This window comes from Solanum dulcamara, chromosome 11 (genome assembly GCF_947179165.1).
Source record: "Solanum dulcamara chromosome 11, daSolDulc1.2, whole genome shotgun sequence".
Taxonomy (NCBI): domain Eukaryota; kingdom Viridiplantae; phylum Streptophyta; class Magnoliopsida; order Solanales; family Solanaceae; genus Solanum; species Solanum dulcamara.
Window position 1 is genome coordinate 27,063,255 of NC_077247.1, and position 72,089 is coordinate 27,135,343.

A 72,089-nucleotide genomic window follows, 5' to 3' on the forward strand; every position below is an offset into this window, starting at 1 on the left:
GAAAACTAATCTCAAAGCTAATCTCTAATGCTCTTGGGAATAAACTAGGCCAAGAAGGCCTTCAAAAAATCAACCCTCATCACCGGTAGAGACCCAACTGGCCTTGTCTCCAAATATGTATGCCACTACTACTGCGCGGGGCTGTCTAGCTAATAAGAATTGAAGTCAGCTCTTATCGACTCCACTAGACCCAAGGTGTTCAATCGCTCTCAGTAAGTGAGTAGAAACTCATGGGTATCCTCACCCATATCCCTAGAAAACATGAGTAGTGATAGTCTAAGGAACACCTCGAGCATCTTATGCTCTCGAAGTGGTATGGCACCCTTCAAATCATCCGGCTGAGCAACGGGTGCCGGTGGCGGCTGAACAACTGATGCCACTAGTGCAGGATGGTCCTCCAGCACTAGAGCGGTGGGGGCTGGGGCCTACTGCATACCCCTAATAGTAGCCAAAATCTTGGCGAACATTGTTTGTAAGTCTAGAGCTACGACTTATTTGGGAGGTGGCTAAGCTGGTCTCGGGTCCATAGACTATTGATATGCTGGAGCTATTAGTGGCTCCACCTCCAGTTCTGGTGTTTTCTCTCTATCCCAAGATGGTGCTGCAGCCCTGGCACGACCCCAAGGTCGGGCTCTACCTCTAGCGCACGTGTGAGCCATCATGTAAAAAAGTGGAACAAGTGAGATTTACAGAAACCAATAAGACCTACACTGCATGACAATGATACAAAAGAGTCACATTCCTAAAAACATCTTGTTGCCTTTCGAAGATAAGTCACGAATGTCTCCACACTAATCTTTAGGACTCTACTAGACGTTAGCTCTATACAAGTGAGACAGGTGAACCTGGGCTATGATACTAACTTTTCACGACCTGATCTCTTAGGTCATGATGGTGCCTATTATGACCAATCAGTAGGTAAGCTAACCCATATCTCAGAATGGTGAGTAATGGAATATCAGGGTAGAAAACCAACCATACAATTAAAAACATAAATGACATAACAAGATCATACCTAAATGGTGAAAGATAAGAGGAATGTATACAAATCAAAGGATCCCTCCTAAAACTTGGAAGTCACAAGTACAGAGTTACTAGAAAAAGAGTACAAGTCCCAAAAGTGGACCACAGAAATAGGGCTATCTCAAAAAGCAAAAAAATAGGCAAAATATATATACGGAGGGAGACGGGTAACTTCAGAATGCTATGTGATCACCCTCACCTCCGATCAAGACAGCAACTGCCTGGAGTCAATGCCGATAGCTAGTGCTCAGACCTACATCACAAAAATAGATACAAAGTGTAGTATGAGTACTAAAAGAACAGGTACCTAGTAGGCATCATAAGCCGATTGAGCAAGATAAGAAAAAGTAAACTTAAATGCGAGAAAGTAATCACAACCAAAGGTAGGACAAGAACTAAATGTAGGTTTGTACACAAATGTACTCAACACACAAAGAAAGTAGAGTAGCTAACCAAATCCGCCGGGCTCCCATAAACCCTACTGATATGCTCATACACAAGTCTAAAAGTAAGAACCTGAACGAACTCCCATAAGCCCGACAGGAGCAAGGATAGTTGCAGTAAAATAAATAAAGCCAAAAGAGTTCTAATAATACCACCAATTTCCCATACTTGAACCGAACCATCCCAAAAGCCTTAAACTTTAACCTAAAGCTGAGAGTAGATACATATTTTAATCAAAGATTCATCAGAGAATCAGGAACCCAAATTGAGATTTTGAAAGCAACCACAGAGTAGAATCGGGTGATAGATAATTATGGATTTAAGCCACGTGTAAGCTGGACCACGAGCTTGAACTAGGTAACGGTAGCTAAGGAGTCGATCACAAGTAAGCTGAAACATGGGCCCGAACTGGATAACTGTAGCTAAGGAGCCGAACACGAGTAAGCTGGACCTCAAACTTGAACCGGGTAAATATAGCTAAAGAGTCGATCATAAGTAAGATGGACCACAGACTTGAACCGGTAACTGTAGCTAAGAAGTTGAACAAAATTAGGATTAGTGGAAAATTGAGCGTCATGGGGTGTACCCCCAAACCGAGTGCCATCAATACATCACGGCCGCCTGAACCATATTCAATCAAAATCGTTGGGAAGACTCCCAGAATCAAGAACCAAGCAATACATGACCAATATGAGAATAGGGCATTATGAGGCTAAGGTCCCAAGCTGTGTTACTGCCTAGCTAAATCTCAGACTATCAGACTCAAGTCTGTTATATCAGTCTACAGTGAGCTAATTGTCCAAAATAACTTCAAAAAAGTTCTAAGACCCAACGACACCAAAATTGTGAAAGTCTAAGGCAACACTAGTCTAAGCCTAGACTATGGCAAAAAATACTTCTGAATATATAACCAAAGGCACAACACACACCCAAGGTAGGGATGACCAACAACAACAAAAGTCATGCTTACAAAGTCCAATAATTTCCTGAAATAATGCCTAGGACATGGATTATAGGAATTTAGAATGCTCGACACCCAAAACCCTCGAAACTCATACAATTCAATATATAAATGCCTAAACATGCTCAGTCTAAAGAGGGGAAATTGTAGCCTATTTGTAGGCCGACCACATGCGCTCCAACTCATGAAACCAGTTCTTTTCCCTTTCGAATAGACTCCAAACGCTACCACACTATCAAAAATTAAATCACAATGTTAATAAGGTCATTCTGACACTACAATTATTGAATTCAGAGTCAAAAATTGAGAATTGCAGGACCCACTCTGTAACTCACGGAATTTACTCCGAGAATAGGCTCCAATTACTACCCCCAGCTCATAGTCCAAAAATGAACACAATTGACATACAACACCTTCTATAAGCAAGGCATGTATCAACATAGACTTTGAGCTTCAAGAACACTAGAATCACACGACAAAAAGGGGAAATTTAACTCAAGGAAAGCCTCAAACCTCAATTCTGATCACCCTACTAGAATCCTCTCAAAATATCCCGCAGAATAGCCTTTTGAATCATCCAAATTGCCCAAGAATTGAAGAAACAATCATGTCTTAAAGATAGAACTTTAACTAAAATTCGAACAAGGAAATAGCCTCAGGTGTTGCAAAAGCGAACACCCGCTGGTCGCTTAAGCGCTACCCGCCCAAGAGGGTTAGTCACTTTAGCGACCTCCTGTCCGCTTTAGCGACGACACTAGACTCAGCTGGTGCAAAAGAACTTTGGCATGTCAAATTCTTCGATGGGGTGTTCGAGATTTGTTCAAAACCCCGTGCATGCAAACGAGATATGCTACCCTACCAAATTCAACATTTTAGGCTCAATGGCGCATTCAAAATTCCTATATGAGGTTATTTTAACTAAAAGTGTATCCCACACCCAAGTGTCATTTTGAGCCAAATTTCATAATGACCTCGAGATTAGACCGAAAGCCTTGGAAAGTGAACGAAGGTTTGTCCTAGACAAAACTCGATATTCTAAAACTGACCACGCTATTAGAATTTTCATACAAGCACATTTTCTAAGAATATTGACCAAAGTCAAGCATAGACCAAATTTCGAAGACAAAAGCGCCAAATAGCCCCAAACTCGTATTGATTGCCTTGGTACTCATGTTGACCATGCTACTAGCCTAATTTGGCCATTCTGGAGCTGATGGAACCATCAAAATTCTATTCTTAGGTCATTTTCCTAAAGTTTTACCCAAGTCAACATTTTAAGTATAAAATCTCCAAAACATGAAAACGGGCCTAAAATCCAAACGACTACCATTCGATCGAACAGTCAGTGCCAACAAGTTATAAATGACTTGGGGTCGCTACAGAAATGCTCCAAATGATGGAATGAATGCTTTAATTCAAAAATGACCTGGAGGGTCATTACAATTTTATAAGTGAAACTACCAAGAACAATAAGATGGTGAAAGATCAAGCAAGTTTGAAAGGCAAGACTGCATTGACTTGCTTGAAAAAATTGAGTCTATCACAAAATCCATCATCTGCAAATGTGTTATTCTGATGTAATGAGGAAGGTATCAATGTGTATCCAAAGAAATAGGATTCCACGGAAGTGAAAATAAAGAATGTTAAGAATAAGACTGCATTTTCAAATTGATATTCAGATTTAACTGAAGCCAGCTTGCAAGGGTGTATCTATTGGAGTCTTAAAAAATGCAAACACAAATGGCGGTGTCGCAACCAGCAGATGGACACCTATTACTTTCTTTTTATTGTTCTATTTTGTTTGTTCGTCATTTTTCATGTTGTAAGCTAACTAAATCTGCTATTTTTATTTCTGCTCTAATCAGAAGTGCCACTGCTCTTGGGAAATAAAGGGAAGTAGTGACAAAAAGTAAAAAGAGGTTTGTAGTTTATATGCAAAGCTTAAGTGAGGAATTTCTTTTTTCATTAGTTCTTAGAAAATATATAACAGAGTTACATGTGAAGGAAGAGAACAAAAATTGCAAGAAAAATCCAAGGTTTGTTCAAAATATATTAAGATTTCAAATTAACTATTTCGGATCCAGTTTCTCCTAAGCTTATTGTCACGACCCAAAAATCAAGGTCATGATGACATACATCCCAAAACCCAACTTGATGTGTAAGCCTAAAGGTAAAACGCATACGAGACTCCCAAAGGGAAAGTCATGCCATAATTTAAATGAAAAGAAAGACAATGAAGAAATTATCCTAAAACCTGGTATCATAATTATAAAGAGCATCTAATACAAGGTTCGAGTCTGAAGATACAACATAAGTCTCTGAATGATACAAAAGACTGAGAAATAAAGATAGACTTGTGATGATCCAAATTTTAGGACCTCACCACTAATCTAAGAATACACAATCCGCTAAAATATCAACTGCCACGTGAGGTATCCTGACTAGTATCTACATCAAAAAAGGGACACAGAAGTAGGGGTGAGTACAATTCACATGTACTTAGTAGATTTTAGCTGACTGAGTATAAGAAATTAATGAAACCTATAAAATAAACTAAGGAACGCTTCTACTTGCATACAGAGAAATCCCACTTTGGCATTGGTGCGGCCAGTTAATATATATAATGGAGCGAGTAAAGTAAACCGATAATAACAGCTCATAATCATAATTAACCAGATAATTCAACCAGCACAGCTATCAATGCATTGCAATGCAATATGATGATGCAATGATTTGGTGATATAGTGGAATCAAGACTGTCGCACAGTCTATTGTATACACCTGCCGAGCTGTGCTACCAAGCAAGCCCCATGGGAGTCTCTAAAACTATATATCTCAATCACAATATCTCATTATCCTTACCACCTTCTCTGGTCAAGGGATCACAATCCATCCACTACCCTGCCACAAAACTGCCTAGGTCAGGGACTCAAGATACAAAAGTTTAAAAGTGTTTCATTTCTTTCTCAAAAAAAAATTCATATTTCTCAACTTCCCATGTTTAATGATATGATGAAAAGGATGAATTCATCAAAACACATATGACATGGAAGCAATATTTAACTCAACATGTGGTATAAGATTCAAAGTTCTCAAAACTTAACCTACACATGATACTCACCCTTAATAAATAGAAATGGGAAGAAAATATTTCAATTTAAGTGTTCACCACTTTCTCAACAATATTTCAATACTCACGCATGCTCAAAACCCCCAAATCAACCCCTACAGTGGGCATCACAAGTGAAATAATATCATCAAGCCTCTTTCATTGGAAAATCATGAATCACATGTTCTCAAAGCAAATAAGATAATAAATACGGCCCCTACACGGGCTATGTAATACAAATAATCCCCAACACGATAATACATTAATAAATAACCCCCCACATGATCATCACAATATATATAACATTCTCAAATCATACTACAACCCCATCCCAAAGTCTATAACATATGAATGACTAATTACCCTATCTAAGTCTCAAAGAAGGATAGTCAAACTTACCTCAATTATCGAAACCGCACTCAAACACCTCCACCGAACAAGCAACTCTTGAATTCATCACACGGAATGACAACCCACTATCAACAATGGAACATACACATCACAAGGAGTCCAATAACACCCATATTGATAGGTTTTGGAATCAGGGGTAAAATGGTCTAAAAATTAATTATTTTTCAAAAAGGATCAAATTTAGAATTTTATTTGAAAATTATGTTCTACACATTGAGTAGAGTTTATGGCTGAAAAACCCATTAAAATAGAGCAAGAATCGAGCTCCAAATCATAAAAATATAATTTTCTAACTTGGAAGAAAACCCTATAACCCACCTTTGATATCTTTATTTAAAGATGTTTTGGAAGATAATAATAACAAAAACTGGTAAAGGATAATCTCACCTTGATATTTCTTGTAGAAAAACTCATAATTTAAACTCAAAAATCATTTAAAATGGAGCTAAGATGACCAAGAAATAATCCTCTAAAATCCATTAAAATTTCAACTCAAAAACGATAAAGGTAGCAGCTAGATTGGCGAATTTACCTCACACGAAGCTCCCAATCAAGTTTCTGAGCTCACAACTGGATTTTTATGAAAAAATACACAATTTAGAGTTTTGAATCATTGAATTCGGATCTAAGATAGCCAAGAATTCATCTTCCAAAGTTTACAAAAATCTGAATCCAAAAATGGTCGAGGCAGTATCTAAAACATCAAATCTTACCTCCAAAAAAGTTGCTAATCAAGATTCCGAGCTAATGGACTCCCCGTGAAATTCTCTTGAAGATAGACTCTTGAATCGCCAGATTTGAACTTGAAAAGCTCAAGAAATGAGGGTTCAAAGTTGAGAGAAAATCTAAATAATCTGCACTTTTGCACCAGATTTTTTTTCCTGATTTTTACATTATTTAAAGTCCCCGAACGGACCTTCGGAATTCGTTCAAAACTCGATAAAAATAAACCAGATATGGTACCCCATTAAATTTAACATTCTAGACTCAATAGCGTATTCTAAATTATCATACGAGATCATTTTAATAAAAAGTAGATCCCACATCAAAGTGTTATTTTAAGCCAAATTCCACAATGGGTCTCGAGATTAGACTGAAAACTTTGGGAAGCATACGAAGGGTCGTTATAGAACAAAATAGACATTCTAAAACTAACCGTACTGTCAAAAATTTCATCTAATAAATTTTCTAAGAATGTTGACCAAAATCAATCATAGGCTAACTTTCAAAGTCAAAAGCGTCAAATGGCTCCAAACTCGTATTGATTGCCTCGATAGTCATGCTGACAATGCTACTATCCTAATTTGGTCATTACGGACCTGATGGAACCATCAGAATTCAAATTTGAGGTCTCTTTGACCTGGAACTCGAAAAGTCGCAATTAAACCAACTTAGGCCTTCAAAATATAAAAATGAGCTCGGGACCTCTAAAAATTCAGCCAACACTTCTTCTAGACCAAAAACCATCCCTCAAATCCAATGGAGACATTGGAATTCCATTCTTAGTATCAAAACTTTAAAAGTTGACCAAAGTCAAACCTTGACCTAAAATTCCTTAAATTTCCAACTCAAGACCTCAAATCTTCGTTACAACTCCAAAACTAATTCTGTAAACTCTCCTAGACCAATTTCCACATTTTGGAGCTGTTGGAATTGATGAAATTCCATTCCGAGACCCGTAGATATGGTTGGTACCGAAAATCACTTTTTTACTTTTTAACTCTATAAAACTCAAGAATTTGCATAATTTACAAATCATTAAGATTTTGACACTTTCAAATACACAAACCGATCAAATAATACTCGGGGGCACTAATAATAGGGGTAAAATGGTAATTTTACATACATTTTAAAAAAATGACCCTCAAGGCCATTACACTTATTTTTGAATGTAGTGTTTGATATAAGAAAATTGAGAGGCAGAGATAAACAATTGAGGAAAAGTTTGACATTTAAGCTACCCCAATTCCAAACTTCTACAAGGAAACCCCTGCAAAATTTATATCAAAAAGGTAAGGTTTGATTTTATATGTCACCCCTGTTAACACAATGTTTCATTACATTTAGAAATACATTAATGTGTTGTCTTGATCCTCAAAAGAGTTAGGTAGTTTTTCTACTTTACTAGTCTATACAAACTTAAAAAAAGTTTGTTTTGTTTGTTTTTCTAATTATAATTTTTATTAATGAATTTCCTCGCATCTGAGTTATTGCTTCCCTTCCTTTATTTTTTATTTTTTCTTCATTGCTTAAGTAGTCCTCGTGGAATTGTATAAAGAGAAGCGTTGTGTTAGAATACTAACCCCTAGATTTGTCTAAGGAACATGCTTATTCTATTTGTTCCTTTATGAAATATTAGAACTACATTACGTAAAGAAAATAAAGTAATAATACAATACTTTATTTTGGAAAACCCAAGCTCATAAAGGGTAAAAATCCACGACTTACACCTCTGTAGGATTTAACTTCAATTTCAGTCATGACTCAAGCTAGGTCCTGAATGTGACACAGTGACTAGGTTTCCAAGAGACCCCAATCAAGCCTCTTAACATATCACACATGAGCATACATAAGGTAATAAGAAGTAATAAGCTAAGAAAAGAATGCGGAAAAGAAGTCGTAATAAGGAAATCTCATCATAAGCAAGGACAATCCAAAAGCTCTGAATAACTAGACAACATAGATATCTCAAATCTAACATGCCTCTACTACTAAGAATGGTGCTTAGGACAAGTTCTTAGCTCACTGACATAAGAAGTAATAATCATATAAAACATAAGAGATTATAAATGATGTGTCCTTAAAAAAATGAGGACTCACCAACAAGGAGATAATGACTCAAGATCTAGCCACGACCAGGGTGTGAGTGATGATCGTTAGACCCTACTTTATGATACAATATAAATGAAATATACTAAGTATGTGATAAAAATACATGAACGTGTAAGACCCCAAAAGTTGAAAAGCTAAAATAAAGGAAAATGCAGCAAAAAAGATATTGGTGCAACTTCTTACAAGCCACTCTACGGATCGTAGAAAGTTCTACGCTCTATAGAAAGGCCCTGTAGAAAGTACATTAAGGGATGAAAAATTGGATAAGTGTGGTATTGTTCTACGAGGGTTTTCTACGGACCGTAGGAAGTCCTACAATTTGTAGGGATGACTCGTAGAGTGACTCCTGAGGATTTAGTGTGCAGAAGTTTCTACGAAAAAGGATGATGACCCATAAACTTCTCTACGGTCCAAAGGTCGAGGTCATAAGTCCTAAATCCAAATTCCAGTAGCTACTACTTTGGGTACATATTTCCTACGATGGAGTTCTACAACTCGTATAACATTCTACGACCCATAAAGACCTAGGTCGTACGAGTATTGGGGACTTGGGTTCTACGTAAGGATTGTACGATTTGTAAGGTTTTGTACAACCCATAGGAAATGGGTCGTAGGGTCGAGGTGCACTTTCCAAAAACCCTGACTTTTGGGGCTATGTTTCTACAATCCCTTTTGATGGACCGTAATAGTTCCTACGGACCGTAGGTCCAGTCCATAAAGTCACTTAGATAGATTTTAAGTGGGGGTATTTTAGACCTTTCCCACTCTTTTAACCCCTAAAATACGTTGTTTTAGACCTATGACTACCCCCATAACTATTTTGGCCTTGAAATATATCCTATTCCCTCATTCTATCAAAATTTCCTCAACTCATCTTCTCGAAATCTTCTCTCAAGTTCAAGGAAGAAAAGCTAGGGTTTCAATATCCAAGTTCTTCAAACTCCACTATTTTAAGGCTTTGATTTTCAAGGTATGTGAGAATTTATCTATGGATCCTTCTTCCATCCATGGAGTCCCAAAGTTTTTTCAAATCTCTTTTTTCATGAATTTCTCCAAAATTCTAGTTTTGATCAATTTTCATTGGGTCACTTAAGTTATGATTATTATTGAGCTTCAACTATTCATGCATAATTTCAATTCAATTACATATTTTCAATTTATTTTAGAAGGACCCATGCATTATCCTATCAATTTCAAGTATGGATTATGGATTTATGATAATGAAGTTTATGAATTCTTATGTATGATTTATAAAAGTTATCTATTATGATTCAAGTATGTTTTTAAGTATAAAACCATGAATTTTGCAAGGTTTTCTCATAGTATTCAAGAGATGATGAATTGGATTCTTAGAAAGGTAAGTATCCAAAAGTTCAAGTTATAATCATGGTTTTCAAGGAGCTATCCTTATGATGTATTTTTATGATGTTGGATTGCTTGATTTACCTTTCCTAATGATTATGTTCCTATGTATTCCGTTGGGATTAACTTAGCCCGAGCAAACTTTATGGTAGGATCCACCAGACAACCCTAATAGCAACCCATAGTTTCAAAACTATGTGCCACAGTAGGTGCCTTTATGGCTTAGCTAATGGATCTACATATAGCTCATGTTATTTTTATGATACGGAGTCTACCTTGGCAAGTAGCCTCTATCTTCTTGGTGTGGGAGTTACGTCAATTCCATCTTATAACTTACATGGTCTTAAAGTCGGTTAAGGCTAATGTCACACACATATATATATATATTATATTATAAGCTCTTGTAAGGCTTTTATGATGCATTTACCTTATGATATGAATTCAAGAGTTTTCAAGTTTAATTTCATATTTCCAAGATATTGGGCATGCATCATATGTTCATATACACTGTGTCTGATTATCATTATTCATCCATACTTCTCAAATATAAGGTTTGACGATTACTCTACACACTCCAATTGTGGCTAGATATTGAGCTTACTTTCCTCTTGTATGGTAAGTCCTTATGATTCGAGGGTAAGACATTTATGATTTATTTTGTTCCTTATATTTTTATTTCTCGTGTTGGTGAGCTATAAGGTTTTCATATGCCTCATTAAGACTAGTAGATGCATGTTAGATTTTGGCTATGTCTATGTTGTCATGTTTATTCAGAATCAATTTCTCCTTTATCAAGATATTGTGTTGAGACTTTTATTCTGAATTTACGATTTAGTCTTATTATTTTATTTACTTTATGCATGCTCATATATGTTATGTTAAGAGGCTTGATTAGGGTATCTTGGTATCCTAATCATCGTATCACATCTAGAGTCTAACTTGGATCGTGACAGAACAATAACAATCGAACAAAATTAATACAAACATGTGATGCATGATCTATATCTTGTAAACATGAATAAAACTTGAAAACATTTAAAAATATTCAATAAGGTTGCATCAGAATTTATCATAAAAAGCTACTAGATATCGCATATACATATATGGGTTATTAACCTTAACCAATATTTAAGACCATGTGAGCAATAACATGGAATCCGATGAAGCTCCCACACCAACAAAAGAGAGGCTACTTGCCAAGGTAGACTCTGTATCATAAACATAATATGAGCTATATGTGGATCCATTAGCTAAGCCTTTAAGGTATCTATGGTGGTACGTAGTTTTGAAACTAAAGATTGCTACTAGGGTTCTCTCATGGATCTCCACCACAAAGTTTTCTCGGTGATAAATCAATCCCAATGGAATACATAAATTATAATCATTTGGAAAGATATTAAATACCAATTCGCATTCATAAAATGGCATAATAAGAGTAGCTCTTAAAAACCATGATCATAACATAACATGTGGACACTTACTTTCCTAATCATCAAATCATATTTTCTTTCATATTGTGAGAATACCTTTCACAATTCATGGTTTCTTGCTTGAAAATATATTTCATAACTTTCATAAATCATTCATAAATCCTTGATCATAATTTCATACTTAAAATTTATAGCATAATGCATGGGTCCTTGTAAAACTTATTGAAAACAAGTAATTGAACTTAAATCATACATGTTTAGTTCCTTATAATTAAATAAAAACATAATTGAATTGACCCAATACAAACTGATCAAAACCCTAGAATCATTGAATTGAAATTAATAGAAAAGGAGAAAAATCTTTGGGGCTCCATGGATGAATTCCCACATACCTTGATTAAAATCAAGCATGAAATCTTGAATAGGAGAGTTAAACCTTGGAGCCCTAGCTTTGACTTAAAAATTGATCTTTGGAAGAGTATTATAGAGAGAGAATTATTATATAGAGTGATTGGAGAGGGAATGAGAGGAATTTGAAGGGTTTGGGCATTTATAGTCTTTAGAAATATGTTCAAAAGATCGTAGCTTAGGGATTAAATGGGCAGGAAAAGATGTAAATAACCTTGAAAATTAGCTGATAGAGACCTGTAACACCCCAAAAGTCCCTAGCCGGAACTAACTCGAAATGATCTAAAAATTTGCATCAGAGACTGGCTACGAGACCCTTCACAAGCCGTATTGCTCTCCACAACTCGTAAATATATCTATGAAGATGCCTGGAACCAGGGAGAAAGAGTAAGGAAGGGACCACAAAGGGCTCTACGGCCAGTGGTGCTTACCATAAACCGTGAAGTTGTCCGTGATCCTCAACCCTATGACCCTTACACATGCAAGGATCATGACCCATGGTGAACACCACAAGATGAAGTGGTCTCCGTTGTGGAAACCCTTTCTGATCCAACCTAAGTCCAAGACCACGACGCTCACCATGGACCATGGTGAGCTACACAACCGTGGTGGCCTTCCGTGAAGGTACCCGACTCAGACTTTAATAAAGGGAATTCTGGCCTTTTCCCACTTTTTTCCAACTGAACCCTGTATGTTTAGGGACCAAATATCAGTCCTTTCACATACCCAATAGGGTTTTCCTCTCATTCACACTTGTATTTTCTTGAGAAAAGCGATTGGAGAAAAGAAAGAAAGATAGGGTTCAAGGTCTTCGAGCAATCCCTTCAAGTATTAATCTTTCCTTCGAATTCCAGGTATGTAAGGCTTACCAGAATGTGGGACTATGTTCATCCACATGCCCTACATATTTTTGAGTTGAATTGATTCTTTAATTGAGTTAGAATGTTCATGATTTCAGCTTTCTTGATATATTTGTGATCCTAGGGAGTCCTTAGATATATATATATATATATATATATATATATATATATATATATTCAATCTTGTATTAATGATGTCGATGAGTAATTGAGATACCCGTTCATACCTTCATTTCCATGAACCCTAATTGGGTATTATTGTTCAATGTTTTACACAATGATTGAGTCTAAAGGGTTGATTTGTGAATGTTGAATGAGAATGAGTTGAACTTGGTTTGGATAGTATAAGTCTTTACATTTATTATTGTTTGAACTTGAATATTTTGGAGTCTAAATTATTGTTAATTCAGAATCTTCATGAGTTATGAATGAGAATTGAAAAGAAGTCTAAATGAAAGAATTGATGATTGAGATGGGAATGAGTTGATTAGAATCCAATGTGACTACATGAGCTGATTTGAATAATTCAATTTGATTTGAGTCTTATGGGCATATTTAGTTTTGGGAGGAGTATCAAGCACCGAATGAGTGAGAGTACATAACAACTTGAACTTAATAAACTACGTAGCCAGCAAGGGAGAGGATTGAACTGTAAAATTAGATGTTTCCCTTTTGTCCCAAAAGAGCACTTAATTTGATTGATTGTGGATTCAATATCGGTTGATTCATCCCATACCGTGGTAAAGTATTAGACGGACGTGGCAACGACGTTGGCTCATTGTATATCACTGACTCATAGGTGGTAGTTGTCGGCTAAGAGAAACTCCCAAAAGACTAAAATGAATGGTTTGATTGTTGAGTCGCATATTACTGAGTCTATTTGTTTTTAAAGCATTCTTATTTTAAACTTGCATTACTTATTGAATAGAGTTGATAGTGGAGTTGAGTCCCTTGAGATGAGTTGATTGATGCTGAGTCTGTTGATTGTATTCTTTTTCTACTATTTTTCAAACTCGTACATTCCATGTACAAATGTCATTCGGCTTGCATCATTTCATGATGCATATATAGGTGCTAGAGATCATCAATAGGCGCCCTATTGAAGATCTATTTCTTTTTTAGATAGTGGATAGACCTTCTTTCTTCTAAAGGGATCATGTTTATTCATTTATTCTTTGAGTATTATCTCTTTTCCTATTGAGGTAGCCGTGGGCTTGTCTCGACACCTTCTTAACAGTTGATAGAGGCTTCATAAACTTAGATGGAGTAGATTGGAGTTGTTCTCTCTTTCAGTTTGTTTTTGACAAAAACCTTTACTTATGATTGTGAGCTGGCATTTTTAAGACTGTGTATTAAAACTCTCTTTCTTTGAGAGTTGAGTTGATAGCCTGTCTAAGTACTTATTTTTTGTATTCTAAGTCTTACGCTAATTAGTTTTTAATGGGTGAATAGACCAAGTGGTACTCTTGGGGCCATCAATGATCTCCGAGTGTCATCCACGCATAGGGTACCCTCTCGAGGTGTGACAAAATCCCTTAGCAAGATTGGTCGTTCTCACCGACCTAATCAGTGAGTCGCCATTCTCCCCATTTCCTCTTCTAGCCTCCTCATGTCTGGCGAGCTCAACTTAGCTTGCTGATTGGATCACCAAGTCGTTGTTTTCCCAAATCCCCCTCGCCAAATTGTCTCATATCTGAGGAAACATCTAAGAACTATTTGGCGAGATTTCTCAACTTGCCGACCTGTTCGGTGAGTAGTCGAACCTAATCTTCCCTCGCAAATTCTCTTCTCTTTTCTTCGAACTTCTCTAATGGTTTTTATGAGGTCCCTTAGCTCTTCAAACCTTCTTGTCGAGTCTCCAAAACTCCCTTTCTCTCATCGAATTTCCTTGTCTTCTGAACAAATGTTTCATAAACTTTAGGCAAGTTGCGGCGTACTTCAGCGAGTCGCTGAGTCACTCGGCGAGCCTCAACCTTCCTTTTTCTTAAGTTCCCTTTTTCAATTTCAATATTATGGTTTTCCAACATTTGGGGCTTTAAAATATCTTCCCCTTGGGACATTCATCCTCGAATGAGAACTCAACTAGCATGAAAAGAGACTATCAACCCAACATAAATGCAATGATACATTAAAATGCATAAACCATGGAATATTAAATCTCAATCTTAAACATGACTTAAAATCAATTTAATGAATATGCATGCTTATGAAAAGACATTAGAATGATTGGAACGAATGAATTTGAGGTAGTGAATCAAGAAGAAACTTAATACCTTGACTTGGAATGGAAGGAAAGAGATGAGGATATCGTTTCATCATATCAACCTCGGCCTCCCATGTAGCAACTTCAACCTCTTGGTTCCTCCACAACACTTTAACGAAGGCAACTTCTTTGTTTCTCAACTTTCGAACTTGTTGGTCTAGAATCTCAATAGGGAATTCCTTATAAAATAAACTCTCCTTTACTCCAATGCTCTCTAAAGATACAATTGAGCTAGTATCACCAACACACTTCTTCAACAATGAAACATGGAACACCGGATGCATCGGTGCCAACTCCAAAGGCAACTCCAACTCATATGCCACCTTGCCAATCCGCCTCAAAATTTGATATGGCCCTACATACCGAGGAATAAGCTTCCCCTTCTTGCCAAAACACATCACACACTTCATGAGTGAGATTTTCAAGTAAACCCAATCATTAACCTCAAATTCAAGTTCCCTTCTCCTCACATCTGAATAGGACTTTTATCGGATTTGGGCGGTCTTTTATCTTTCTCTAATAAGTCTAACCTTCTCCATAGCCTCATGCACCAACTCGAGTCCTATCAAGATAACTTCACCAACTTCAATCTTACCAATATGAGACCTATATCTCCTACCATATAAAGCCTCAAATAGAGCCATTTGAATACTCGAATGGTAGCTATTATTATAGGCAAATTCAATTAATGGCAAATGATCATCTCAATTACCCTTAAAGTTAATTACACAAGCTCTCAACATGTCTTTCAAAGTTTTAATAGTACGCTCGACTTGACCATTAGCTTAAGGGTGAAAAGATGTGCTAAGCTTAACTTGACTGCCAAGACCCTTTTGGAATAACCTCTAAAATTGTGAAGTAAATTGGGTACTTTGATCCGAGATGATAGATAACAGAATACCATGAAACTTAACCAACTCTTAAATGTAAAGTCTAACATAATCCTCAATCGAATAGGAAGTATTAACGGGAAGAAAATACACCGACTTAGTTATTCGATCAACAACAACCCAAGCGAAACATGTTGCCTATGGTTAGGAGGAAAATCGGTAATAAAGTCCATATTCAAGTCTTCCCACTTTCAAGTAGGAATCTCAATGTCTTGAGCTAAACCTCCCAGTTTTTGATGCTCAACCTTCACTTATTATAATTAGGACACTTAGCCACAAGCCCCACAATATCCCTTTTCATTCCATCCACCAATACACTTCCCTCAAATCTCGATACATCTTTATGGAACCCATATGAATAGAATGTCGCAAATTATAAGCTTTAGATAATATCATCTCCCTTAAGCCATCAACATTGGAAACACACAATCAACCCTGATATCTAAGAACACCATATCCCTCTAGAAAGAAAGACTTAATGTACTTTCTAAAAACCACTTTGTACAACTCATCAAAAGTTGGATCATTATCTTGCTTTGCTTTAACATCCACCACAAGAGACGATTTGGAACCATTTTAGACAACGATGCCACTATCCTTTGAATCAACAAAGAGAACACCCAAACGGGCTAGTTTATGAAAATCACAAACTAACTCCTTCTTTTCATCCTCATTATGGGCAATACTATTCATGGACAACCTACTAAGAGAATCAAGAACCGCATTTGCCTTACCCTGATGGTACAACACACTCATATCATAGTCCTTCAACAACTCAAGTCATGTCCTTTGTCGAAGGTTCAAATCCTTTTGGTTGAAAACATATTGCAAACTCTTATGGTCGATGAATACATCAACATGGACACCATAAAGATATTGTCTCCAAATTTTCAAAGCAAACACAATTGCCGCTAATTCCAAGTCACAAGTCAGATAATTCTTTTCATGTACCTTAAGTTACCAAGAAGCATATGTTATCACCTTACGATTTTGCATTAAAACACAACAAATACAAACCCTTGAAGTATCACAATAAACAATAAACCCATGGGATCCTTATAATAAATTCAACAACACCGGAGCAGAAGTAAGTCTATCTTTCAACTGTCGGAAGCTTTTCTCACATGCCTCATACCATTGAAATTTCACCTTCTTCTTAGTCAAAGTAATCAAACCAACCGACCTCAACAAAAACTCACACTTGCTAAACTTAGAAAACAATTGACGATCCTTGAGAATTAGAAAGACAATCCTCAAAACATTAATATGCTCATCCTCACTCTAATAATAAATCCATATATCATCAATGAACACAATAACAAATATATCCAAGTATTGCTTGAAAACTCTGTTCATCAAATCCATAAAAGTTGTAGGAACATTTCTTAGTTAAAAAGACCTAACCAAAAATTCAAAGTGACCATACCGAGTTCTAAAAGTAGTTTTCAAAATGTCACATTCTCTTACTCAAAGTTAATGATAAACCTATCGAAGATCAATATTTGAAAAATAACTTGCTCCTGGAATTTGATCAAACAAGTCATCAATTCTTGGAATGGGATACTTATTCTTGATCGTGACTTTGTTCAATTGCTGGTAGTCAATACATATTCAGAGAGAACCATCCATCTTTCTAACAAAGAGAACGTGAGAACCTCATGGAGAGATGATTGGTCTAATGAAACTCTTATCCAATAAATATTTCAATTGATCCTTTAACTCTTTAAGTTCTACTAAGGCCATTTAGTAAGGAGGAATAGAAATAGGCCGTGTATCGGGAAGAAGATCAATACCCAAGTCTATCTCCCTTTTGGGAGAGATATTAGGAAGATTATTGGAAAACACTTTCGAAACTCATTTACAATTGAATTTGACTCAATAGTAGGGGCTTCTAAATTCGTATCCCTAACCCGTACTAGATAATAAATGCAACCTTTGGAAATCATTTTCTGAGCTTTAAGACATGAGATATATTGACCTTTAAAAATGGAATTACTACCCTTCCATTCTAGGAATGACTCATTAGGAAACTTAAACTTAACCACATGGGTTCTAAAACATATGGAAGCATAAGATTTATCAAATTTCATAGCAAGATAAGGAGTAACAAATGATAGATTAGCACCCGGATCTAAAAATGCATAAACATCAAACTCAAAGACTTTTAATATACCAATCACCATATCGGGCGAATGCTCTAACTCTTGATGAGTCTGTAAGGCATAAAATCTATTTTGGCACTAACCACCACCCAAACCTGATGTAGTACCATGCTGAGCTGGTCGTTCTATAGTAGTCTGAGCCTGAGTATGGGTCTACCACCTCCTCCTCTCATAGTGCTTTGAAGGGAAATCCTTTACTTAGTGACCCGTATTTCCACATCCAAAGCAAGCACCAAATCTCGCCAAACATTCTCCTAGATGCTTCTTTCTACACTTCTTACATGAGGGAATATGTTGAACACTCGAAACTTCCCATTGAGACTTAGGGTTAGACACCCTATCTTTGTTGAACTTTGGAACCAGAGTGTTAGAAGAATTGTGGCTCGAGTACTTTGGGAGAAATTGAGAACAACCAACATTTTCCGACTTACCATGAGAATATTCACCACTATCAATCTAATGAGTCCTCTTGGGCTCCCTAGCCCTCTCTTTCAAATTTTCCTTTTAATTTTCTCAGCATGCATTATGATCCTCGATATTTCCATTTACTTGATCAATATGGCAGTTCTACATTCTTTGACCACCAAACCCGACATACCTGAAACAAAGATCGACCACCATGAATGGAGCATAATTCAATAATTGGATGAACTTGAAGGCATACTCTCTCACACTCATGTTACCTTTTCTTAAGTTGATAAAATCTTGGACTTTGGCTTTCCTTAATTCCAAAGGAAAGAAACGGTCAATGAAAAACCCTTGAGCTCTTCCCAATCAATAAGACCATCATCTCTATCTTTCTTTCCTTTCCATTGTTCAACCCAAATTCGAGCCACTCCCTTGATTTAATAGGCCGCCAAGTCCACCTTCTCCACTTTCCCAATGCCTATGATGTGTCAACAATCTTACCAATACCCTTAATGAATTCTTGTGGATCCTCGTCCACCTTAGGACCATGTATTCGAGATGGTTCATACGAGTAAAGTCACAAACTTAGCTAGCCATCATATCCATATTTGGGTTCATGGGAGCAATAATTTCCCTATTTGATTGAGTGGCTATGGCTTAGGCAAGCACTTGAAATGCGGCCTGAACTCTACATGAGTTACTGGATCATCCAAAGGATTGTTGGAAACTTAGGGAGCTTGTTTCTCCTCATTCGCATTCCTTCACGGGAGCTCCTCTTAGAGGCATGATTCTGAAATTGTAAAGAAAAAGCATTAGAAGAAAAGAAAAACCTTAGTGCTTAACTCTATCACACGACGTAAGAATGATGAAAGAAGTGAAGTTTCCTAAAATACCTCATAGCCTCCTATTCATAGATGTGGCATACTTCACACCCATGGAAAAAACTCTACTTAACGCGATACGTTAGACTCCCTAAGACACTTTGAAACTCGTGCTCTGATACCAAATCTTTCACAATCCAAGCTAGGCCATAAACGTGGCATGATAATTAGGATATCGAGATACCCCAACCAAGACTCTTAGCATATCATACATAAGTATACATAAGATAATAAGAAGCAATAAGCTAAGACAAGAATGCAGAAAAGAAGTCTCAATAAGGAAATCTCATCATAAGCAAGGAAAATTCAAAAGCTCTGAATAACTGGACAACATAGACATCTCAAATCTAACATGCCTCTACTCCTAAGGATGGGGCTTAGGAAACGTTTCTAGATCACCAACAGAAGAAGTAATAGTAAACATAAGAGATCATAAATAATATGTCCTCAAAATATGAGAACTCACCAATAAGGAGATGATGACTCAAGAACTAGCCACGAGTGGGATATGAGTGATGATCGTCAGACCCTACATTATAATACTATGTAGGTAAAAGTATGCGTTAGTACATGAAATATACTAAGTATGTGAGAAACATGCATTAATAATAACAATCGGATATAATCAATGTGAACACGTGATGCATGACCTATATCTTGAAAACATGAATAAAACTTGAAAATATTCAATAAGGTGAATGCATCATAAATCATCATAAAAAGCTGATATAGTATATACATATGTGGGATATCGACATTTAAGACCATGTGAGCTATAACATGGAATTCGATGTAACTTCCACACCGAGAGGAGATAGGCTATTTGCCAAGGTAGACTCCATATCATAAAAATAACATGAGCACTAGCTAAGTCTTTAAGGCACCTACAGTGGCACATAGTTTTGGAAATAAGGGTTGCTACTAGGATTCCCTCATGGATCCCCACCACAAAGTTTGCTCGGTGATAAGTCAATCCCAATAGAATACATAAATTATATCATTAGGAAAGGAAATTATACACCAATCCACATTTATAAAATAGCATAATAAAACTAGTTTCTTGAAAACCATGATCATAACATAACATGTGGACCCTTACCTTCCTAAGCATCCAAATCATAATTTCTTGCATACTGTGGGAAAACCTATCACAATTCATTGTTTCTTGCTTGAATACATATTTCATAATTTTTATAAATCCTTGTTCATAATTTCATAGTTCATGCTTGAAAGTTATAGCATGATGAATGGATCCTTGAAAACCTTATTGAAAATATGTAATTGAACTTAAATAATTCATGTTTATATCTTTATAATAAATAAAAAAGTAATTGAATTGAACCAATGCAAATTAATTAAAATCCTAGAATCATTGAATTGAAATTGATAGAAAAGAGAGAAATCTTTGGAGTTCCATGGATGGAAAGGATCCATGGATGAATTCTCACATACCTTGATTAAAATCAAGCTTGAAATCTAGAATAGGAGACTTAAACCTGGGAGCCCTAGCTTTGACTTGAACATTGATCTTTGTAAGAGTATTCTAGAGAGAGAATTATTACGTAGAGTGATTTGGAGAGGGAATGAGGAGAATTTAAAGGATTTGGATAGTTATAGTCTTTAGAAATAGGTCTAAAATATCGTAGCTTAGGGACTAATTGGGTAGGAAAAGACAGAAATAACCTTCAAAATTAACTAAACAAAACCCTTTGAAGAGATTGGTCGTTCTCACAGACCCAATCGACAAGTCGCTAATATCCCCATTTCCTCGCCTAACCTCTTCCTGTTTTGAGGGGGAAAAATTTCAGAATATTTTGGCGAGCTCAACTTAGATTGTTAATTGGATTGTGAGTCATCATTTTCCCAAATCCCCCACACCAACTTGGCTCATGTCTGAGCAAAAATATCAAAACTATTTGCGATATTCCTCAGTTTGCCTACCTATTCGATGAGCCATTGAACCTACTCTTCCCCCTTCAATTCCCTTCTCTTTCCTGCAAACTTCTCTGAACTTTTTGGCGAGGTCTCTTAGATTGCTGAACCTTCTTGGCGAGTTTTCAAAACTCTTTTTCTCTCACCGACTTTCCTTGCCTTCTGAGAAAATCTTTTAGAAACATTAGAAGGCAAGAAAATTCGGTGAGAGACAAGGAGAGTCACCAAGTCACTCGGCAAGCCTCAACCTTCCTCTTTCTTGAGTTCCCTTTTTCGATTTCAACATTCCTGCTTTCCAAATTTTGGGGCATTACAGTTTCACTAAGCTCTAAGCCTCAATAGTTCAAGATTTCAAACCTATGTAACCTAAGGAATTATAAACTCTAATTTCTATGAATCAAAAATCACCCTTCTCTGTTGAATCTACTCAATTTGTGGATTCATATTACAACTCTTGCAATCCTAGGAACTAACTCTAATCCCTAAACTTTAACATAAACTTCCCAAGGTTTATATTCCCAAGTCTTCAAGTTGCCTAACTTAAAAACTATATTCCTACTCCAGCTTATACCTCACTGGATCTAGAAAGAGTTAAAGATTACAAATCAATAAAATGCAATACAAGCAAACTTGACTTAAGAATTATAAAGCATAAGCCTATGGATCAAGTTCTTCAATATTGTTTCCTTGCGTTGGGTGCACTTGGATCTTCAGTAGAACTCTCTCAAATATGAACTGCCTCTATTTGATTGTGTTTTGCTTGTAACTCTTTGTGTAAGTAAGCAAAGTTCTTTTTGAAACCTTTTCTTTATTTATAGATGAGATACTTCTCTATTTTTTTGTCAAATTCAGTTTCTTTTTATTGCTCCCTTTTTCCTTATTGGACTGCACTAAGGAAGGAAACTTTTATGCCTGCTTCATTCACCACCTTGGGTCTTTTTTCTACATAAATCCACTTCTCTTTCATTGAGTTGGATTCGATGTTGTTTTATTGCTTTCCTTTTCTTATAGGAATCCTATTAAGAAAGGGAAATTTATGCAACAGGGCAGGTCATAAACACACTCTATCTAATTCTTTAAAACTTCTGCTACATATGGTTGACTTTCTCCTTATCCCTGTCGGACTCGGTTTGAAAGAAATATATCATAGCAACCTGTTCCTTTTATATGTTCCTATTTTTGTCAATCATCCAATTTTTTCTTGATCTAACAAATTTCCCCTTTTTGATAATGATAAAGCATTGCTTCTTGTGTGCATAGCTCAACCTATGTTATTTCAGTTTCTTAAAGGTCAACAGACAAAGCAAAAGCATTAGAAAATTAGGTCAGACCAATTGGGTTATAAATAATACAAAAGTATGAACTTTACCCCTTTTGGCATTATAAAACACTGTGAAGGTATATCTACACAAACACTTTAAAAGTAAGAACTCAATTATCTATAGCAAAACATTGGCACCAATATAGAAAATAGACATGAACCAGAAACTAAACTCAACATTAGCATTAATCAAAGAGTGTGTACACCACAAATGTATTTAGAATTAAAAATATAAGCAAGCACTTGAGAAAAAATAATGAATGTTGAGAAGTCAAAGGCTAGAGTGACTAGGTAATAAGAAAAGATGAAACATGATAGGAGAAGGGAGAATACTTCTTGAGAAGCTCAAAGAGGCCTTTTAGATTAACAAAATTTAGTAGTCATCTCAGTTTCAAGGGAAGTCTTAACCTATGGAAGCTCATCCTTGAGCTTTGCATTTTTCTCTTGTAGGACTGCATGCTCAAAACCATAGTTTTTATATAGTGGTCTATGACATCCCGATGAATGGCACAGATGACTATAATTTCAACCAATTTTCATCTAGTATCATGTTGAAAGAACTGGTTTGATCAACCATGTGCCTTTAGGAGAACCAATAATTTGCTCATGTCCAACTCCCAAAGTCATTAATCACCCTACCTCAAAGCATTGTTCGCTTTCTAAAGTTCACATCCCTAATAGTACAATCATCAAAAGTGTCTTTTTTTCTAAATAATTTAAAGGAAGGTGGTCCATAGTCATCCCTTTTACTATTAGTAGGCTCATTAAAAAGTTTTGACTTAGCACAATATTGGGAGGAATATGTTTCTTAACCTGTTTCTTTGATCTTTTTGAAAAATACACACCTTTGCATTTTATATTTCTTTTAGCAGCCACAATCTCCTCATCTATAATTCAATAGGATCAATAAAAGGAACAAATTTACTTCAGCATCATCCTTTGTAGAAGAGTATGTTCACCCAATCTATTCCCTAGATGTGATACTACCAGATGCAATACCATCCATAATAATTTATGATATCACTCCTAGATTCCTATCTATATGGAGGCTAATAAAAGAACTAGGTAGGACTGAGGGATCCCCCATGGATTCCCTCTCACTAGATGCACCTAAATTGAGTCTAACAAGTGATCTTTATTCAATTGTAGGGTCCAGAGTATTCACTCCTTACAAGGTGCATCCTCACCAAATATAAATTCCCCCTAAGAATCAGCATTCCTTCACAATATCTAATTTATAAGGCACCAAAGCAGAGCCACCCCAGCCACAACCTCAGATAGACTGTCAAAATGAGAAGCTTCAAAAGTGTGAATAAGAAACATATATGGCAATCGATCAGTGCAGACCTATTCCTTGAAGAGCATTAATTTCATGATTTTTTAGAACAAACTAGAGAAATAGCAAGAAACTTTCTCGATTATGAAATTTATGAAAGAGGAAAGAGGAGGATTTGAAGTGTGGAAGCGCACTAGGAGGAAGATTAAAAAGGACTTTAATGAGATAATGGTTTGGTAGTAATGAGAGTCCTTTGAGAGAAAAAGGCTTTATTTTGGGTAGAGATCTAATTTGACACATTTGACAAGTTTTGTCAAAAAGGGGTCATGTTTTGGTGAGATCATTTTGCCTTTTTAGAGAATGACATCGTTTTTCCTTTTTAGAGAATGGAATCAATAGAGTATAGGGTATGAATGATTATATTCTTGTGACAAGTAGAAGAAACAGGCTTAAGTGCATTGATTTTGTATTTAATCATGAACAATTGTAGTGCACATACTTTAAATCTCTGGATAAAGCTGAATTTTTCTCCAATTTTATTTAGTCATTGTCCCGTGATAGATGCAAATATAATGTTATAGTGTATCATTAGCTTAAAATTAAAAGTGTAATAGGGACATACAACTTAATGTACAATACTGAGCATAAAATTAAAATTAGAGTGTAATATGTACAATTTTCATTAGCTAGACATTGAGGGATACTTGCGTAATCTTAATCATCCCCATTTCCAACTTGTTCCTTTCAAGGTGTTCCCTTGTTAGTGCCTTAGAAAAAATATCCGCAAGTTGCTTATCTGTGGTATAAAAATTCATATAGATCAATCCCTTCTCCACAAATTCTTAAGAAATGGTGTCTGATGTGCTTTGTCCTCTTATGCTGAACTGAATTTTTCATCCATGTTTATAGCACTTGTACAGTCATAAAAGATTGAAACATACTCAATGTTCACCCTAAAATTCTTGAGTTTTTATTTGATCTGGAGTAGTTTTGCACATGAGATAGACAATGCCTCATAATTCTGCTTCTTTGTTTCCCAAAAAATGAGATTTTATCCCAAGAAGTGTGCCATGCCTATGGTTATTTTTCTATCCACCAAGTAACCTGCATAATCAATATTTTCCTAGACTACAAGCTAAAAATTTCTACCTTTTGAATACCACAATCCTAAGTTAGTTGTTTCTTTTAAATACATTGGGTTCCTTTTGACTACCTTCAAGTGAGGTTCCTTAAAATTTGCTTGAAATCTAGCATATAGACCTACACCGAAAGATGGTTGGGAAATCCAAAAGAAATTCAATATATCCCTCTATGAAGATTTTGCTCCAGTATTGTACATGTTCTTTCCTGACCCAACTTTATGATGTAACAATGACAATGTCTATCACTTCTGCATATTTATTACTATCAGTTATGCATAGGCAATACATATTTCTTTCACCTGTTCTACACAATTAATTCAGATATCGTTGGCAGTTCATCATCATTCTATTTTGCCAATCCCTTTGATTTGACTCTAAATCTATCATTCTGTCCTTTTCTTCTGCAAGTAAGAGGAATTTCTTCTTATTTCTATTTTCATTCATGTGTCTTGAGCAAGAACTATTCATACATCAATGTTGCTTACTTCCTTTCACCTACAAATTTATAAGTTAGATTTAGGAATCCATACTAGCTTGGATCCTTTCTTTCAATCAAAAAGATGAATGAGAACTTTATTGATTCATTTTGATAAAATATTTCAAGGATTTTTCTTTTGTACCAACTTGCTCCTCTGATTTGATTCATACCTTTTAACATGGTCGATTTTCCTTTTTGAGGCAGCTTTGATATTTTTATTCATGTGAGCTATTGCTATTGGAAAGGCACCTCTTGAGTGATCAATGTTACCACAGTGTGTACATAGATCAGAGGTTTTCTTAGGTGATTTTCAACAAAATTTATTCTAGTTTTAACACTATATGTTCTATTAATAAGTTGAGTCAAAATAATTGAGGACTGAGTCTATTTGTTTGCTCTCTCAAACTCATACTTAAAGCTAGCTAGTTCAAGATTCATTCTTCTAGATTTCTCCTTTTCTGAAATTAATTCAACTTTGATCCTATTGAAATATTGTTTACATCTAATTTGATCATCATAAATTTTGCATGTCCCTTTTTCAATAACACTTTGTTTTAAAATTTTAGATTTGAGAGCTAAAGTGCAACAATCAAGTTCTTGAGACCAGAGTAAATATTCTCAAGATCAATATATTTAAATTTTAAACTGGTAAAGGAAGCCAACAACTGACCTTTAATTTCATTCAAATCTTGAAAATTATCTATGACAGTTATTATTATGGAAGATATTTTTTTCTTCGAAAAAAGTTTTAGCTTTTCTTTACAAGAAGGTTAACCTCTTTTTCCTTAATGTATGGTTCAAAGTTTGGTTATATATCACGATCCAAGCTAGGCCCTAGGCTCGACACAGTGATTGGAATTCCGGAGGACCCCAACCAAGCCTCTTAGCATATCATTCATGAGCATACATAAGGTAAATAAATAAATAATCTAAAGCTTAGACACGGAAGCATAGTCTTGAAATAAAGCATAATTCTCAAAATACAAAATGGAAAACAACATAGACTCTAAACATCCAACATGCCTCTACTACTAGATGGGCAAATAAGACAAGCTCCAAGCTTACCCATGACAACATAAAAGAATGAAATAGTCAAATGATGCAAATTAAAATAAAGTGTCTTATCCTCGAAGCATGAGGACTCACCACAAGTGCTAGTCTAGGCTCAACTCCACTCACAAATAGGAGGTACGTAATGATCGTCTGTCCCTATATTATGATATAATATAGGCAAAAATTATGCGTTAGCATATGAAATGCACTAAGTATGTGAGAAGTATGCATGAACAAATAAACATAGGACATAATCAATATAAAATATGAGATGTAAGACGAATTTCTAAAAACATGATTGAAACCATGAAAACATTAAAACATCTAACCCATTGGTCAATGCATCAAAACATCATCATCACATGAACTTTATAAATTTTCTTTAACCAGTGTGGGCTAGGACCTTAAACAACACTTAAGATCATGCGACCTATTACATAGAATCCAGTGATCCCCACATCGAGAAGGGGGGGCCACCTTGCCAGGGTATACTCCATCATGATACTCTCTTTAACTGTGCTATATGTAGATCTACTAGCTCGATATATTGGAATTTTTAAACCTATGTGGGCAACGCAGTTAGGGACAAAAGGTTGCTACTAGTATTCCCTTGAATAGTTATAATGGCTACCAAACCGAATCCCATCATAACGTCCTCTCGGTGCTAAGTCTTTATCCCAATGTAACTTTAATGAAAACATAGTCACTAATATAATTAGAAAAGATAATAATAGATATCATTCCAACTTTATAAAGATAACATAAGAATATCTCATCTATTAACTTCATCATAGTAAAATCATAAGAATAGCTCATTAACTTGCTTGATTCATAAAGAATCCATGAATTGGTGAGAATTGTCCTTATCACCCCTTTTAACATGATAGTGCAACAATTGTCCTTGTTGTAGCATAACTTCTTTTCTTAAAGCATCATTGAGCATCGTTCATAACTCTCTTTGCTTAAAGCATCTTTGAACATCATTCATAAAGCTTTTATTAAAATAACTTAAAAATCACGATTATAACTCATAAATCATGCTTGAAACTAACATATAGCATAGGTATTTAAAATTCATCTTGAAATCATCCAATGTAATGTGAATTATCATAATTAGGATAATGCATTAAAATATATTATAATTTAAAAAGACCCAATTCAAATCATGAAATTATGGCTTTTCAAAGAAGAAATCATAAAAGATTTTGAGAAAAAATCTTTGAGATTCCATGGGTGAAAGGGACCATGGAATAATTTCCACATACTTTGACCTTTAGAATCCCTAAATTGCAGAGAATGGAAGTTTGACCTTGAAGAAATCCTTAGAATTCACTTGAGGAAGAAGGAGATTTGGAGAGCACACTTTCAGAGAGAAGATTTTGATTTAGGGAGTTAGGGTGAGAATGAGAGGGTTAGGAGGGATTAGTCTAGTTAATAGGTTAGAATAAACTCTCAAAAACTATTCACATTCATTAATTAAAAAATAGAGAATGACCAAAATACCCCCAACTTAAAACTGGATTTATGCACCTGGACGGACCTCCACCATGACCGTGATTGCCGATAGGGGTCATGGTCATGGTCGTGGTTACTGACTTGGTGTTTTGAAACAAGGATTTTGCAAGGGTTCCTCCCACGAGACCCACCATGGTCCGTGAAGAGGGTTGTCTAGGGGTCTGAAGAGGGTGTCCACAATGGCTCGTGGTGTCCACCATAACACGTGGTGCCTCTCATGGTCCACACCCCTAATCCATTGTGTTCTAAGGCCTCCACCATGATAGGAAATATGGCCCGTACTCATGTTCACAGCTCATGAACTAAGCTCATGAATGTCACTTGGTGCAAAAGCTGAGATTTTTCTTAGAAACTTCTTTTGAACCTCATTTTTCTGAATTTCCAACTTTTGGGGTCTTACATTGTGAGGCCTGCATGGCCATCAAAGAAACATCTTTTATATCATCATCATTGTCTGAACCTATTCCCCAACCAACATACATAGCCTTGCCAGATTCTTTTTCTTTGTTTGGGGTATGTTTTTTCTCATAGTTTCCACCCTTCTTGAAGAGCCTTTTAAAGTTTCTACTCATCGCGGATGTGTTGTCCTTGCTTCCTTCAATCCTTTTTGCACTATCAACATTAATCTCATAAGTCTTTAGATTTCCTACCTATTTATCCAAAGTCGTGTTTATCAGATCCTTTACTTCTCTAATTGCAGTGACTTGATCTCCTACGACCTAGGTAGAGTCCTCAGTACTTTGTCAACCTGTTCCTCAGTAGTGTATATTTTTTCCAAAGACACTAGTTCATTCATAATGGTAGTGAATGTAGTAATCATATCTTGAAGTGATTCACTACTGTCCATCTTGAACTCTTCATATTCAGTACATAGTTTGGCAATTCTAAATTTATTACTTGAGTAGTTCCTTCATATGCATTGACTAGCATGTCCTAAATTTACTTCATTGTAGTATATCTAGAGATGCGATTGAACTCATCAGGTCTGAGTCCATATACAAGGATGCACTTGGCTTTAGCATTCTTTTGGAGCATTCTATAATCAACTTCTCCATATTGAGCCTTGGGCTTTGAGATGTCATTCTCTTCAGTGTCTTTCATCATAGAAATCAAAAGACCATCAGTAACTATGAACCATAATTCATAGTCCTCAGCTTGAAGAAAATCCTCCATTCTTGCCTTCTACCATACTAGTAATGTCCATTGAATAGAGGTGGCCTATTGATGTGTTAACCTTCACTGTGTCCGAGAGGAGGTGCAGAATTCATAATGATCGTATCTTGAGTTATAAGATTCTATTAAGATAACCTTGCTCTGATACCAATTGTTAGAATACTGACCCCCAGATTTATCTAAAGAAGATGTATATTCTGTATGTTCCTTCATGGATTATTGGAAACATGTTAATAAAGCAAATAAAGTAATAACATAATATTTTATAATGAAAAACCCCAGCTCATAAAGGGTAAAAAAATCCACGACCTACACCTGGATTTTACTTCCATTTTCACTAAACTTTGAGCCTCAACAGTTTAAGATTACAAAGCCATGTAACCTAAGGAATTATAAACTCTAATTCCTATGAATCAATAATCACCCTTGACTATTGAATCTACTTCAAGTTATGGATTCAATTACAACTCTTGCAATCCTAGGAACTAACTCTAATCCCTAAACTTCAACACAAACCTCCCAAGGTTTATATTCCCACGTCTTCAAGTTGCGCAACTTGAAAACTATATTCCGACTCCAATTTATACCTCATTGGATCTAGAGAGAGTTAAAGAGTACAACTCTATAAAACACAATACAAGCAAACTTGACTTAAGAACTATAAAACATAAGCCTATGGACCAGGTTCTTCAATATTGTTTCCTTGCGTTGGTTGCACTTGGATCTTCAGTACAACTCTCTCAAATATGAACTCCCTCTATTTGATTGTGTTCTATTTGTAACTCTTTGTGTGAGTGTGTAAAGTTCTTTGTGAAGTTTCTAATAACCAAGCTGAAACTAATGCTATGCTAAAGGGATTGAATGGTGTTGCTTTAATGACATCAAAAAAGTTGAAGTCGAGATGATTCTTTTCTACTTGTCCAATGGAGTATTGATGTTCCTTAACTTTCAAAGAGCATTTGAGATCATATCCATTATTAAAAGGGTGATTCAAAATTTTGAAGTTACTAACATAGAACATACTTATAAGAGGGTAATCATACTTATTGATAGATTAGCTAACTATAAAGTGGAATGCAAATGCACAGAATGGTTCTCTACACCTCAACAATTACTTATGGAGGCAATAGGTTATGCAAATGCAATTGAGCAGAATGCTCAGAATGGTTCTATACCCCCCCCCCTTTGAAATCAAATTAATATAGCCCAAAAGCACCTTCAAATATTAGATCAAAGGAAACTCCTAAACTAGAAAGATATTTATTGATTTAGGGGAGAAAAAATTGATCGGGAGTTTTTTTTGGTGATCTGAGAACATGAAACCTACTAACTGTTACAACTAACAAAATTTCCCAAACACTTTCCAACTCATGAAAAGAACTTCATATAGCTTTCCAATAATTTTATCACAGAGAAAACAGTAAAATTCAATTTACTAACCTGTTAATTGGTTCAATCTACTAATCAGTAGAAGATGATGGTGGTGAAGGCTAACCAAACACTACACTTGCAAGTTGTACATATTTTCTCTCGATCTCATCCATGTATTGACATTTATTCTCTAACTCATCCGTGCTTTTTTTATTAATTCATTTTCTTTTTGACTTTTAACTTATCTAGCAATGCAACCTTTGAAGAGTTACCACCTTTCAACTTCTTAGCTATTATTCCACTATTGTAATGACCCTGAAGTTCATTTTTTGGAATTTTTGTAAAATAACCATTTTACCCCTCCCTTTAGATGTCCCGAGTCGTTTCTAATTGTTATCGGGTGTTGATTTTTAGAAAATCCCATGAAAAGTTAAGTCCTTGGAAATTTTAAGTTTTCATAAGCTTTAAGTATTAAAAAGTGGCATTTGGGGTCCATTGAAGCTACGGGACTCGGAATGGAATTCCGTTGATTCCAGCAGCTCCGAAATGTCGAAATAGGCTTAGGAGACTTTACGGAATCAGTTTTGGAGTTGTAACGAAGATTTGAGGCCTTAAGTTGAGAATTTGAGGAACTTTAAGCCAAGATTTGACTTTGGTCAACTTTTGTAGTTCCGATGCTCAGAATGGAATTTCGATGACTCCATTGGATTCGGGAGATGGTTTTTGGTCTAGAAGAAGTGTTGTTTGAATTTTTAGACGTCCCGAGTCCATTTTTGTATTTTGAATGCCTAAGTTGGTTTAGTTGCGACTTTTTGAGTTTTGGGTCAATGAGATCTCGAATTCAAATTCTAATGGTTCCATCAACTCCATAATGACCAAATTAGGCTGGTAGCACTGTCAGAATGACCAAATTACGCTAGTAGCGCTGTCGAAATGACTATCAAGGCAATCGATACGAGTTTGGGGCCATTTGGCGCTTTTGATTTTGAAACTTAGTCTATGGTTGACTTTGGAAAACATCCTCGGAAAATGCACTCGAATGAAAATTCTGACAGCGCGGTTAGTTCTGGGATGTTGATTTTGGTCTAGAACGACCCTTCGTTCACTTTTCAAGGCTTCCGGACTAATATCGAAGCCCGTTGTGGAATATGGCTTAAACTGGCTCTTAGGTGTGGGACCCACTTTCTATTAAAATAAACTCGTATGGGAATTCTGAATACGCCATTAAGTCCAGAACATCGAATTTAGTGTGTTAGCATATTCGGTTTATTTTTATTGGGTTCCGAACGAATTTCGAAGGTTCGTTCGGAGACTTTAAATTGTGGCAAAACAAATCAGAAAAAAATCTGCAGCGTTCTGAGGCCGTTTGAAAGGGAAAAGCTCCAGCACAGTAAATTAAAGCTCGCGTGTTTAGCCTACAGGTAGGCTACGATTTTACCTTTCTTTAGATTGAGCTGGAATGTGTGAAAACATGTTGAAATAGTTGGAATTTGGGTTGGGTAGTTTGATTGTATATCTTAGGTGTTAGAAATCATGCTTTAGGCTTATTATCGGGTGTTTGGATATTTACAAGCATGTGTATCTTGTCGTTATTTGTTAGTATTATAAGGAGAGTTGAATGAGCATGTTGTTGATACTGTGGGGTATGTTGGCCTTAGTATAGGATATAAACTTGCTTTAGATGTCCCGGCGTCGCTCCGGTGGACTTAGATCCTTATAGAATGGTGTAGCGGGTTAGTGCCTGGTAGTTTGGCCTTAGTTAGGCGTTACCCTTGCTCTTAAAAATATCTTCATCCATAAATCGATACAATCGTGACTTTCGTAATGCGTCAGCAATATTAAATTTCATGATCGTTGACTTTGGCTCCGATTCCAGCTTTGGCGGCATATTAGTTGACTCATTTGGAAAAAGATTTTTTTGGTACTGTTATATTCTAGTTGGGGAGTTGAATGTTTGGCATCATAGGATAAATTATCTGTGAGCATCCGCGTATCAAGTCCCGGCCACCGTTCTAAATTATCGGGGAGCATCCGGGTACTCAGCCCCGACCTCTACCAACTTGCTAGTATGATGAGCATCCGGGTACCCAGTCTCGGCCTCAATCATACCGATGTATTACGGCGAGTATCCGGATACCCAATCCCGACCTCGACCATACTTATGCATTATAGCAAGCATTCGGGTACCCAGTCCCGGCCTTAGCCACTTTGAACATTCGGGTGAGCATCTGGGTCCCAATCCCGGCCTCGACCCCTAAGTCACCACTAGATCAATTGACTCTTAGAGATTTTGGGTTTGGAAATGATATAGTACTTCGGCTCCTAACATCGCAGATTCTTGGTTCCTAGCCTTGGTAGTTGTAGCTACTCTGTGTACTCGGTGAGCTTCTAGGGGTTCGTCCGAGTTTTTATTTAACTTGCGCACGAGTGTCCCGATTGAGTTTATGGGGTCCCAGTTGGGTATAGTTAGTTGTAGTTCTCATAGGTAGTACTCTTTTCCCCTTTTGATGCTTATGTTGACTCCTATTTAGGCTATTCTTCTTTTTCATATTGTTTTTACCTTTTCTGCTCAGTCGACCTATGATGCCTACTGGGTACCTGTTGTCTTGGTACTCATACTATACTCTGCATCTACTTTTGTGATGTAGGACCGAGCACCAGCTATCGCCGTGGATAAATCGAGCCTGTTGCAGTCAACTTCGGAGACTAGGGTGATTACTTGGCATTTTTAGATCATTCCTGTCTCCTTCAGCATGGATGGCCCGTCTTTTGCCTTCTGAGACTAACCAGTTGTTATATATATATTTTTGATCCACTTTCGGGACTTGTACTCGTATTTTATTTTGTAGCAGCTCTGTACTTATGACTTCCAGGTTCTGGGAGGGATCTTTAGTTGTTTAAAACATGTTTTGATTTACTTCTGCTTATTCATTCTGTTTACTTTTATAATTCGATACTTTTATTTAGTTTCATCCCTCAAACCCATTACTTGAAGTTTCGGGTTGACGAGTTAGCTTACCTACTAGAGGGTTATAGTAGGTGTCATAATGACCTAAGGAATCGGGTTGTGACAAGTTGGTATCAGAGCCCTAAGTTCATTGGTCTCACTTGTACAGAGCTAACGTCTAGTAGAGTCTCGCGGATGGGTGGGGAGATGTCTATAACTTATCTTCGAGAGGCTACATGATGTCATTAGGAATATTCTCTATGTTGTATCATTTCGTGCAGTGTTGTGTCTTATTGATTTTGTGAAATCTCATTTGTTCCAGTCTTTCACAAGAAAGGTTCGTACGCGCGGTACCACCGGTCGTGATAATACACCAAGGCCTAGCATGCCTAGAGGTCATCCTCATGAGATAGGTAGGGGAGCAACACCAGCTCCCGACCCAAAGATAAAGCCGGAGCTGGTAGAAGAGCATCAGGACGCTTCTATTCCTACTCAGCCAGAGGGACCACCACCACCAGCACAGCCTCCAGCTGCACCAGTTATGACCCTAGCATTACAAGCAGCGATTGTGTAGCTCCTCACGGCTATTGGAGTTGTACCACTGGCCTCGAACCTAGTATCGGGCATACCAGCACCGTGGGATCTGCCTGTTCAGCCGGCACCTGAGGTTCAACTACCTCCACCAGTTATTGCACCCCCGCCAGCAGTTCCAGAGGGTATGATGTCATTACAGGATTAGAAGATGTTAGGGGTATTTCAGAGGCTGTCGCCCTCAATATTTTCTGGAGCCACTGGCGAGGATGCCATGGAGTTCTTGACTACCTGCTAAGAGCAGCTCTATTCCTTGGGTCTTGTAGAGTCCAGAGGCACCGACTTCACTGCTCACCAGTTCAAAGGGGAATCCAGACAGTGGTGGCGCTCTTATTTGCAGTCCAGACCAGCTGGGTCACCACCATTGACATGGACCCAGTTCTTAGAGGCTTACTTGGCTCGATACATCCCTAGAAGTGTTCGGGACCGACTTTGGGATTAGTTTACTCGATTGGAGTAGGGCTATATGACGATTGCAGAGTACGAGGCTAGATTTCATTAGCTTTCTCGACATGCCACTATGATTCTACCCACTAAGGAGGAGCATGTACAATATTTTGTGCGCGGATTGAGACCTTACCTGGATGTGGTGGATAATGCCCACACGCTCGAAATTATTCATCGCCAGGCCCAAGGGGGCAGCAATAAGATACCCAGGCATCAGGGTAGCTTCATTAGGTCCCATTCTAGAGGTTATGATAGTTATGACAGGCCCCGCCAGCGATTCCAGCAGGATAGGTACCAGCAGGGTCAGTCCAGTCGACTGATTTAGGCTGCCCTGCCAGCAGTTGAAGGTAGTCAACCCTGTTCAGGGGGTTCCACCGCAAGGCAAAGCTCGAGGGGATCAGGTCTGCTTTCTTCCTACCGCGGATGAGTTATCACGGGTCACTCAGCTTCAGGATGTTTCAATTGTGGCTCAATGGAGCACTGGGCTAGGGAGTGTCCTGGTCGAGCTAGACAATTGGTAGTAGCACCACATCCACCAAGAGGTATAGATCGGGGTCACGTCCGCGGCGATGGTCAGCAGGGTATTCAGGGAGGTTCCCGGGGAGGCAGGTCAGGTGGTAAGGTGAATATTTATGGGGGAGGCCGACAGGGCCACTTCTATGCTGCTCCGGCGAAGGCAGAGGATGAGGCATCAGATGATGTTATCACAGGTACTATCCTTATTTGTCAACAGACTACTTCAGCTTTATTTGATCCAGGTTCCACATATTCCTATATGTCTATATATATTTTGCTCCACGTTTGGGTATTCCTTATGAGTCAGTTGAGGTCCCGTTACATGTTTCGACCCTGGTAGAGGATTCTTTAGTAGTGGATTAGGTTTGTAGATCATGTGCGATGACTATTCATGGACATGAGACTCGGGCAGATCTTATTTTACCTTATATGCTGGACTTTGATGTTATTCTGGGCATAGATTGGCTATCCCCTCATCATGCGGTTTTGGACTGTTATGCCAAGACTATTACATTAGCCATGCCTGGTATTCCCTCGGTCTTGTGGCAGGTTGTTTATAGTCGCTCACCGACTGGGATCATATCCTTTATGCAGGCCTGACGGCTAGTTGCATCTGGGTGCTTGGCGTACTTAGCATATGTCTGTGATGTGTCCAATGAGGCCCCTATTATTGATTCAGTTCCTGTGGTTAGGGAGTATACTAATGTCTTCCCTACTGACCTACCTGGTCTACCCCCAGAGAGAGATATTGACTTTGCCATAGATTTAGAGCCAAGAACTAAGCCTATTTCTATACCACATTATCGTATGGCCCCTGTAGAGCTCAAGGAGCTCAGCGTGCAGCTTGAGGATCTTCTAGGTAAGGGATTTATTCACCTGAGTATGTCATTGTAGGGTGCGCCCATCTTATTTTTTAAGAAGAAAGATGGGACTATGCGGATGTGTGTTGATTACAGGCAGTTGAACAAGGTGACGGTGAAAAACCGTTACCCCATGCCTCGTATCGATGATCTATTCGATCAGCTTCAGGGTGCGACTGTGTTTTCTAAGATTGACTTGAGGTCTGGCTACAATCAGTTGTGGATTAGAGCAGCCGACATTTCTAAGACTGCTTTTCAGACTCGTTATGGCCACTATGAGTTTCTTGTGATGTCTTTTGGGCTTACTAATGCCCCGCAGCTTTTATGGACCTTATGACTCGAGTATTCAGAACTTATCTTGACTCCTTCGTGATTGTATTCATCGATGACATACTGGTATACTCGTGGAGTAGGGAGGAGCACGAGCAATACTTGAGGGTTATGCTCCAAACTTTGAGAGATCAGCAGCTTTATGCTAAATTCTCAAAATACGAGTTTTGGTTGAAGTCTGTGGCATTTCTGGGATATGTGGTGTCCATAGAGGGTATTAGAGTAGATCCGACGAAGATTGAGGCTATTCGTGGTTGGGCTAGGCCCACATCTGTTATGGAGATTCGGAGTTTCATTGGATTGGCTGGGTATTATAGATGATTCATTGAGGGTTTCTCTACCATTACAGCCCCATTGACCCGTTTGACCTGCCAAGATGTTCCTTTTGTATGGTCCAAGGAGTATGAGTCGAGCTTTTGAAAGCTTAAGGAGTTGCTTACCACCGCTCTTGTTCTGACCCTACCAGTTGAGGGAGAGATCTTTTTGGTATATTGTGACGTTTCTGGTGTAGGACTTGGGTGTGTACTGATGCAGCGTGGCTGAGTTATTGCTTATGCTTCCAAATAGTTGAGAGTGCACGAGTGCAACTACCCCACCCATGACTTGGAACTAGCGGCGGTAGTTTTCCCGCTCAAGATGTAGAGGCGCTACTTATATGGAATCCATTACTAGATATATACAGATCACCGCAGCTTACAGTATATTATGAGTCAAAAAGATCTTAATTCTAGACAGCGGCGTTGGATTGAGCTACTGGTCGATTATGACATCTCTATTCTTTACCACCCGGGCAAGGCGAATGTAGTAGCGGATGCCTTGAGCCGGAAGACGGGGAGTATGGGTAGTTTAGCTTACTTTTCTGCTGCGAAGCGACCCCTAGCCTTGGACATCCAGTATTTGGCTAATCGGATGGTCGGTTGGAAATCTCAGATTCCGGACCAATTTTGGCTTTTGTAGGAGCTCGATCATCTCTACTGGACCAGATTCGTGGCTGGTAGTTTGAGGATGGAGCATTGGTAGAGCTTCGAGAGTTAGTATTATAAGGTGAAGGTGGCCAGGATTCTATAGATTCGGATGGCATACTACGGTTCGATGGTCGCCTTTGTGTTCCCACAATTGGAGACTTCATTCAGTTGATCCTTCACGAGGCCTACGATTCTAAATATTCTATCCATCTGAGCACCGCAAAGATGTATGGGAATTTGAGACAATATTACTGGTGGAGTGGTATGAAGAGAGATATAGCTAAGTATGTATCCTATTGTTTAAGTTGCCAGCAGGTTAAGGCAGAGCACCAGAGGCCTGGTGGAGTCTTTCAGAGATTACCCATTCCCGAGTGGAAATGGGAACGAATTACCATGGACTTTGTGATGGGCTTGCCTCGATCATCCAGAGGTAATGATGGTATTTGGGTCATCATTGATCGATTGACCAAGTCAGTGCATTTCTTGCCAGTACGGTCCACTTTTACTGTAGATCGTCTAGCTCGAATCTATATTCAGGAGGTGGTCCGTCTGCACGGGGTACCGATATCCATTATATCAGATAGGGGATCTCAATTTACTTTCAGTTTCTGGAGGGCCTTTCAGAAAGAGTTGGGCACCCGAGTTGATCTTAGTACGACATTCCATCCACAAATGGATGGTCAGTCAGAGCATACTATTCAGGTTCTGGAGGATATGTTGCGAGCTTGTGTATTAGAGTTCAAGGGTCATTGGGAGCAGTACTTAACTTTGGCAGAGTTTGCGTACAACAACAGCTACCACTCTAGTATTCATATGGCCTCGTTTGAAGCTTTATATGGTAGGCGTTATCGTACTCCAGTTGGTTGGTTTGAGTCTTCAAAACCTAGGCCACACAGTACCAATTTACTTCGAAATTCCATAGATAGAGTTCGGGTTATTCAGGAAAGGTTGAGGATAGCTCAAATTAGGCACCAGAGTTATGCTGATCGCAGGTGTCAGCCCTTGCGCTTCAAGGTGGAAGATCGGGTGTTCTTACGGGTATCACCCTTGAAGGGCGTGATGAGATTCGGCAGGCGGGGTAAGCTTAGCCCTAGGTATATCGGGCCATTTGAGATTCTGAGGAGAGTTGGAGAGGTTGCTTATGAGTTGGCTTTGCCACCAGCATTTTTAGCTATACACCCTGTTTTTCATATTTCTATACTACGCTGGTATATTCTAAATGAGTCTCACATGCTTCAGTATGACTCTGTTGAGTTGGATGATCACCTGACTTTTGTTGAGGAGCCAGTTGCTATTCTAGCCAGAGATGTTCGCCAGCTTCGTTCTAAGTCCATCCCTATGATTAAGGTCCAGTGGAGCCATCGTCGATCGAGGAGGCTACATGGGAGACCGAGCAGGAGATACAGGAGCAGTTCTCCAGCTTATTTGACCCTCCAGGTATACTCTTGTCCTTACTTTCGCGGACGAAAGTTCTTTTAGTAATGGATGTTGTAATAACCCTGAAGGTCATTTTTTGGAATTTTTGTAAAATGACAATTTTACCCCTCCCTTTAGATGCCCCAAGTCATTCCTAATTGTTACCGGGTGTTGATTTTTAGAAAATCCCATGAAAAGTTAAGTCCTTGGAAATTTTAAGTTTTCATAAGCTTTAAGTATTAAAAGGTGGTATTTGGGGTCAATTGGAGCTATGGGTCTCAGAATGGAATTCTGTCAATTCCAGCAGCTCCGAAATGTCGAAATAGGCTTAGGAGACTTTATGGAATCAATTTTGGAGTTGTAACGAAGATTTGAGGCCTTGAGTTGAGAATTTGAGGAACTTTAAGCCAAGGTTTGACTTTGGTCAACTTTTGGAGTTTCGATACTCGGAATGGAATTTTGATGACTCCATTGGATTCGAGAGATGGTTTTTGGTCTAGAAGAAGTGTTTTTTGAATTTTTAGAGGTCCCGAGTCCATTTTGGTATTTTGAAGGCCTAAGTTGGTTTAGCTGGGACTTTTCGAGTTTTGGGTCAACGAGATCTTAAATTCAAATTCTGATGGTTCCATCAGCTCCGGAATGACCAAATTAGGCTAGTAGCGCTGTCAGAATGACTATCGAGGCAATCGATACGAGTTTGGGGCCATTTGGCGCTTTTGATTTTGAAACTTAGTCTATGGTTGACTTTGGAAAACATCCTCGGAAAATGCGCTCGAATGAAAATTTTTACAGCGCGATTAGTTCCGGGATGTTGATTTTGGTCTAGAACGACCCTTCGTTTGCTTTTCAAGGCTTCCGGACTAATATCGAAGCCCGTTGTGGAATATGGCTTAAAATGGCTCTTAGGTGTGGGACCCACTTTCTATTAAAATAAACTCGTATGGGAATTATGAATACGCCATTAAGTCCGGAACATCGAATTTAGTGTGTTAGCATATTCGGTTTATTTTTATCGGGTTCCGAACGAATTTCGAAGGTTCGTTCGGAGACTTTAAATTGTGGCAAAAAAAAATCAGAAAAAAATCTGCAGCAAAGAGTGCAGATTTTCAGATTTTCTCCTCAACTTTGAACCCTCATAACTTGAGTTCTAGAGCTCCATTTTGGGTGATTCGAAGCCCAGTGTGTTCGGGAAGTTCATGAATACGTATTGGAGTTTTTGGGGACTACTGGGTACTCTTTGTTTGAGGTAAATTCACGTTATAGCAGCTGCCCTTTCTATTTTCGGAATAAATTTTTGAAAAATTTTGAGAATTTAGTTCTTGATCTATATAAACCCGATTTTGACGATTCAAGGGTCTAAATTTAAGAGTTTTTTGTGCGGAATCTGTTGGGGAGATCAGAAACACGAGGAGAAGCTTCATTTGAGGTAAAAATGCATTTTTAGTTACTGATTTAGTCATTTTCGGAATGAAATTTTATGGAATTTTGGAAGAGTGTATCTTGGTCAATATAACTCCGTTTTGAGTGATTCTTGAGGCTAGATTGTGGGGTTTTTCGCAAGGAATGTCGTGGTATAATTTTATTTGATTGAAAGATTTTTATTTTTGAGAAATCGACGTATAAAGAGGCTGTCTTATATTGTTTTCTTAGTTTGAACATGTGGGAATTGATTGTTTGATCGTCTTACATAATTTTCCACCCCGAATTGTGTTATAAATCTGATTTGTGAGATTGGGGTGACGTTTAGAATCTATTTTGGGGGTCAAATCCAGAATTTCATATGGGGGTCCCACAATTCCCGTTTTCGACCCCGAAATTGGTCCATTTCCAAATATTATGAAATTAGTGTCTAAACGACCGTATCAACGTTGTGGTTCTATTTTTGATAGCTTGGCAGCGTTCCGAGGCCGTTCAAAAGGGAAAAGCTCCAGTATAGTAAATTAAAGCTCGCGTGTTTAGCCTACAGGTAGGCTACGGTTTTACCTTTCTTTAGATTGAGATAGAATGTGTGAAAACATGTTGAAATAGTTGGAATTTGGGTTGGGTAGTTTGATTGTATATCTTAGGTGTTAGAAATCATGCTTTAGGCTTATTATCGGGTGTTCGGATATTTAGAAGAATGTGTATCTTGTCGTTATTTGTTAGTATTATAAGGAGAGTTGAATGGGCATGTTGTTGATATTTTGGGGTATGTTGGCCTTAGTATGGATGTAAAATTGCTTTAGATGTCCCGACGTCGCTCCGGTGGACTTAGATCCTTGTAGAATGGTGTAGTGGGTTAGTGTCTGGTAGTTTGGCATTAGTTAGGCGTTACCCTTGCTCTTAAAAATATCTTCATCCATAAATTGATACAATCGTGACTTTCGTGATGCGTCGGCAATATTAGATTTCATGATCGTTGACTTTGGCTCTGGTTCCAGCTTTGGCGGCATATCAATTGACTCATTTGGAAAAAGATTTTTTTGGTACTGTTATATTCTAGTTAAGGAGTAGAATGTTTGGAATCATTGGATAAATTATCTGTGAGTATCTGGGTATCAAGTCCCGGCATCCGTTCTGAATTATCGAGGAGCATCCGGGTACTCAGCCTCGGCCTCTACCGACTTGCTAGTATGACGAGCATCCGAATACCCAGTCTCGGCCTCGATCATACTGATGTATTACAGCGAGCATCTGAGTACCCAGTCCCAGCCTCGACTGCACTTATGTATTATGGCAAGCATCCGGGTACCCAGTCCCGGCCTTGGCCACTTTTAACATTCGGGTGAGCATCTGGGTCCCAGTCCCGACCTCGACCCCTAAGTCACCACTAGATCGATTGACTCTTAGAGATTTTGGGTTTGGAAATGATATAGTACTTCAGCTCCTAACATCGCAGATTCTTGGTTCCTAGCCTTGGTAATTGTAGCTACTCTGTGTACTCGGTGAGCTTCTGGGGGTTCGTCCGAGTTTTTATTTAACTTGCGCACGAGTGTCCCGGTTGGGTTTATGGGGTCCCAGTTGGGTATAGTTAGCTGTAGTTCTCATAGGTAGTACTCTTTTCCCCTTTTGATGCTTATGTTGACTCCTATTTAGGCTATTCTTCTTTTTCATATTGTTTTTACCTTTTCTGCTCAGTCGACCTATGATGCCTACTGGGTACCTGTTGTCTTGGTACTCATACTACACTCTGCATCTACTTTTGTGATGCAGGACCAAGCACCAGCTATCGCCGTGGATAAATCGAGCCTGTTGCAGTCAACTTCGGAGACTAGGGTGAGTACTTGGCATTTTTAGATCATTCCTGTCTCCTTCAGCATGGATGACCCATCTTTTGCCTTTTGAGACTAGCCAGTTTTTATATATATTTTCGATCCATTTCCGGGACTTGTACTCGTACTTTATTTTGTAGCATCTTTGTACTTGTGACTTCCAGGTTCTGGGAGGGATCTTTAGTTGTTTAAAACATGTTTTGGTTTACTTCCGCTTATTCATTTTGTTTACTTTTATAATTCGATACTCTTATTTAGTTTCTGCCCTCAAACCCATTACTTGAAGTTCCGGGTTGACGGGTTGGCTTACCTACTAGAGGGTTATAGTAGGTGTCATCATGACCTAAGGAATTGGGTCGTGACAACTACTAAATCTAACCACGTGACTCTTACGTTGATCTCCAAAGCACTTTTCGACGATCTCAATATTTGTAAGAGACTAATTAGATTGAACCAATTTTTCCTATAAAATACAAGACAAATTAAAATAATAAAGCACATAAAGTAAAATGATATAAATGAACTTTTTCACTAAACATACATATTTGGCATTTGTTTCAGGTTCGACAAGCTTGTTAACCTTCCTACGTGTCTCGAAGAAGATAGCATCCATGTTTGGTGGCTTACCATCTTTTTCTCCCTTCACATATATAAATAAACATGTAGAAGAAATTAATTTACCAAAGAAGAGGCTTTCCGAGGAGTTTCTAGATTTACTTAACAATACATAAATAATCTCTCTAATAGACTTACTACCCGTGCGATGAGACATACTCAACTTAGACCTATTGACTGAGTTTCTTGTATTTGTTTTCTATATTAATATAACACCATCAAAATTATAGTCAGCCACTTAAAATAATATGTTAACAAATTGTAGCTATGAAGTCATACCTTAAACGTTACTTAAGAAATGCTCTTTTACCAGCCATTCTCAAATACCCTTGTTACCTTTTTGCACATCTTTTAGAGCATAGCAGAATGGCTTAGACTTCATATTCTTGTGCAGTGATCCTCTCCAATTATTCAATAAATTTTGCATATGTTGCAAGACATGTTCTTTTTGATCATTCATGTCGTCACTAAAAAATTTATCCTACAATATTTCACAAGTATAATTTTCATGTTGTCAAGAAGGATGGAATACTAAATTCAAGAAGGATGGGATACTATGTTCAAAGAAGTTGCTTATTCTTGTTCTATTAAAGCAAATTCAATAAACAATGTCCTGCTCCAAAGCTTCATGAGTTCTAAATATAGTACAATGATCCCTAAATATCCTGTGTTAGCTTGGTCTTAGACGTTTCTTAGTTCTTTTTAGCCAATTAGTTAACTAGTTGAGTTTGTATCTATATGTGCTACGCTGCTTATAAAGATACTCAAAGAAAACTCCTAGAAACTCAAGGAAAAGGCAAAGAGAAAGTTCCACCCATTGGTGATCAGCTGATTTAAAACCAAATAAGCAACAAGAAAGACAACAATAGGGATAAAATAATGAGGTGAATCAAGTAGAAGGACACATAGAAATCAACAAGGACCTTGTGTTGGCTTGCTCTTAGAAGTTTCTTAGTTCTTTTTAGCCCATCAGTTAACTAGCTGAGTTTGTAGTTATATATGCTATGTTTGTTGTAAAGATGCTTGAGGAAAACTCCCAGAAACTCGAGAAAAAGTTCCATCCACTGTTGAGATGATTTAAAACCAAAGAAACAACAAGAAAGACATCAGTAGAGATAAAGATTGAGGTGAATCAAGTAGCAGGAAACATAAAAATTAACAAGAACACTATGTTATCTTGGTCTTAGATGTTTGTTAGTTCTTTTCAGCCTATTAGTTATCTAGCTGAGTTTGTAGCTATATATGATATGCTGCTTGTAAAGATACTCGAGGAAAACTACTAGAAACTCAAGAAAAAGACAAAGATAAAGCTTCACCCACTGCTGAGTTGATTCAAAACCAACGAAACAACAAAGAAGACAACAGTAGAGATAAAATATGAGGTGAGTCAAGTAGCAGGACACATAGAAATTAACAAGAACCCTATGTTAGCTTGATCATTAATGAGTTGGTATTTCACCGACTCATTAGACTCAAATTCATGAATTATTGTCATGTTTTAATGTTAATTGAAGGGGTTTTAGCTTTAGTTCTCTTATGTGCATGCATTCCTTAGAAAAAGCAAGTTCAAAGGATTTGGAGATAAAAACCATCGAAGGAATTGGCGACTTACTAAAGCTAATAGGCATTCCGCCGACTAAACTCCAACTGGACTGGAGCAAGTTGGCTCAATACCTGCACTACAATTGGCGCAGCACAATGATTGATTAGAAGTTCGTCGGTCCTAGCACAACAGCTCCTAAAAACACTAAAGGTTGAAGCGAGGAAGCGACTAGCGTCTTACAATGACAGATCGGCATTCTGCCGGTCAGCGCAAGTCTTGATGCAGAAGTTGATGGGCCAAAAATATAATTATGTAAATTAGTGCTTCCTTTGGTAAGTTTCAAGGACCTAAATGGAGATTTTTGCAATTATGTACCATTATTCTCATTATCCATCTTACCAATTGTAGAGAGTATAGAGAACTTTCCAGAGAAAGAGAACATTCATAGCCATAGTGAAGAACTCTTAGCTTGTAGAAAAAGAAACCTACAATTTTGTATCATCCAAAGCTTGGATTCCGATTTTGTTCATCATTTAGCTTAGAATGAAGATTTTTTTTGTGTATTGTCTTTATTTTACCCCAAATGAGTTTTAATTAATTGACTCTAAAATTAATTGTATGACATGGATCTATTGTTGTCTTAAAGTGTTAATCTAAAATATTAGTAGATGCAAACATTGATTGTGATCTCTAACCCATTTTGACTTGAAAAAGAAAAATGAAGTTGGGTAAGACTCAACAGTGAGGATTTAATGAAATTACTCTAAGGGTTTGAGCTAGAGATGGGATAATTCGAGTAATTTCTTATTTAATGATGTGAGCTAGGGATAGTACATCTACTCAAGCAATGTTTGGTATTTTCCTTAAAAGGACTTGGTGTTCGAAAGAAACTGTGGGACATAGGTTTGATAGTTCAAAAGAATATCAAAACATAGTCTGGTACCCATCATGTGTTTAGCTACGAGCTCCACATTAGTTATCATCTTGGCCATTTGTTCGTCTTTCTCCTCTTCCTTCCTTCTCATCTCATTTGTCATTGTTGACACAACGAAACCCACGGACCTTCATTATCTCTAGTATGACATGCCTTATTGGTCTTCGTCATTTGATAAGAGCAATGGAAGCTAGTGGGTAGGTTAGGCTCATAAAGCAACCTCCAGCCAAGTTATTAACCACCACTTGATTTACCTCATCCAATGAGCGGTAGAAAATTTGTAGCAATACTTGGTTCGACAACTCATGGTTTTAGCACTCAACCACATTCTTCTTAAGCCTTTATCACACCTCATGCATAGTTTCTCCCGGTAATTGATGAAAGTTATTAATCTTATTTCTCAATCTAAGCATCTGCAAGGGTGTAAAAAATCTCTCAATAAAATAAACCTTTAGTTTAGCCCAAGACGTAATCGACCCTTGGAGAAATTCCGCAAGCCATGAAGTAGCATCTTCAGTTAGCAAGAAAGGGAACAATCTTAGCCATATAGACTCATGAGTAATGTTCCACATCTTAAAAGTGAGACAAACATCCACAAAATTTCTTAGGTGCCAGTTTACATCCTCCACCGCTTTCCCTCCAAACAATCCTTTCATTTGTAGGAGATGAAACATAGGACTAGTAACTTAAAACACAATATTTCCTACCTCAGATGGTAGGTGAATTGCTCCCGCCACTCCCAATTCAGTAGGTTCATCATTAAGACCGTTGGAAAAATCAACCATGCTTTCATTTTCATCCACTTGGCTCATCTTGCCCTGTTTTAGCAATCAACAACACCAAACACAAAGTAACAAGAGTACAAAATGCACGCAAGTTTGAATCCAGAAATCAACAAGAGACGATCGATAATCAATTTCTAGCGATGACACCATTTTTGATAAACGCTCAATTATATCTCATTTTTCAGAGCATAGACGGCCGTATGCAAAACAATACCCAATTTTAAAGATCAGGGTCAAACCACAAGGATTAGAAGATGGGATCACTCTCAATTGATTTGGTAACTTAAAATGAACTAGCAAATTGAATTCTCAACACACACACACACACACACATATATATATAGCGGGGGTTTAGGAACAACTAAAAATTTCCAACATCAAGTATCAAAAATAGGGATATCAACACAAATATGATCTACCATGTTTGGAAAAGACTATGGGTGTGTGCGTTACGATGGGGTTTTGACACAATGAATGGAGATTAATCACAACCAAATTGATTGATATATGGATAGCGTTTGGTCTAGGCTACATTAGATATTCTCTCGAACTATCAAACGTATGCCCCTTAGATTCTCTCAAACTCCAAGACCCTCAATAAAACACCAAACATTGCTTGAGTATATAAACTATCTCTAGCTCATATCATTAAACGAGAAATTAATCGAATTATCTTATTTCTAGCTCAAATTCATAGACTAATTTCAGCAAGTTCTCACTTTTGAGTCTTACCCAACTCTATTTTACTTTCTCAAGCCAAAAAAAGTGTTAGAAAGCTCAATCAATATTTGCAACCACTGATTTTTGAATTAAAACTTCAAGAAAACAATATATCCATTCATGGAAATTGATTTTAGAACTAATTAATTAACACTCATTGAACTTTACACCCACATCTTGCACACACACCTCTAGCTAAGAATTTATCTGCTCACAATAAAAGAAATAGATATAATACTCATAGAGGAATTTTAAGCTAATTTGATTAACAAAATATGAAATCCAAGCTTAAACTGATGTGAATCCGAGTTTTCTTCCTCTACAAGCAAGGAAAGCTCTTAACAAAGAATGATTTGGATGTGTTTTATCAATGTGAATGAGAAACTAAGGTTATGGTTCCCACTTTAGGTCATAACATGGATTTGATTTCCTCTATAGAAATCTAGTTAAGTGTTGTTAGGTTTTAAACGGTTAAATTCTAAGAAACCTCTAGAATCCTTCCCGTCCATCCAAAGGATGTCACCCATGAATCCTTGCGGCGTTTGGGTGTATATTGAATAATTATTAATCTAAGTTTCAAGTAGACTATCTCCATCAGGTCTCAAGTCCTTAGATGGAAATCACATCTCAATTCCTTTGCATAGTTATTGTTTCTAATCTTAACCGCTTTTTTCAAGGAAGTTTACAATACGGACAAGTTCTAATGTAGAAATTTCATTATAATCCATACAAAATAACAGAATTAATTATACGCCAAGAAACATTATCTAGAATTTCTAATAAGACAACTTCATCATTGTTACTCCCCTTTTAGGGCTCCGCAAGCCTAGCTATAGGGTTAGTTACCCATAGATAGTGCAGAAACAGTAATTAAAAAGTAGTAAAACATGCTTACAATGAGTAGTAATGAGAATCAAAAACCAAAAGATTGGATTCAATAGCCAAGACTTGTTCACAATTTCGACCGCAAGAAGAAACGCTTTTATTTCCCAAAGTAATGCTCATAGATCGAAAAAACAGAAGAAAAAAACACCACTAAAATAATCCTAAAATAGCTATTTATGATTTTTAAAAATACACAACAAAAATTGATTGAAAATAGAAATGGTTCACACGCGGCGATGTCTCATAGATAGATGCGATCACATCTGCTTCGCCGCATAGTGGAGTCCAATCAAATTAGCGCGTCTGAGTTTCTATGAGAACCAGATGTGATACGTCATCGCATCTTGAATTGCGATTGCATATGAAGCTTTTTTTGCACCTATTCTACCAGTTTTTGATGATAATTGTGACTGCTGTAATTTAATTTTAATTTTTTATAAATAGTAAAAAAAATTATTAAGAAATATCTAATTGACCTATTATTTCATCATTTTCAATTTCTTCGACAAACGAAGGAGACCCATTAAAGGAATGCCACTTTACAACTAAGAATAGCTTCTGCACAGAATTCAAACTCTAATAGGCGATGCTCGTAAATCGTAAATGATAGGTGTATGCTATTTTATTTTAGCAATTGTCGATTGGGTTGGAGAGAAGGAGAACTAGATGAAAGGGCAAGGGTGAGGAAGAATTATAGGACCAACTTTTAAAAATCTACAATAGAATTAAGAGTGCAGCTATGTTTTGTAATTTTTTAAAAACTATCACTATAAAGGATAATTAGAGAGCTAAATTTTATTCTATCAGATAATTATCCCTTCAATCAATGTTAACTCAAGGATAAAGCAGGTCAAGCCAGACTTTAGGCCCAAAGTTTTTTTGGTTGTTTGGTGTGGACGTGGGGTGGGTGGCATTTTCACTAGTAGTAGATTTTTCAATTAATATTTTTCTTAAAATTGAGTATCTTAAAGAAAAAAAAGTACATTTTTAAAATTAAAATATAAGAAAAGAAATTTCAAAATAGAATTGAACTATTCAAAACATATAATTTTTTAATTTTCTATTTAATAATTATTTTTTGAGATCACTAGATAATGAAAATCTGAAGTACAATGCATTAATCTAAAATGTTCCTTCAAACATAAGAAAATCTTTGATATTGATGATTTACATTTATTTTTGAAATTAAAATATTAAGGAAAATAATACAAGTAAAGAAGGATACTCTAATCCATATACTCAATCAAATAAAAAAATTAAATCATTTTCAAATGTCTATATTACTTATAAAATAATATTAATTGTTCTTATAATACCTACCTAAGTTTTAAGAAAAAAAGTTTTCCAAAATTAAAATTGATAAAATATTTACCTAAGATCAGTAATAACTCAAGAGAAATTAAATGGATTAATTATATTATCTTTTTAAAAAAGAATTACCATTAGAAGAAGTCAATTATAAGAAAGTTAGTAATAATTTTACATCTCATAAAGTTAGGAAAATAAATTTTAAATAAAAATGTGTACGAGATTTTTTTAAAAAAAAAAATTAGGCCTCATCAAGGTGTAACTTTAAGACACCAACTTTATTAAACTGTTTTGGGGCTAGATTATGTTGAAAGTCATTATTTCAATAGCATGAACAATTGAATTCATAATTAAAGATTAAGAAAAGGATAAATAAATTAATAGAAGTGCAATCACTAAAGCAATTATGACATGAGATTATTAAGAGTTAAAAGAATGGAAATACATAAAATTTATTACCTTCCTACATTATTAAACAAGATTAGATCATAATTACGATTTAGGATTATATATAATGTATGTATTTGCTCCTCCGACATTCCTTGTATATTAATCTTCCTTATATTTATCGAATATAAAAAAAATGTGTTGTACCTAATGCTTTAGCGCGTAGACTTTTCTGAGGAAAAAACCGTGGGCAAGAATTTCACAATCTTGAAATCGTCCATCCTCAAACCCCCCAAAAATTTGTCTGAGATCAGACAGAAACAACACTTGTTTTCAGCTGATCAAGAATGGATCTGCCACCAGAAGAGCTTCAATTCTTAACCATACCTGATATTTTCCAAGAATCAATCTCCATACCCAAGAGATCTCCTAAAACTTTCTACCTTATTACCCTTACTTTATTATTTCCTTTATCTTTTGCAATCTTGGCTCATTCTTTGTTCACTCATCCAATCATTACTCAGCTCCAGGAAAACCCAAATTCATCTCATGCTTCTCAATGGACCAAACTCATTGTTTTCCAGTTTGTTTACCTACTTTTCTTGTTTGCTTTTTCTTTGCTTTCAACTGCTGCTGTTGTTTTCACTGTCGCATCAATTTACACCTCAAAGCCTGTCTCTTTTTCCTCTACCTTAGCTGCAATTCCCAGTGTTTTCAAGAGGCTCTTCATTACCTTCATATGGGTTTCTCTATCTATGTTGGCTTATAACACTGTTTTCTTGATTTTTCTTGTGCTTCTGATTGTAGCAGCCGATACCCAGAATGTGGTTTTGTTCCTTTTCTCCTTCTTGGTTGTCTTTATACTCTTCCTTGTAGTGCATGTTTACTTCAGTGCATTGTGGCATTTGGCAAGTGTGGTGTCTGTTCTTGAGCCTATTTATGGTATAGGAGCTATGAAGAAGAGCTATGAGTTGTTGAAAGGAAGGACAGGAATGGCATTTTTCCTTGTTTTTGGATATTTGTCTATTTGTGGGGTAATTAATGGGTTTTTTGGGTCAGTTGTGGTGCATGGAGGTGAAACTTATGGTGTGATTTCAAGGATTATGATTGGCGGGTTCTTGGTTGGAGTATTGGTGATTGTGAATCTTGTGGGGCTTTTGATGCAAAGTGTGTTTTACTATGTTTGCAAGAGCTACCATCATCAGGGGATAGATAAGACTGCTCTGTATGATCATCTTGGTGGATACCTTGGGGAATATGTGCCTCTGAAAAGCAGCGTGCAGATGGAGAACTTAGAAGGCGGTGCCTTGACGCCATGATGGTGAGAAAGGCTATACCCTTGTACTTTCATTCAAATTTGTTGTGTGATATATTGGCAAGAGGAATGGTAAAGACATTAACTTGCGTACAATAGACTCTTATGGTCGGGCCCTTCTCCGGACCCTGCGCATAGCGGGAGCTTAGTGCACCAAGCTGCCATTTTGAAGTAGGTTGCTATGTTTTGACACTTGAATTTGTGTGTTTACCTAATAAGTCACATTGTTCTTTGTGCCTCCTCGATAAATTCCATTAATATGCACCAATAGTGTTTATAACAAAGCTCTTTGTCCTTTGAACATGTTAAAATATATCTATTGATAATTGTTATGCCATGTGATTGTTCGCCACCAGAGGTGGATAATTATCATATACTGCATATGACTGCCCCGCTGCTGTTTATAGAAAGAAAGTTATACCGTTGCTCATTGTATCGATTAAGATAAATTCCTCTACCTTGTCAAGTCTTCTCTTTGTTATCCTGTGCTTATATCTCCTTAGAATCCCATTGGAGATTGAAATTCAATTTATTAACTAAGTTGAGTGATTTAAATAGGTATAGGAATAATAAAGGATTGGCCTACCTGTAACAACTAGAGTTGGTACTTTTGCTATTTCAGCCTCACCAAATCTCTGCATTGCCGTAGAACTGATTTCTTTTTTTTTTTACCCTCAAGGATTGGAATGGTATTGTTCTATGATATTCTAACTAGCTTCACTCCTTTTTTGGAGCAGTTTACTTGAAAAACAAATAAAAGAAAAGGCGAGGGATCGCCTCATTGGACAGAAAAGCTCACACTTCATTTTGTGTCTCTTGTTGGGAAAATGGTGGGGAGAAGAGATGGGGTATGCTCAACCTTCTTTGTATTATGTTTAATGTGTAATTGAAGGAACTGTCTTGGACTAAGTTTTGTGAAATATTCTTTTAACGGTAATTTGCTAACAGAATATTTCTTTGCTTCTGGTTATGCAGAACTTCAGTTTAATTTAGTGTACACCACCACTTTTACTAGTAAAACTAGTGAAATAATTTTGCTAGGAAGACTCGCAGCATTATGTATACTAACTTAAAGTGGCTATCCATGTTTTAATCTTTCCTCCTTTCCTCTGGATATTAGTCTTTTGAGATAATGGTCAAAAACACACTTGAACTATCACTTTTTCACGAGTTTCACACCCCAACGATCAACTATTCCCTTTTCCTATGTTCTTAAAAATAAACTATCACCACCTATGTATTAAAACACACCTAGTTGAGTAGATGGTGATAGTCCACTAGGCTAAAGTGAACCGTGGATATTTGATTGATACTATGGATGATTGTATCCCGTGTATGCGCACTATCTCATTAATATATATGTGGGCTAGCTTTCCCAATTGCAAGAGCGGAGGTCAACCAACTGAGTTATGTCTCGTGAGCCAAGTGGAGCATGCATTAAGATTATTTCTTCTCTTCTTTTCCTTGGCACAGCAGGGGCCATCCTGGGCCTGAAAAGGATATGTCAGTGACCTAGAACGAAGCACTATCTGAGGGATGGAATATCCAATTTTTGCATCAGAATATCCATAATAATATCTATGTTAGTTCCTCCACTCGTAATAAGGGAAAGGTCAATTCAATTCTCGATGGGAATGGTGAATTCTCCCCCCCAAACTGGAAAATCATTATATTAGCTATCTATAGGAGAGACTGCAAATTGTTTTATCAGATACCTGTAGATTGAGGAATGATCAACAGGAAAGATATGAAAATATTGTCATTTCAAACTTCGAGGTATTATGATGGAAAGAAAGAATCTGCTTTTCGATTTTCTGATGATATCTTTTCCTGAGCTGTCATACTGCTGTACCTGAATAATTGAACAGAGAGTGATTCTATGTTGGCTAGCTAACTGCTAATATGTTGGTTTCTCCACTCTGTCTGTCCTCATTAACATGCTAGTAGAAGGAGAACAGAAGATTTGGAGAGAAGTAAGAGAGATGCAACAGCAGTTCCGTTCAACAAGTGGCTGTGGAATATAATTTGGAAAATAAAAGGCTCCATATATGGAATATATGGTTGCCTGCTTTTCTTGGACCGTTTGTTATTTTATCAGGTGGTTGTTATGAAGCTATTTAACCTAACCTGTAGAACTGGGGATTTCATACTTGAATGCCACGTATTAAATTAAGATTGAAGATGTTATCACTTATTCCTGCATTGGAAACTCAATTGGATGCTCATTCTAAATATCTTTTGGTCCAGCAAGGGACTTGGTAAACATAAGATTATGGAACAGTATCTTAGTATGTATATGCTGGGTAGGTCTAAGGCATTCAGAGATGTCACAAACCCAAATTGAAAAACAGATATATTTATAATTTCCTTTTGGCATAACATGGTAGTTGTAGTTGAAGCTGAAAAGTTTTCTTGATTTCTTAATTGCCCTACAGGAGTAGCAAGGGTAGGGGTTGGCGTTCGGATTGGATATGAAAATTTCAGTTTGGATTTTCCGGTTTTTGGATTGAACAATCCAAATCCACCCAAATAAGCTCGAATTGGATTGGATTTTTTGAAGTTCGGTTTTGGATTAATCAGTTGGGATGTTTTTGGATTTTCAGTTTTGACTTTAGAGCCTTTAAGACAGGTCATAACAATTAACAACCTCAATTCACCTAATAGTTTGCTCCTTTGGAATGTTAATTTTCTACTATTAACAAGGATTACATGTTGGACTTAATACTATAATGGGTAGGGCCATAGCTAGTAATCTATTGGACCTATGGAAATTGGACTTAATAGTATTGGGCACATTTGATATGGGTAGGGCTGAATATAAGGTATAAAAAAAATCGGATTTTCGAATATCCAAAAATCCTTAGTACTAAATCCAATAACCTATCCATAATCCAAACATTCAAAATAAATATTCAAAAAGTTCAAACTTTGGGTTGACCCAAACTATGCCCACCTGTGACTATTGCAATAAGTGTTCTGCATATACAATAATTCTTAGTTCTATTTTGTGTTGATAAAATTGCTTATTTAGATGCAAAGGGCAGTGGTTTTCGACATAGAGAAAGAGCATCCAGTGGCAATTAAAAGCAGGGACTAAAGTTCAAATTTTACTTTGAGAAATTAAACAACAACATACCCTGTGAAATCCCGCAAGTGGGGTCTGGAGAGGACAGAATATACGCAGACTTTACCACTACCTCGTGGAGGTCGAGAGGCTGTTTCCAAAATTTAAGTGCACTGGAATAACATGATCGTAGTACTATTTGAGATTTCCTTCAGGAACTACTAGTTCGATATTGACGATTGGAATTATGTGATCATATTGCAATTGGATTTCCTTCAAAAGGCAATTGGAGATCCATTTTTTGAAGTAGCTTGAACAGTTTAGTATACTTAGTTCCACGGTTCTAATTGGCTATGAGCGTGTCAATGGACCTCTAGTTATGTCGGGTAATAATCAAAGTATAGTTTTGGAAGATACACTGATGATGAAACTAGTTTGAAGAACAAGAAGTAGCTCATAAGAGGATTCTGAAAGACTTGCAAGAAAAAAGGATTCTAAGAGGAATATAGCTTTCTTTACATCAAACCTTAGATAAAAGAACTATCTACTAACTCAAAACATGGCAGTTACTGCCTCTGCAGATATCTCCTACTAATTCTTGTGCATTTTCCTTGATTTTGGACTTGGATCCTGCTGTTAGGTTGGTCTCCTGGATTGTCGATGTTTTTCTGGTCATGCCTTCTACTTATGCCGAAACGGTTATCAATCCTTCAATACATAGATCCAGGAAGGTTTTATTCTCTTTTGAATAGTGGTTCTATTTCAATCTCGTTAGATTCAGTGAAACCCTGTAGGGGCACATTTTGGACATCAATGGAAGTTCTTTCTGCAAGTTCAATGTATACAATATGCTACTATATAGTTTGGTTGGTCCTTGAGGCATTGAACATCATACGGTATGCAATAATAAGTCTAATATGTCCATGGAGCACTTAGTTTCTCTCTTGAGAACTTGTTTTGGCTCAGAGAGTGAGTTTGCATGTGCTTTGATTTGCACATGGTTACCTTCCATTTTGTTGTTTCTCCTTGATGAGCTTGCATGTAATTAGCGTGACACATTTAGTTCAGCTGGATGTGGGTAACATGACATGAGAAAGGAGATATATATTGGCATCTTCACTATGCTTAGGTAAGTTTGCAATGGCAAGGATAACAAATTTCAAGTCAGTGGCCACCTGATGTCCTTCTGGTGTCCTTTGTTTTGGAGATCTTCCAAGCAATGTGCTGCCCTTGTCGAAAACAAATTCCTTTAAGTTAATGCTTGGGGAAGAGGATCTCTCTGAAATTTCAAAGGTGCCAAGACGCTCTGTCTTACATGAGAATGGAAATGATGTGAGGAATGCTTCACTGCTAAGAATTAGAAATTAAAAAAGGTATATTTGTTTAGGGGAAGACTCTAGGATGTTTTTGTGGAAAAGGATCCTGGCATATAAAAGTAAGTTAATTATAGATTCAAAGGAGTTGTGTCATAGCTTAAATAAAATGCTTAAACAGGTGGAAATTTGAACATTATCCATTGATGGATGATTTGGATATGAACAATGCTTTTTGTGCAATTTTAAGTTTCGTTAACATGTCTTTCACTCTTCTATATGGTTTCTTCATTGTTTTAAAAGGCATTTGAGGCTAAAAAGGGGAAAGCTTTCTGCTAATTTTATTTTGCCTTGGGATATTGTGTGGGATCTCTGCAGTTTCTTCTGTAAAACTAGTTGAAATTGTGTTCTCTCTTGATGTTTGTTATAATAGATGGAGGAGCTATGCAGATAACAAATTGTGGCCAAAGCTGTGAAGATTGCCCTGATGACCAGACAGACTATACCTTTTTCTTTCCTAGATGTTGAAATTGATTCTCTTGTTCCTTTTTGTGATAAAAGTTGAAGAAACTTTATCACTTTAGTTAATTACTCATTAGAGATTTAGTTTTTTGGTGCAAAAAAGTACATACGAATTAAAAGCTTTTTTTTTTTAATTTGAACTACTTAACTATAGTTGGTTACATTTAGTATTTGAGTCTTACTTTATGTCACACTAAACAGAATAGTATATAAATATTCACAAGGAAAAAGAAAAGAGAGATGACTAGAAGTCTATTCAGAAATGATTAGAAGATGATTTATACCAAAATGGAGTGAGAGAGACGTTATTTATTATAGAAAGAAAATCCATGATTGTATAATTACCTACTCTATCTCTATGAGTAGAGGTAAAGTCTACATACATTTTATTCTTTTTAGATCTTGTTAAGTAGAATTATATTAAGTATATTGTAGTATAATTGTCTATTTTCTCGTTTGTAATCATCAAGGGAAGTTACAGTGCCAACTAGTTTATCAATATGGTCAAAGTATACACAATATATACATTATGAGTGTGTATGTTATGTATAGGTATGTATGTTATATGTATATTTAGTATAAAATCTACACTATTTTTATACACTTTGTATATATTTTATTAATTTGATGACAGAATGATTTAAATTTGTAATCATTCCATCGTCAATATTCAAATAATTAATCATAATTTAAGGTTTCATCACTTGGACACAGAAGAATAATGCAATGTTTGAGTTGTTCCATGCCAAGTCCTAAACCGAAGAGTACCATGACCTTAGGTCCGCTCTTACAGGGAACAATTTTAGAACGGAGACTTCAAATATTAATAATTGATTTAATATTTACTTGATAAATTTTTAAACACAAATATTACCGAATTTGATATTTAGGCTTCTAGCTCTTCTCTTGGCTCCCTCCACCGATTACATACAATTAATTAAGGAAATATCTCTACTGCCTTCAAATATAAAAGGGACTATAATTGTAGTTACTCTATGTTGTTTTTCTTGGAGTTCAGACTGATTAAGACATAAAAGTAAGTCTAATTTTATGTTTAAGCAAATCATTACCTTACTCGTTATTTTAAAATTAAACTATTATGGTTTGATCAAAATTAAAATATATACGAGTTCCAAAAATAAAAATCTAACATAAGATATATAATTCATCATTGTGTACGCTATTATGTTTGTATTCTAAGAAAGAAAAACGTTTTTGCACTGGGTATTAAAAGCAAAGACCAAATCAAGGTTTGCTACTTCAATTTTCCAACACTTGCTTTCACATCAGTAGCGATAAATAAATTTAAATTGTTAGCATATCCTCTTGGATATTCCTTTTTGATGAAAAACACACACATTAAAACTGCAAAAATATGTGGTATTCATTGAATTTATATTTATGAGATTGTGTATATAATCAAAAATTGTGGAACCCCTAATACAAATGACTTAAGTGGTTGTTTATAGAGAAACCCTAGGAAGCAGTTTTCATGGAATCCGTCTCTCTCTAATCTTACAAACTCTATTATAGCGTATCTATCAATCGGCAAGAATCTCAATATTTTCCATGAAAACCTATCACATTCTTATCTGGTCCCATATCTTCCGAGATAAATGGGCCTTGTCAGCATGACAATGATCCTAGGAATATTAACTTCAAAACAGGGTGTCATATTCTAAGGTTGTTATTTCAATTCGACTATTGTGTTGCAGAATTATTCGTCCACCTATTAAGACCATTTTGTCTCCAAAATACTTATTTTATAGGAGATATTTAAATGAATTTACTGTACTAAATATTACAAAAAAAATAATAATAATTAATTTAATGAGTAATTTTCACCAACTGTTTATCAACTACACTAAAATTGCAGTTACCTCCGCCGTCCCCCCCATCCTCCATCCTTACCCTCGCTTCCCAGGAAACCCCATATTTTAGATCTTATACTATGTTAAATTAGTTACAATTAAACACTTATTAGTATGCAAATATTCTATCATGCTGTATTTTGATATATATAGCTGAATTCATTGGTAGCCCTTAAAATTGGATTTAAACACCTCAAATAGTAGGCTTTGTACATTTAAATATATTATCAACCAAGTAAAATGGTTGTCCACTTAAAATGGTGGATAGTCCATTTACTTTTTAAGTGGGTAAATTGCCCACTAATATTTTCCTCCACTTATAAATATGGCTATAAATATAGCCTTAAACTTCAATGTAAAAACACACAAAACATATAAAAGAAGAGAATTATTATTACTCTCTCTATATTACTACTCTCTCTATTAATACTTTCTATATTATTCTCTTGTTCTTCTTCCTTTATAAAATTGTCAAGTTAGTTAATTTATAACACGTTATCAGCACGAAGCTCTAATTTTTTAGAAAATTAACTTCTATATCAGGTATATCTACTAAAGAAATTTAATTTTTAAGTTATCTTTGTTACTTTCAAATTAATTTTCATCATGTCAAACTTGTCAAAATTGGAATTTGTGGCACTTGATATTTCTGGTAAAAATTATTTGTCATGGGTACTTGATGCTGAAATTCACCTTACCGCTAAGGGTCTTGGTGATGCTATAATTGAAGGAAATACAGCATCAAGTCAGGATAAAGCAAAGGCTATGATTTTCCTTCGTCATCATCTAGATGAAAGCCTAAAAATGGAATACTTAACAGTGAAAGATCCACTTGAATTGTGGAAAGACTTAAAAGGGAGGTATGACCACCTCAGGGCAACGGTATTGCCAAGGGCTCGTTATGAGTGGATGCACTTACGGTTTCAAGATTTTAAAACTGTAATTGAGTATAATTCTGCTGTATTTAGAATAACTTCCCAATTAAAATTATGTGGGGAAAATATAAATGACGAGGACATGTTAGAAAAGACACTAACTACTTTTCATGCCTCTAATGTAATATTACAGCAGCAATACCGTGAAAAGGGTTTTAAAAAATACTCTGAATTGATATCATGCCTACTGGTGGCTGAACAACATAATGCCCTTTTAATGAAAAATCATGAAGCCCGTCCCACTGGAACTGCTCCGTTACCGGAGGTAAATATGGTAAAGGCACATGGCCAGTCTGAAAGAAGACAAAATAAAAATTATGGCCACAATAATGTGCGTGGACGTGGCAATGACAGAAGACGATTTAATAATCGTTGAGGTGGTGGTCAACATAAAAGGGAGAACAATATCAGTTCTCAAAATGGCCCTTCAAAAAGTAACTGTCATCGTTGCGGCATGAAAGGCCACTGGAAAAATGAATGTCGGACGCCTGAGCATTTTGTAAGACTTTATCAAAATTCTTTTAAAAGAAAGGCAAATAGAGGTGGTGCCTCTTCTTCTAATGCTCGGATAGAGTCACACTTGGCGTTCGAAAATAATGTTGAGGCAAGGCTTTTAAATAATGATAATATTGAAGCAAATCTGGCCTTAAGGGATGATGATTTTAATGACCTCAATGATATTACTCATTTGGAGGTTGAAGATTTTTTTAAGGATCTTAATTGATGTTTAATTTCATGTTTTTCAATATATTATCATGTACTTCAAATTATTGTATTTTTACGTTTATGTATTTGAAGAAAAAAAAATCAAGGTCACATTTTTATGATAATTGTATATTGTTTATTACATTGTGCTATTTTACAATGTTGTAATTAATTACTATTAGTGTGCTATTATTTAATCTTAATATCATATTGTTACTAAAAATAATATTCGCCTTATTTAATGTCATTATATTAACTGTTTATTCTTGTTAATATTTTAGACATTAATAATATATAATGATTGTATTATTTTTGTCAATAAACAAATTATCTATACATGATGAATAATATTATATTAATATTTTATAATATTTTATACTTGTGTATAATATTTATTTAAGGTTAATAAGTATATAATTTCATAAACTAAATTATTGTAACATTCATCATAATTGAATCATATAATTTTTTAAATTCTAAATTACCATAATTTAACTTTAAAAAAAAAGGGAGACTTATGTTTTTCTAGCAAAATTGTTACTTATTTTATTTCTTACAATGCATTTTTATTTTATGAAGATAAATAAATTTATCAGTCTTCAATTGGATTCAAGATGAATAATGGAGATATGTGCATTTTGGATAGTGCCACAACTCATACGATATTAAAAGAAAATAAATATTTTTGTCATTTGATTATGAAAAAGGCTTATGTCAATACAATATCTGGTAGTACAAAATTAATTGAAGGCTCTGGAAAAGCAGCCTTATTGCTACCTGGAGGAACGATATTGGTAATTGATAATGCATTATATTGTAGTAAGTCTCAAAGAAACTTGTTAAGTTTCAAGGTTATTTGCCAAAATGACTATCATATTGAGACTGCAAATGAAGGAAAAGTTGAATACCTTTATATTACTACAATAAATATGGAGAAAAAAATTGTGCACGAAAAATTACCTGCACTTTCTTCTGGGTTGTACCATACAAATATTGGTACTGTTGAATCACATGCCATTGTAAACAAAAGGTTTACTTATTCTAATGATTTTATCATTTGGCATGACCGGTTGGGTCATCCCGGTTATAATATGATGCGCAGAATTATTGAGAATTCACATGGACACACTTTGAAGAATCAGAAAATTCTTCAATCTAAGGAATTCTCTTGTGTTGCTTGTTCCCAAGGAAAACTGATTATCAAACCATCAGCAACTAAGGTTGGGATTGAATCCCCTGCGTTTCTGAAACGTATACAGGGTGATATATGTGGGCCAATTCACCCTTCATGTGGACCATTTAAATATTATATGGTCTTGATAGATGCATCTGCAAGATGGTCACATGTGTGCTTATTATCAACTCGCAACATGGCTTTTGCGAGATTGTTAGCTCAAATTATAAGGTTAAGAGCATAATTTCCAGATTATGCAATAAAGACAATTCGTCTTGATAATGCTGGTGAATTCACATCTCAATCATTTAATGATTATTGTATGTCGGTTGGAATAAAAGTTGAGCATCCGGTCGCTCATGTACATACTCAAAATGGTCTAGCAGAATCATTGATTAAACGCCTCCAATTGATAGCTAGACCATTGCTAATGAGGACAAAACTTCCTATTTCAGTATGGGGGCATGCTATTTTGCATGCAGCAGCACTTGTGCGCATAAGGCCAACAAATTATCATGAATTTTCCCCATTACAGTTGGCGTTTGGAAGGGAGCCAAATATATTCCATCTTAGAATATTTGGGTGTGCGGTATATGTCCCAATTGCTCCACCGCACCGCACAAAGATGGGTCCCCAAAGAAGGTTGGGAATATATGTTGGGTATGAATCTCCTTCTATTATAAAATATCTGGAACCTATGACTGGAGATTTATTTACGGCAAAATTCGCTGATTGTCATTTTGATGAATCAGTATACCCAACATTAGGGGGAGAACATAAGCAGTTGAAAAATGAGATAGATTGGAATTCATTGTCACTATCTCATTTAGATCCTCGAACAAATCAATGTGAGCAAGAAGTTCAAAAGATGATTTATTTACAGAATATTGCAAATCAACTGCCAGATGCATTTACTAACCTTCCACGGGTTACTAAATCGCATATCCCAGCTGCTAATGCTCAAGTTCGAGTTGATGTCCCGATAGGACAACTTGTTCAGGCAAATGAGTCTAGACCACGCTTAAAACGTGGAAGACCATTTGGTTCCAAAGATAAAAATCCTCGAAAAAGGAAAGGAATAAATGATCAAGATGATCATAATTTGGAGGCGAGTGCTCAAGAAGAGCCCAGAGACACAACAAATGGTGATACCACCGAGGAGGTCCAAGAACCTGAAAATAATGAGAATGAAGAAATCTCAATAAGTTATGTATCGACAGGAAAACGGTGGAACCGAAATAATATTGTGGTCGATAATATTTTTGCTTATAATGTTGCCATTGAAATAATGCAACAAGATAAGGATCTTGAACCAAAATCTGTCGATGAATGCAGATAGAGAAATGATTGGCCAAGATGGAAGGATGCAATTCAAGCAGAGTTAACTTCACTTGAAAAACGTGAAGTTTTCAGATCAATAGTTCAAACACCTGAAGGTGTCAAGCCAGTAGGGCACAAATGGGTTTTTGTGCGTAAACGAAATGAAAAGGGTGAAGTCGTAAGATATAAAGCACGACTTGTAGTCCAAGGTTTTTCACAAAGACCTGGCATTGACTATATGGAAACATATTCCCCTGTGGTGGATGCAATTACTTTCAGGTATCTAATGAATTTGGCAGTTCATGAAAAGCTTGAAATGCACTTAATGGACGTGGTCACTGCCTATTTATATGGCTCATTGGACCACGACATTTTTATGAAAATTCCCGAAGGGTTCAAAGTCCCTGAAGCATACAAGGATTCTCGAGAAAATTGCTCAATAAAACTTCAAAAATCCTTGTACGGGTTGAAACAATTAGGGCGAATGTGGTACAATCGTCTTAGCGAATATTTGCTAAAAGAAGGATATAAAAATGATCCAATTTGCCCTTGTGTCTTTATGAGAAGGTCTGAATCTGAATTTGTCATAATAGCAGTATATGTTGATGATTTGAATATTATTGGAACTCCAGAAGAACTTTCAAAGGCAGTAAAATGTCTGAAAAAGGAGTTTGAAATGAAAGACCTTGGAAAGACAAAATTTTGTCTTGGTCTACAAATTGAACATTTTACAAATGAGATATTTGTCCATCAGTCAACATATACAGAAAATATTTTAAAGAGATTTTATATGGATAAAGCACACCCATTGAGTACTCCAATGGTTGTGAGATCTCTTGATATTAATACAGATCCGTTTCGGCCTTATGAAAATGATGAAGAACTTATTGGTGCTGAAATACCATACCTTAGTGCAATTGGTGCATTAATGTATCTTGCCAACAATTCTAGACCAGATATAGCTTTCTCAGTAAACTTATTAGCAAGATTTAGTTCTTCACCAACACGCAGACACTGAAATGGAATTAAGCATATATTTAGATACCTTCGAGGTACCATTGATATGGGATTGTTTTACTCAAATGATTCCACGTTACAATTGATCGGTTATGCAGATGCGGGATATTTATCTGATCCCCATAAAAATCGATCACAAACAGGCTATTTATTTACATATGGTGGTACAGCTATATCATGGCGTTCAACAAAGCAAACTATGGTTGCCACTTCCTCAAATCATGCAGAGATAATAGCCATTCATGAAGCAAGTCGAGAATGTGTTTGGTTAAGATCAATAACTGAACACATTCAAGAAACATGTGGTCTTTCTTTGACAAAAGACGCTCCAACAATATTGTATGAAGACAATGCTGCATGTATAGCTCAACTGAAGGGAGGATACATCAAAGGAGACAGAACAAAACATATTTCACCAAAATTCTTTTTCACTCATGATCTTCAAAAGAAGTGTGAAATAGATGTCCAACAAATTCGTTCAAGTGACAATTTGGCGGATATGTTCACCAAAACATTCCCAACTTCAACCTTTGAGAAAATGAGATACAAAATTGGAATGCGTCGTCTTCGAGATATTAAGTAATATTTTCATCAGGGGGAGCAAAATACGCGCTGTACTCTTTTTTCCTTAGTCAAGGTTTTGTCCCACTGGGTTTTCCTGATAAGGTTTTTAATGAGGCAGCACTCAAGGCGTATTATCAGATATGTGTACTCTTTTTCCTTCATTAGGCTTTTTCCCACTGAGTTTTTCCTAATAAGGTTTTAATGAGGCACATTTCTCGTGGACATCCAAGGGGGAGTATTATCAACCAAGTAAAATGGTTGTCCACTTAAAATGGTGTATAGTCCATTTATTTTTTAAGTGGGTAAATTGCCCACTAATATTTTTCTCCACTTGTAAATATGACTATAAATATAGCCTTAAACTTCAATGTAAAAACACACAAAACATATAAAAGAAGAGAATTACTATTACTCTCTCTATATTACTACTCTCTCTATTAATACTTTCTATATTATTCTCTTGTTCTTCTTCCTTTATAAAATTGTCAAGTTAGTTAATTTATAACAAAATATATATAGTAGGTCTTGATTGAATTATTTTGACACTTTTTTTTTTAATATTTTATAATTTAGCTTAACACTTCTTAAGTGGAAAAATAAATGAATATATATATGACACGTGGATTTATTATTATTTTTAAAAAAAATTCATTCTAACCAACGGCCCCACCCCCTTTCTTCATTTTCTTTATACGCCGCCTTCTTCCAAAATTCCACCAAGAACAAGTGAAAAGTACTGTTCTTAGTCACTATAGTTGCAAAGGAAGGCAAATATAAGAATTTATCTTCCTTAAGACATTCATCTTTATTGTAATTGCAGAGGAGATTAATTATAAATTTAAAAAATAAATATCTGTATAATTTTAAATAATTATTTATTTCATTTCTAGTGGAATACAGAAAAATTATTGGCAGAAAAAAAAAAGAGGTTGAGGTTGAAACTATATGAAAAGTAAGATTATAGAGAAATACTTCTATTTTGAAATATAGTCAATTTTTGGTTTTGAAGTTGAATAGATCTTTTTCTCTCAAAAAATAGGATGAACATATTTTTTTTTCAAAATATAGTTAATGAGATAAAAATAAAAGTTTATTTAATAATGTAGATGTATTTATATGACATTAGAAGAAAATAAAAATCTATATCAGGTAAAAAAAATACATATAAAAAAGATATCAGAAAAATAAAAATCTAAGATAGGACATTGCAATACAATCCATTTTAATCAAAGAGAAAAGAATAGAATGTTGAGAAAGAAAGCCAATCTCATTTTTTTCTACAGTAAAAGTTGTTCAACAATAAGCCTCAAAAAATAAGACTTCTATCCTTGACATAAATGTATTCACCTTCTCTTCGAGTTTAATCATATTAGAGTATAATACAATAAGTAAATTTTACAGCCTTTGTATCATCTACAACTCCATTAATTTTTGTACGTCTTCCTTCTTCCATTATTTTAGTTGTCAATAGATTTATTTTCAATCTTTGCATATTTTAGAAAAAGTAACCAACAAAATAAAAGAAAGACGGGAAACAAAAAATCTTAAAGATATAATACATCTTAAATGTTTCTTATGTAGATAAAATTGTGAATTTACGTAAAAATAAAAAGAATACAATAGAGTAAAGTTGTCTTATGGACTTTTCTGAAATTATAACATTACATCAAGAATCTCAAAACTTGTCTTGTCTTTTTGGTCTTTGAACATATCCTATTCCTGTAGGTGAATCACCGAAAAGTTTGAGAAAGCTCCTTTAAGTACTTCATCCTCGAAATCCAATAAGTTTATGTCGATCTTCAATATTGTGAATTTGATAAGCAACAATCAAATTTGAGTAACTGAAAATAAGTCTTATTTGATTGAATCATTATGATAATGTAAACTAAAATGTTAAGAATGAATACGACACAAGTAAAATGGAAGGCTGAGCCCGCACCAGCTCCACAAGCAGCTAGGCCCGCACCAGCAGAAGCACCTCATGGTTATCAGGGTGCATGGGGAGGTCCCCGTGGAGGCAGGTCAGGTGAAAGAGTTGATGCACAAGGTAGAGACACACAGGGACACTTGTATGAAGCTCCAGCTAGAGCTAAGGCTGAGGCATCGAACGATGTAATTACATGTACGATTATTTTATGCCATCAGCCAGCATTGGCTTTTCGAGACTTCTGGTCTAATTCCAAGGCTAGTTGTGGAATTTGGTTAAAATGACACTTCGGTGTGGGACTCATTTTTTTCAAAATGACCCCGTATGGAAATTTCAATTGCATCATTGAGTCCAAAACATCGAATTTGGTGGGGTAGCATATCTCATTTGTGTGCACGGAATTCAAAATGAATCCCGAGCGCCATGTCAAATACTTGGACAATGTCAAATCTCCATGTTGTAGCAGTTGTTGGTGTAGGGAGTTTTTTCTCTTCGCGTTCGCGGAAGCCAAGTGGATTGGCCTCCACATTCGCAAGGCTCATGCGGCGTTTGCGGAGACTGGCCCTTCCTTCTTCGCGTTCGCTAGGCCAAGGGCCACGTTCATGGTGTCTAGCCAGTTGCCCTCCCTATTCGCGGGAGCCCCTCCCCATTCGCGAAGGCCGGCTAAGTAGACCTCTACGTTTGCAGAGAGCAATTAGGTCTTGTCTTTTAATAAAAAGATATGTGCGATCAACTATTTTCTCTCAAGTTCAAACTTCAATTTTTCCTCCATCCTAGCTCTGATTTTAGTGATTCAAAGTCTCAAACGTCCGAATACTTTGTGGCTATGTAGGTGATCAGTGGGAAAGTGTTGGGGGTCCATCGTTTGAGGTAAAACGATGTTGTTGTTTAATTGAGCTTAAATTGGAAAATTCTTACATGTTCATGTTTTTGCTCTTCCGAGCTCGGAATTGTGTTCCATTTTGGAACACAAGTTTGAGGAGGTAAATTGGACCTTTTTACGAAGTCAATAATGAAATTACCAGAGCGGATCCCATATTTCTATTTTTGACTCTGAAATTGGCCCGTCTTTGATTTTGGTAATTTTAGTGTCTAGATGACCGTAATAACGTTGTGATTCTATTTTAATAGCGTTTCAGCATTCCGAGATATTAGGAAAGGGAAAAGTTATGGCAAGGTAATTTGGAGCGTACACGATCGGCCTATAGGTAGGCTACAACTTTCCTCTCCTTAGATTGAGCATGATTAAATGATTTTATTTTGATTTGTGTGAAATCGGGGGTGAATTGATAATTGATCATGTTAAATTTCTAGAATTCATGCCTTAGGCTACTTTTCGGGTTTCTCGGGAAATTAAGCATGTTAATTGTATTGTCTGATCATCAATGCCTTGTAGTGTGTCCTTATTTTGACAGCAAGAACTTTGTTTGCCTTTTTAAAATTTGTATATGTTTGTTAGCTCCGTGACTTTTTTCTTTAAAAACGTTTGCAGGGAAAAACTCAGAATATCATAGAAGAAATTTATCATCCTTGAGAAATATCTGAAGGTACAAATTCTTCATATTTTGGTTCGTGTTTTATTTTATGTATTTATATATTAACTTTTTTCCTTTTCTTCAAACATGAGAATTCTGACGTCTTTTTTCTCTATTTTTTTTTACTCGTGTACAAATTCAAACATCAGAATTATGGTAAATATTTTTCCTCCTTTTTTAACTTTGGATTTGGCTTTCACAGTATTTATCTTGAGAGTGGAATTAGGCTTGACATTATAATTTGAGTACAAAAAGATCAAACTCATAATTGTCTACTCCATATATTTTTATGTTGCTTGATTTGGTCACTATATTTTGGATATTTTAGCAAGAGTTCAACATTAGAAAATTTAAAACGTTCTGGTTGTACTTTTGAGTGCTCTGATATTTAGTTACTAACTTTGTTACAATTCAACAACTCTACTAGATCTACTCTTCACTGAATGTTTTTGTCTATTTAGAGAAAAGGAAGGTTGCTCCCCGTTATTCACAATCATAGATAAATGAATTCATTGCAGAAAATTGTTCTGAATCAGACAACCCAGCAAATGAACATAAATTCACAAAAATTAACGTTCTGTCACTCTTCAAGCCTAAACCTTGTACGTGGTCGGCACTCAAAAAATATTTCTGGTCCCAAGAGAACCCATGGTCTAGCTACTATAGAACAAAAAACTTAATAAGACTCGTGGAAGTTAAAATAGATGAATATTTAAATACTTGAAGAGAACTGAAAACAATTGTCTGAAAATAATACATATAATACATAAAAGTATTTCAAAAATATCTAAAAAGATAATGTTAAACTGACTCTCTAACTGTGTCCATGAAGCCTTTATAAATTAATGATTAGTGCCGGAATAAGACCTCCAACTACCACCAAATCCTAGTGACTACCAATGCTGAAAATACTCAAAATAACTTACAACAGTCCCCTGAAGCAAGGAGGTTTCACCAAAACTGATGGATGAGTGATCTCAACGATGCGCCTGTTGATGATTCTAAATGCCTGTATCTACATCATGAAAAAATGCAACATCAAATGATGTTAGTATATTGAAAGTACGGTATGTAAGATGGCTGAGTAAAACAGATAACTGAACTGAAAGACTAAACATAACACAACTTAAAATAAGACAAAAACATGAGGTAAAAATCATTCAAACATTACAATAAAACATGCACTAGAAGCAAACCATTAAAATAAGATAACTTTATTTTATCTGAGGAATTTTTCTAATCGACAAACATCACTATGAGCCTCGTGATTATACAACGTCTTGCCCACGTTGCCAGATCCATCCTATTCCTTTCCAGGATATAGGAAAACAATTTTAACCTATGGATCCATCTAATATGACTTCTTAGAACCAATGAGGAGTCGCCCATATTGTGGTGCAATCCTATCGTACGCTGGCTACGTAGTTTAACGGACTTCTAGTTATATTAATCTTAGCCAAATCAGTGCTCAATACTACTTCCAAAATAATTCAATAAATAATAATGCTCACGTAACATTTATGTTGAGATGATACTCAAAAATCTTTCTTTAGGAAAAACTGATATGTACATTACTTTGCTTTAGTTGACTGAAATGCTTTCTAAAGATCATTTATGCTCTTCTCAAAATATACCTCTTTTCTCAATGAAAAATGATACGATTGGGATCATTTGTATTATATAAAATTCCTTTTCAATGAGACTTTTAAAGTATTTGTGAAGTCACTTAAATTTCCAAGATCAATGCATAAAAATAGTTGCACACAAATTTTAAATCAAATGATCAATAGCTAGGGTTCATGTGATCAAAATAATGAACAATAATTTCAAGAAATCAAACAACATATAGTATCATAATTTCGATAAATTAAGGAAATCGGAATTTAGCATGTGAAACATAAATCTAACTCGAAATTCATGGAACATTGGGTAGAACTCTAGATTTATACCTTTACTAACTGAATTTAGATGTAAGGTGTGAGGACGAACGTATTCCAATACTATGATTATCCTTATATATCTAGAAGAATAGTGTTCTTGATGAAACTCGAAGAATTCAATGAACGCTCTTGAACCCTACCTTTTTTTCTCCTCTTGGAAACTTGCTCTATGTCTGGAAGGAAATATGAGAGGAAAAGCTCGTAGGATACTGATAAAGGAATTAGTTTTCTCCAAAATGTCAATGTTTTGGCTTGAAAAGGGTGGAAAAAGATCTGAATACCCTTAACTTAAAACTGTTTGAAGCCATCAACGGGTACCTCCTATGGTCTGTACAAACTTCTACGGACTGTAGGAGACCTCTTGTAGAACCTGGGTCAAGCTTTTTGGAGCTACTAGAACTGCAAGGGTTGGGTCTACGAAACCTATTACAATCCATAGAACCTTTTACGGACTGTAAGAGCCCTTCGTCCTACATGCTTAAGTCTGATTCTCTAAGCTTTTCCTACGGTCACCATCTATGGTCCGTAGGAACTTCTATGAGTCGTAGAGGAATTCCACAGGGAGAGTTGAAGGAAACTTAAAATTATCCTAAGTCTATGAGTGGACTATGAGTCTTACCTTTGACCCGTAGCTCTACTTAGGATCCGTAGGCGCTACTTAGGGTTCACTAGTCAGGGTACTTTTCTAGGGGGGGGGTCTGAGTTAGGATACTTTGGAGTGTTATAATATCTCTCCCTTAGGATCATTTATCCTCGAATGATGACCAATCTAAGATTTTACACAAGGCACAAATGCAATGCAAGAATTGAAACAATTAAACTAATAAATAGACATTAAATTTGAGATGGCAAAAAAGGTAATACCCTCAACATCATCATTAGAAGGAATGAAAAGATGAGGGTATTTAACTTTCATATCCTCTTCAGCCTCTCATGTGGCTTCTTCAAGAAACTGATTTCTCCAAAATACTTTGACCGATGCAACCTCCTTGGTCCTCAGCTTAAAAACCCGACGATTCAAAATCTAAACCAGAATCTCCTCATAAGACAAGCTATCTTTTACACCAATGCCTTTTGTATGAACAATGAGTGAAGGATCTCCCAAACACTTCTTAAGCATAGAAATGTGAAATACCGATGAACAACCGCTAACTTTAATAGTAGTGCTAACTCATAAGATATATTACAAATCCTCTTTGTAATCTGATAGGGACCAATGTAATGGGGACTGTGCTTCACCTTTTTTTTCAAATCTCATAACACCCTTCATCGGTAAAACCTGTAGCTGCATCATAAAAAAATACAGTGTCAAATATTGTTAGTACATGAAAAATATGGTATGTATGATGGCTGAGTAAAAAAGACAACTGAACTAAAAGGCTGAACATAACTCAACTTAAGATAAGACATAAATAAGAGGTAAAAACCATTCAAACTTTACGATGAAACATGAAATAAAAGCAAAACATTAAAATAAGATAACTTTACTTTATTGGGAGTTTCTCTAACTGACAACCATCACTATGAGCCTCTTGATGGTACAACGTCCTTTCCATGTTGGCAGAGCCATCTTATGCCTTTTTAGAATATAGGACAACAACTTTAACTTATGGATCCATTTAACAGGCCTTCTCAGAGGCAATAAGGAGTGTCCCATATTGCGGTGCGATCCTATCCTATGCTGGCTACGTAGTTTATGGGGCTTCTAGTTATATAACTCTTACCCAAATCGATGTTCAATACTACTCCCAAAACAATTCAATAAATAATAATGCTCACGTAACATCTATGTTGAGATAATACTCAAAAAGCCCTCTTTAAGGAAAATTGATCTTTACATTACTTTGTTTTACTTGATTGAAATGCTTTCTAAAAATCATTGATGCTCTTCTCAAAATCGACCTCTTTTCTCAATGAAAAATGATACGATTGGGATCATTTGTATTATGTAAACCTACTTTTCAATGAGACTTTAAAAGTATTTGTGAAGTCACTTAAATTTTCACGATCAATGCATAAAAATAATTGCTCACAAAATTTAAGTCAAATTATAAATAACTAGGGTTATGTGATCAAAAGAATGAACAATAATTCCAATAAATCAAACAACACATAGTATTATAATTTTGATAAATGAAGGAAATCAAAATTTAGCATGCGAAACATAAACCAACTCAGAATTTATTGAACTTTGGATAGAACTCTAGACTTATACCTTTACTAATCGAATTTAGATGCAGTACGTGAGGACGAACGTAGTCCAACACTATGATTAGCCTAACATACCTAGAAAAATAGTGTTCTTGATGAAACTCGAAGAATTCAATGCACTCTCTTGAACCCTAGATATTTTTTCTCCTCTTGGAACCTTGCTCTAAGTTTTGGAAGGAAATCTGAGAGAAAAAGCTTGTAGGATACTGATAAGGAACTTAATTTGGTCTCGAAATGTGAAGATTTTGACTTGAAAAGGATGAGAAAAGAGCCAAATACCCTTAGTTTAAAATTGTCTGAAGTCGTCTAAGGGTACCTCCTAACTTCTACGGGCCGTAGGATCCCTCTCATATAATATGGGTCAAACATCTAGGGGTACTGAAATTGCAAGGGTTGGATCTACAGAACCTTCTACGGTCCGTAGAACCTTCTATGGATCTTAGAAGCCCTTCGTCCTGCATACTTAAGTCTCGGATTCTCCTAGCTTTTCCTATGGGCACCATCTACGGTCCGTAGAAATTCCTACGAAACGTAGATGTCAGGGAGAGTTGAAGGAAAACTTTAAATTATCCTAAGTTTGGGAGTGGACTCAGAGTCCCACCTATGACCTATAGCTCTACCGAGTCTAAAGTTCAAGAATGGTCAAGTACTAATAGTTAAGCAGAGGAATTCCAGTCCGATTGTTCTATAGAAGTCCTGAAGTTGTAATTTATCATGTCATCAACTTTTGTGTCTTTGATTTCAATGACTAATTTAGCATCAGATCACTGCACCTAAATCATCCATAATCAAGTCATGTTGTAACCAAAAACAAACGGTGCACCACTATTCAGGGCCGGCTCTAGCCTTTAAAAACTCAAATTTTTATCAATAATAAATTGTGTTAATTTTTTAATAGAAAAAGTGATTATTTATGATAAAAATCATTTAAAAAAAATTATATTATTTAATTCTCTTTAACATATCAAGAAAATGTTGTTTTGCCTTCTTACATTCTCTCTACTAACACTCATATTATTTTATTCTTTTTAACACCTTTTGTGCTCTTATTCTTCAAAGTTTTGATGAGTTGGAATAATACTTTGTCAAAAATATGAATCAATAATCGAAAAGTGTTGAACAAAGTGAGTTGCAAATTCTTTATTATATTTCTTAAAATTTTCAAGCATTACAACAAACATATTAAGTGAAGTATATCAAGTTATCAACTTTTTGATATAATGATTGCTTCGGTGAAAAAAAATTCAACGATTAATTGATAAAATCTTACGTAAAATTAATAACTGAAAAAAAGAAGGTATTTGATGAAATCATTTATAAAAAATATATTAAGTAATAATTTGCATCTAAGTAAGAAAAATAAAATTTTAAATAAATATATATAAAGTTATTTAGATTTTAGGCCGCTAATTGAAATTTTGCTTTAGGCCTCCGAATATGCTAAGCCGCGACTATTTGTTGGGTTTGTGAA

The 72,089-nt window shown here is 36.1% G+C and overlaps 1 protein-coding gene across 4 annotated transcripts; it reads left to right on the plus strand.

Annotated features, from left to right (window-relative positions):
• Positions 1–49,387: 49,387 nt before the first annotated feature.
• Positions 49,388–55,817, plus strand: LOC129873124 (uncharacterized). 4 transcript variants are annotated; one of them, XR_008762652.1, is made up of 3 exons: positions 49,388–50,691; positions 51,258–51,368; positions 55,331–55,817. XR_008762652.1 is itself a non-coding variant. In XM_055948147.1 (2 exons), exon 1 carries the CDS (start codon positions 49,553–49,555, stop codon positions 50,522–50,524), a length of 972 nt encoding a protein of 323 aa, XP_055804122.1. In that variant the 5' UTR covers positions 49,388–49,552; the 3' UTR covers positions 50,525–50,526; positions 55,331–55,817. The 4 variants fall into 4 exon arrangements, 1 of the variants encoding a protein (XP_055804122.1); XR_008762653.1 differs by having other exon boundaries at positions 49,388–50,526; XR_008762654.1 differs by lacking the exon at positions 51,258–51,368.
• Positions 55,818–72,089: the final 16,272 nt, after the last annotated feature.

Bases quoted from the DNA above. Each gene is read 5' to 3' on its own strand.
- LOC129873124 (XM_055948147.1), top strand. From the start codon at position 49,553: ATGGATCTGCCACCAGAAGAGCTTCAATTCTTAACCATACCTGATATT.